Source organism: Chenopodium quinoa, unplaced genomic scaffold (genome assembly GCF_001683475.1).
Source record: "Chenopodium quinoa cultivar QQ74 unplaced genomic scaffold, ASM168347v1, whole genome shotgun sequence".
Taxonomy (NCBI): Eukaryota; Viridiplantae; Streptophyta; class Magnoliopsida; order Caryophyllales; family Amaranthaceae; genus Chenopodium; species Chenopodium quinoa.
In genome coordinates, this window is record NW_018745454.1 from 1,750,410 (window position 1) to 1,802,972 (window position 52,563).

Below are 52,563 nucleotides of genomic sequence, written 5' to 3' on the forward strand. Positions count from 1 at the left end.
CTTTTCTAAATAATAATTTAATTATGCTCCGTAGTTAGGAAAGCTATTGTTGTCTTTTGCGTATGACATAAATAATAATGGGGTCATACAAATCCTATAAATAATGAATTGGGAAATATTGTTTCAAAGATAGGAAGATGAGAACGACATTAATTTATGTTATAAATTAGTGAAGCTTCTAGCCACGAATGGTGAAGGGCTAATTGTAATTTCATGGACCACAATTTTCACCATATCTTTTTCTTTCATTTTCATTATGCTACATTATTAATGTCTTTTTTTGTGTACATGTATTTTTTGTCCATTTTTTCAAATTTGAACGTAATTTATTATTGTACGATTTAGGACATAGGGTCGTGGAATCAGGAATGCAATGAATTCCAGGGCTTCCAATATGTTCCTACCATTATTAAAAATAAATTTCAAAATTGAAACCTTTTTTTTTTTAGGACATAGGATTAATGATGTATCTTGACAAAACATGTTTGACAATGTACAAATTTGACCATTAATGTCTAAGGAGAGATTGTTATATATACTCGGGTATCTTTCATTATATGGACAAAAAAAAAATATTCTTAAATGACCATACACTGGAGTGTTTATAATTATTTTCAATATTAAATATAAATTTGTAATCAATATGTTGATTAGAAGTAAAAAAATATTTTTGGGGTGGTAATTCCAAAATGTAAAATCATATCACTATCAAATAATTGAGTCACTTTTCCTCAAATCTTTAATTAACCTTTACCCTTTTCTTTGCAAATTATTTCCTACCTTTTACGGAGTAAGTTTTATTACATGTAAAGGAATAATTTTTTTTTAAAAAAATAAAAATAAATAATAAAATAAAATAAAAATTATTATGGCATAAAAAAAAAGAGAGAGAGAGATCACGCACAATTGCACAAAGCATTTCCAGTCCAACTTTAAGACTTTACCACACGTGGTTGAGAAAGAGAGCATGAGTGGCACTCATTAGCCGTCCCCACTTAACACCTGTACTCTAACCTCCATGTCATCTTTGGATTTACCTCAAAATTTGTGAAATTTAATTAGGATTAAATTCAAATATTTTGATCAACTATTCCCAACGGTCAAATACAGAAATACTTGCTTTTTCCTGAAACAATCTTGTCCATCTGATAAGCAATATGCCAAGATCAATTCAGTCAATCACAATATACCCTAAATATAATTTAAATTACTTATAATTTTTTTTTTTTTGCAGTTTGTATCTAATTGAAGTGATGATGCTAGGCGGTGAGGATCTGATTACCTCTCCCCTTACTTTCAATTTTTAAGTATTTTATGGTCGTTTTAGTTTTCAAGGGTTTTTTTTTTATCTATCTAAAAAAGTACTAGTACAACATTTCATATTAAATCTAAAATTGTTAATAGTTTGACAATACAAGTTAACAGATAAATCTAAACTTTAAAAAGACTAGTAATAAAAATTAAAAATTGTTACTCTTTCTGTTTTATACTTTGTATTGTTTTTCTCAATTTGACTGATTTTCTCACAATTTTTTTTTACCATAAGTGAGAAGAAAAACAAAGGGAGTAAACTTATATAAAGTGCTCTATAAATTAACTTATTACGGTAATTTTTATGTTTCTTTCAATAAAAAAATGAACTTATTTAATGGTCAAATGCAATGTCAAGTGCCATATAAAACATAATTGGAAAAAAAAAACTTATTCCATTAGTTATATTTTTTGTCACGTTTGACTTTTCAAATAAAATATGAGCAACACAAATTTTCAAAAAAAAAAAAAAAAAAAAAAAAAAACTAACAGCAAAGTTTAAATATTTTATTTAATTTTAACATAAAGTTTTGATTTTTGAAATGCAGGTTCATAAGAATTAATAATGTTACTATTATTGTCTCCTCACATAAACACATAACTCTATCTCTCCTTTTTATGTAGCTTGTCCACTTGCTACTAACTAAAACTAGTAATTCAAATACATGGGTTCCTGTCTCTACTACTATTAACTTCACTCTCTCTTCTTCTACTTCAAAAGATTCTTCCTTTTTAAATTTTGCTGACCGTTTTATGTCATCATTTCTTCTCTTTCAAACTCAAAATTAAAATTCTGGGTGTATCTGAATTTCTCAGGAATTAATCTGGGTTGCTCTCAAAAAGATCAAATCTTTAATATTTATGGTTAATTTTATTAGAGAGAGAAAGAGAAGGTGAAGTTTGAAGATCAAGCTATAGTGGTGGTTACTTTTGTATTGAGATAAAGTTACAAGCTTCTTGTATTTTTTGATTCTTAAAGGTTAGTTCTTCATGCTAGATTCTTTTGCTTCACTAAAAATTAATACTTTAAAGATTTTCTCTTTTGCTTTAATCCCCAATTTTCTGTATTTTGTGTTGTCTAATTGTACTTGTATATGCTTGTCACCTTTGATCATTTACTGGGCAGGGTAATGATGTAGATGGGGTTTGATCTCGTGTCGAGACTTTACCGACTAAAGTAGCAAAATTCGATATGTTATCTTTGATCATACAAGACGCTTTCTATAAATTAGGCAAGGAAAATTGACGATGTATATGTAATTTTGGCTTCGTTGCTTTGATTTTTCCTAAGAATTTTAGTGGGTTAGGTTGAAAAAAATTCAAATCCACTCCATATATTAGTAGAAAGAGACTAATTTCGTCTCTTTAAAGCTAAGACAAAACCCCACAAAATACGTTATACCAAGGATTAATCTTGACAAAAAGATAGCTGGAATCTCCTTTGTACTTGTCTTTATGAAAATTATTAGCCTTAGAATTAGATTTAATACCACTTGGCTTAGTTCAATTGAAGTTAATAGCTTGATAATCTCATCAAAATACTTTCTTTTTACCTCATACTCCCTTATAATCATTCATAGATTACACACTTTCAAATCGAAAAGGGTATTTTAGTAAATTAGTCGCGCCGACGATTTATTTCACTCTAACGGCCTTTGATTAGTCTAAAAGGTATCAGTATCAAAATCATAATCAATATCCATCAAAGTGACTATGATGTCTAAACCTCTACAATTTTTTGTAGAAAAATAAAAAGATTTAATCTTTCATAGGAAATGGATGATAAATTCACAATTTTTACTACTTATATAATAGTTGTAGTACACATGGTGGGGCTTTGTTAGAAGTACTTTGATTTTCCTGTTGGTGGGCGGTTGTTGTTTTATGTAAAACGGGCTTTCTGTGACACTTCTTTGTTGTAACTACTCCATTTTATATTTGTAGTATGTCATAAAGTTACAAGCTTTAATTACTTTTGTTATTTGGGTGTTTCTCTTTGAGATTGATACCTTGCTAAGTTCAATCTGTATGTACTGTAAGTCTGTTTCAGTGTCGGTTGATCTTTTCGTGTTACTGAGTCGAAAATTTTGCTGTAATTGGACTGCAGTTTCTGCTGATCAATTGATTAATCAAAGTTGGAGTTAGTAAAAAGCGGTGCTATGGTGGAAGAGAAAGGTCAGGGTAGTTTGGTGGATGATCAGACAGCTGAGCAATGGCTATTACATGCCCAGGAGTTGGTTCCTGTGGCACTTAATAAAGCAAGACAGGTTAAGGGATTTCCGGGGAGATGGAAGATGATCGTATCGAAATTGGAACAAATCCCTTCTCGTTTATCGGATTTGTCTAGTCATCCTTGCTTCTTGAAGAACACACTGTGTAAGGAGCAGTTGCAGGCTGTTTCGAAGACGATGAATGAGGCAATTGAGTTAGCTGATATGTGTATTGAAGAGAAGTATGAAGGGAAGCTACGTATGCAGAGTGATCTTGATTCATTGTCAGGGAAATTGGACTTGAATCTTCGAGATTGTGGTCTGTTGATCAAGACCGGGGTACTTGGTGAAGCTACGATGCCTTCAGTTTCGTCGAGTTCCTCATCATCTGAATCTGATCAGAAAGCTCATGTCAATATAAGGGAGTTGCTTGCTCGCCTTCAAATCGGGCACTTGGAGGCAAAACATAAGGCTCTTGACACTCTTGTTGAGATAATGAAGGAGGATGAAAAGAATGTATTATCTGTTCTTGGAAGAAGCAATATTGCTGCCTTGGTGCAGCTTCTCACAGCAACTTCTCCTAGAATTCGGGAGAAAACTGTAACTGTTATATGCTCATTAGCAGAATCAGGATCCTGTGAGAATTGGTTGGTTTCGGAAGGAGTTCTTCCGCCTCTTATAAGGTTAGTAGAGTCAGGCAGTTTAGTAGGAAAAGAGAAGGCCACAATTTCTCTCCAAAGGCTATCAATGTCATCTGAAACAGCTCGAGCCATTGTTGGGCATGGAGGGGTTAGACCCTTGATTGAAATGTGCAGAGCAGGAGATTCTGTGTCACAAGCCGCGTCTGCCTGCACGTTGAAGAACATATCAGCTGTTCCTGAAGTAAGGCAAACCCTTGCCGAGGAAGGGATTGTTAAAGTCATGATCAATCTTCTTGATTCTGGGCTTTTATTAGGATCCAAAGAATATGCAGCTGAATGCTTGCAGAATCTCACTGCAAGCAATGAAGCTCTCCGAAGGTCGGTTATTTCTGAAGGGGGGATTAGAAGCTTATTGACTTACCTAGATGGGCCTTTACCTCAGGAATCTGCTATGGGGGCATTGAGAAATTTAGTAGCATCTGTTTCGATTGAGTTACTTGAATCACTCGGATTTCTCCCAAGAGTAGTCCATGTTTTAAAATCTGGATCAGTGGGGGCTCAGCAGGCTGCTGCATCAGCTATTTGTAAGGTTTGCAACTCGACTGAGGTTAAAAAGATGGTGGCTGAAGCTGGGTGTATCCCATTACTTATTAAGATGCTCGAGGCCAAGACGAATGGTGCTAGGGAGGTTGCTTCACAGGCACTTTCGAGTTTGATGACACTTTCCCATAATTGTAGGGAAGTGAAGAAAGATGACAAGAGTGTTCCAAATTTGGTTCAATTACTAGATTCAAACCCCCAGAATTCGGCCAAGAAATATGCAGTGTTGTGTCTGCTTTGCCTCTCATCGAGTAAGAAATGCAAGAAACTCATGGTGTCATATGGTGCAATCGGGTATCTAAAAAAGCTGACAGAGATGGATGTTCCTGGTGCCAAGAAACTGCTCGAACGTTTGGAAAGAGGGAGACTGAAGAGCATGTTCAGCAGGAAATGAGGCCAGAGCTACGTAAGTTTGCATCGTATTACTCCGCTTTTTAGCATATGATGGCCTGGTTTCATAACCTATATGAAACAGCAGTTGTTAAATTAGCTAATTAAGCAAAAGTATTATATGTCTGACCATGTTTAACCATGTACTATATTGTATGCATTAGTATGTGTGCCTTCTTAGAATTATTTATAGTATGGTATTCAATCCTGGAAGAAAGTTTCCAGTCATAGCAATTTATCTTGAGCTATTCACTTGCATTGTTTGCCTACTTGAACTGTATCGACTGTTTCATTGTATATCTCGTCTTTAAGCAGGTAATTAGACGAAAGCTCAATCAGTTTATGTTGGTAAATTATAATCTGCTAATTTATTACCATTTGGTAATAAAATGTTTGACAGTGTAATTAGTATGTCTTTGTTGAAAGTTGGTCAAAGAAAACAATTCTAAACCCTGTGTAAGATTCTGAGGTTTAATCATTATTCTGGTGCTTTATACTCACTTGCTGTTGGGGTTCACTAAACCAGTCAGAATATTATTATTAGTCTGAATTTGAAGGATTTTCCAAGTTTATAATCATTAAAATGCATTACATCAGCCTCCACTGCAGGTTAGAACTTCTTGATCTTTCATTAATATTTTTTTTGTCAAGTGTAATTGAAGTTAATCTCCCTTAATTTCTGTTTTCTCCATGGGTTGACGTCGAGCAATGCTCGTATGAGATTCTGGTTCCTGCTTCCGAACATGAAACTCTGAGAGTGGACTCTTGGTTATAGGTTTGGTTCGTTAGGACATAAGGCGTATGTTGATTAGTTTCCAAACCTCGGGGGAAGATGGGAACATTATGTTTCTCATGAGATGTACTCGTACGAGTCATGATAAACCTTCTTCTCAAGCATGCAACCTGTGTGAACCGGTTGTGAACAGAAGACTGAAGACCATTCCAAATCAGTGTGTACTGCAGGATTTTGATCAGTTTTGTTTGCGCAACTATGCAAGTACCAAGAACATATACCGCTATTTCCTAGCAGCTACCAATTTTGTCAGCTAGGGCCAAGGAGTAGTAGTTTAGTACTAATAATTTTGTACTCGTACCGTTGTATGAAGTATGGAGTATTAACAAGGGACAAAAGGAAAGACGAAGTATGGAGTACTAATAATGGATGGAAAAAGAAGGGTTTATTGGACCGTCGGCCCCCAAATTCTGTGACATATAGTATGTGTTACATCCCAGAAGTATGGCCAAGGCTACTATTACTCTTTGAGAAGTAATCCCTTTAAATTAATTCATGCAGCTAATCAGGGTTAGAGGTGTCAAAAGTTGACCCGACTCGAAATACCGATTCAAACCCGATTATTAACCGAACCATCTGAACCCAAAAAAATGGTGACCCAAACCCGACCTGAAACCAATCATAGATCCGAGTTGACCCGAGTATGTGAGACCCGAACATGAACTGACCCGGAAATGACCCGACCCAAATGTAACCTGTAAGTTATTGACCTGAACCGAACCCGACTGCAACCGAATTGACCCAAACCCATTTTAACCCGTCAAAACCCGAATTTAACCCGACTTGTTACTAACCTGACCTAAATTCAACTCGACTTGTTCCTAACCCGACCCGAATTTAACCCAACCTGTTACAAACCCGACCCGAAATCAACCCGACTTGTTATTAACCTGACGCAAATTCAATCCGACTTGTTATTGACTCAACCCGACCCGAAATCAACTCGATCTGTTACTTACCCGACTCGAAATCAACACGACTTATTATAGACCTGACCTAAATTCAACCCAAATTGTTCCTGCCCCGATTTCAAATCACCTTAAATGCAATTTAGACCACCTAATTATTGTTGATCAAAGCATTTTGTCTAGGGAGACTAAGTCGGTCCAGACCAGCAAAAGAAAGGAGCAACATCCTCAAATTTAAGAGTTAAATATAGTATATATTTGTTGTATGGTCAAAGGAGATAATTATCTTCCTAAATTATAGACGCTCCCTAGTATATTGTCATATATATTATAGTCAAAGGAAATAATTAGCTTGATAAAAATGATAATTATCTATTTATACTAAATTGAACCCAAATTTGACCTGACTTGGAAATGACCCGACCTGATTGTAACCTGCAAATTATTGACTTGAACATAACCCGAATTGAATCCGAGAATGACCCGACTTGGAAATGACCCAACCTGATTATAACCCGCAAATTATTGACTTGAACCGAACCCGACTTGAACCCCGAGAACGACATGACTTGAAAATGACCTGACGTGATTATAACCTGCAATTATTTAATTGAACCGAACCCGACTCAAACCCGAGAATGACCCAACCTGATTCTAACCCGCAAATTATTGACTTGAACCGAACCCGAATCGAACCAGAGAATTACCCTAACCCGTTTTAGCCCGTGAAATCCCGAATTAAACCCGACCTATTATTCAAACAACCCGAATGTAACCCGACCAAAACCCAATAAGAAGTATGACCCGATGTATCCGACTCAAGCATGACCCAACCCAAACCCGACCCGCATAGGTTATGGAATTAATCCGAATTGATCCAACCCATTCGTACTGACCTAAACCCGACCCGGTTACCCGAATTGACAACTCTACCCGAAACCTCCAAAATTTCTCAAAAAGCGTGGATATTAGCCTTCAATTTTGGAAATTTTAGATTTTTTTCGCCCAGATATAAAAATTGCTTAAATGTTTACCATATTCCCTAATACCCTCTGGGAGTCCAATTGGCTGGGTGGAACCATCCAATTTGTCTTTTAACTACCAATTTACAACTTGCACCGATTTCATTAACTCAAGGGATTTGTTAAACATCGCCCACAAATTACTACATAAAGCCCACAAAATTCACTTGGTTTGACAAAATTGCCCTTGACCTTAAAAAAAACACTCACACTCTCATTGCTCATCTTCTTTCAACCTCTCTAAAAAAAAAAAAATTTCAAACAACGGCAATGTCGAGGCGGCAAGGCAAGGAATTGGCGGCGGCGGCGGAGGGAAGGATGTCCCAAGGAGGAAAGGTACAATTTGTAAAAAAAAAAAAAAAAAAAAAGGGGAAAAACCGCCGTGACGGCTGTGGGGCGCCCTGGCTGGACGCCCAGCCAACGGTGGTGGCGCCAGCTGCAGACGCCGCCACCAGTAGGCAGGCGCCTGGGTTGGACGCCACAGCCACGGTTGTGGCGTTTATTCAAGGCGTCGCAGCCGTGGCTGTGGCGTCCAGCCCAGGCGCCAGCCCACTGGTGGCGGCGTCTGCAGCTGGCGCCACCACTGCTGGCTAGGCGTCCAGCCAGGGCGCCCCACCGCCGTCACGGCGGTTTTTCCCTTTTTTTTTTTTTATATTTGTTTTAAAATATTGTTTTTAATTTTTTTTTTTTTGTGTAATATATTTTTGAATTGTTTTTATATTTTGTTGTTTATTTTTATAAATTTTTTCAATTTCGTTGTATTTTTTCTATGTTTATATTTTGTTTACAATTATTTGTATGTTTTTAGTTTATTTGATTTGGGAGTGGTAGCTATTTTTCGTATAAATTTTTGTATGTTTATATATTTTAAAATTTTGTGTAGAATTCACTGGGTCGTCATGGTGCGGGGAAGAATATAGAGCTTCTTAGTAGAAGCTATTCAGTGGAGAGGTCGGGGCATAGACATGTCAGATCCCGTGGTATTTCGGCCTCAGCTCGTAGAGAACGGATCCACCGTCGGGATGAGGATGACGATGACGATGATGATGCTGAGGAGGGTGACCAGGAGGAGGAGCAGGAGGAGGGCGCAGATGAGGATGAGGATGTGGACGATGGCAGTGGACCGTATGATGATTACGGTCCATTCAGTAAGAGGGTTGATGACATGTACGAGACACATATGGTGGAGGTGCGTAAGGGTAGGGGTGGTAGGTTTGTTAGTAGATCTGGCACATCATCTGCGTCCACTGTATCTGCGTCCACATATCGTGCAATGGCCGGATATCATGACCGGGACGTGGGACCAGTTTCCGATGGTGGCCCGCTTATGGACTGCGGAGTTGCAGCGGCCGCCCTCTGGGGTTACTCCCATGTGTGACCATTACTACATGGAATGGTTCAACCGGTATTCGCACCCGAGGTTGATCGCAGATCTCGACCACAGCGATGATGATTATGTGCCACCGCCTACTGCCACGGAAGCGGTATGTCTTTTATTATATTTATCGTTGTCTTTTAATTAAGTTTTATATGTTGTTATTGTATTTCATCTTCTGTTTTTTGTTGTATGCAGTGGATGGGAAAGATAATGCAGGACGTACAGAAACTCTCTCTTGAGAAGGACAACATGAGTGCAACAGGGAGAGCTGTTGTTGATAGTCTGGAACAAACCCTTGCGCAGTGGGAGTCGTCGTCGAGGAGGGATTACTGATGGTTTTGTCATTTTATTTATAGAGCATTATGTTGGACATTATGTTGTAAGATTGTAACATTTTAGATTGTTCTTTTAGCTTCCAACTTAAACATATTATCAGTGCTGTTTTTAAATTTTGATATAACCGTTCGTGGATTCGCGCAACTTACCCATGCAACATATAGAATGCAGTAAGCAATACAATATAAAATATTAATGTTCTCATTAAAAGAGCAACGTACAAATAAGATTACAAATAAAGAATGTAAACATGAAAAACTAAAATGCAGCTAGGGTGTTCCATTCGTCCTTGGTAGCTCTATGAGCGCTCTCAACTCTACATGTTGTAGTGTTCCCAAAATGAAGTACCTGGTTTGTCCAATATTTGACAAACTTTTCCCTGTGAGGGACCCATTGATGCATCACATAGTCCACCAGTGCCGGACACCACTGGTACGAATCCCTGAAGTTAGCCAATGCTCGCTCATACGCTTCCTCTGTGGTAGCCTGTAGGATCTTCCGCCACTTACCATTCACCAATCTCTCTGCCATTTCCAAATTCTTCTTGAAAAGGTTGTAGGCTTTCACTTTCACGCAGTTGTTGATGTGCCATGTGCACAATAAGTGGTTCGATTCGGGAAACAGCTCTGCTATGGGGGCAAAGAGACCTCCCTCACAGTCGCTGACGATGGCTGCTGGATGAACATTAGGCCCGATGTAGTTTCTCAGCTTCTCCAACACCCAATAATAACTTGGAGCCGTCTCATCCTTGATGATTGCATGACCAATCAGAAAGTTCTGGTTCGTTGGAGCCATCCCAACCATCTCAACCAGTGGGAACTTGTACTTGTTTGTCTTGTACGTTGAGTCGATCAAAATCACAAATGGCCAACACTTGATCATATCAGCACAATCAGGATGCACGAGGAAAAGATGAGTCACCTCCGCTGTATCTTCATCAGAATCAAACCAGAACAGGTAACCACGTGATTGTGCCTGGTGTAGCAGCTGCTGTATAGGGTTCCTTCCCTCTGACCGTTCAAACCTGAGTTGTTGTCTGACGTTGTAGATGTGTCTTCGGTTTGGATGGTCTTCTGGAAATTTCTCTAATACAGATGCTAATAATTTTAGCAGGCTTCACTTGAGCATCACTCATTTCTTTCACAACTAGTTTCGCAGCAGGACTTAAGCCGCTCAGTTGTCGATGACCCTCTTCATATACTATCATCTCATGGTTGTGATACCCCCATTTAGAGTAACCAATCACTTCCCAACCGTCACGACTCCGTAGTTGTCGAACCTTTACTCTGAACTCACACCCACAACCTTTCCGCTTTGTATCAAACCGAGTGGCTGTACGAAAATCTCTTTCTTCTCTTTTGCGATAACGGTCACATCTCAAAATGCGATCCATTCTACCATCCCGTTGAGATTTATGAGTTACTACTACCAAGCAAAATCCAGCTGCAATTGCAACCTGTTTTGCCCAATCAATCGCCTGTTGAGCTTCTTCGAATGGACCATCATGTCCAAATATCCCACTGTAATCATTTCCGTCTCCACCATATTCCTGCATCAATTATATATTACAATAAATACATTTAACGGATAATACATTTAATTTCTATATTTACAGAGAATTAACACAAAAAAAAGCATAATTATATATAATCAAACTTAATTTTTATAAAAACCCAATTCGAATTTTCAAACTAAATTTAAAAATATACCATTTCGAATTTTCAAATTTAATTTTAAAAAAACCTATTTCGAATTTTCAAATTTAATTTAAAAAAAACCTATTTCGAATTTTTATAAAAAATCATTTTCGATTTTTTTTTTAAAAAAAATAAATAAAAAACAACAAAATCAAAAAAGAAAAAAAAAATTAATTTATAAGGGTGGCGTCTGCCAGGGCTGCCACAGCCACTGGACTGGCGCCTGGCAGGGCCGCCTCACCCAGTGGAGTGGCGCCTGGCCAGGACGCCAGTCCGGTGGTCTGGGCGTCTGGGCTGGACGCCACTCTGGTGGTTCTGGCGTCTGGCTTGGACGTCCAGGCTACGGTTTGGGCGTCCATGCTAGGCGCCGGAGCCACTCCGACGGTAAACCGTGAATTTTAACGGTGACTTACCTCGTTTTCCGTCGACGACGACGTACCTCCGGCGTCCCCCGCATCTCCGGCCTGCCCTCCAGTCTCCCCCGGCGAGCCAGTACGGCTCCACATTTTTTACACCGAGATTAATTCAATTTTAGAAAATGGGCATAATGGTCAACCCATATCATATTTGTGGGCTTTATATGGTAAATTGCGGGCGATGTTTAGCGTTTCACTAACTCAAGCCTACCACGAACATTTATGACAACATATATTGATCACATATGGTTCCAAACGACATTATATGACCCCGAGATGTATCCCCTAAAATCTCAATGCTTTTCGACACCGGGCCCCGAAACATTCGAAAGTTCTCCAAAAGCGTGGATATAAGCCTTCAATTTTGGAATTTTTTGACTTTTTTTCGCCCGGATATTAAAATTGCCGAAATATTTACCATGGTCCCTAATACTCTCTGGGAGTCCAATTTGGAGGGTAGAACCATCTAATTTGTCATTAAACGACCAATTTACCGGTTTACAACTTGCACCGATTTCATTAACTCAAGCCTATCACAAACATTTATGACAACATATATTGATCACATATGGTTCCAAACGACATTATATGACCCCGAGATGTATCCCCTAAAATCTCAATGCTTTTCGACACCGGGCCCCGAAACATTCAAAAGTTCTCCAAAAGCGTGGATAATAAGCCTTCAATTTTGGAATTTTTTGACTTTTTTTCGCCCGGATATTAAAATTACCGAAATGTTACCATGGTCCCTAATACTCTCTGGGAGTCCAATTTGGAGGGTAGAACCATCTAATTTGTCATTAAACGACCAATTTACCGGTTTACAACTTGCACCGATTTCATTAACTCAAGCCTATCACAAACATTTATGACAACATATATTGATCACATATGGTTCCAAACGACATTATATGACCCCGAGATGTATCCCCTAAAATCTCAATGCTTTTCGACACCGGGCCCCGAAACATTCGAAAGTTCTCCAAAAGCGTGGATATAAGCCTTCAATTTTGGAATTTTTTGATTTTTTTCGCCTGGATATAAAATTTGCCGAAATGTTTACCATGGTCTCTAATAACCTCCGGAAGTCCAATTTGGTGGGTAAAACCATCCAATTTGCCATTAAACAACCAATTTATCGGTTTACAACTTGCACCGATTTAATTTATTCAAGACTACCACGAACATTTATGACCACATATATTGATCTTATATGGTTCCAAATTTAAAAAGCATGTATATAGCCTTCAATTTTTGTATTTTTTTTAATTTTTTCACCCAAAAATAAAATTGCCGAAATGTTTACCATGGTCCATAATAAGGAGCCCAATAGCCAAGATGGAACCATCCAATTTGCCTTTTAACTACCAATTTACCAGTTTACAACATGCACCGATTTCATCAACTCAAGCCTACCAGGAACATTTATAACAACATATATTGATCATATATGGTTCCAAACGACATTATATGACCCCGAAATGTATCCCCTAAAATCTCAATGCTTTTCAACACCGGGCCCCGAACATTCCAAATTTCTCTAAAAGCATGGATATCAGCCTTTAATTTTGGAATTTTTGACATTTTTGCGCCCGGATGTAAAATTTGCCGAAATGTTTACCATGGTCCCTAATAACCTCCGGGAGTCCAATTTGAAGGGTAGACCATCCAATTTGCCATTAAACGACCAATTTACCGGTTTACAACTTGCACCGATTTTATTAATTCAAGCCAACCACGAACATTTATAACAACATATATTTATCATATATAGTTCCCAACGGCATTATATGATCCTGAGAAGTATCCCATAAAATCTCAATGCTTTTCGACAATGAGCCTCGAAACATTCGAAATTTCTCAAAAAACGTGGATATTAGACTTCAATTTTGGAATTTTTCGACTTTTTTTCGCCCGGATATAAAATTTGCCGAAATGTTTACCATGGTTCCTAATAACCTCCGGGAGTCCAATTTGGTGGATAGAACCATCCAATTTGCCATTAAACGACCAATTTAACGGTTTACAACTTGCAACGATTTCATTAATTCATGCCAACCACGAACATTTATGACAACAAATAAAGATCATATATGATTCCAAACGACATTACATGACCTCTAAATGTATTCCCTAGAATTTTAATACTTTTTCGACACCACGCCCTGAAACATTTGAAATTTCTCAAAAAGCATGGATATAAGCCTTCAATTTTGGAATTTTTTGACATTTTTACGCTCGGATATAAAATTTGCCGAAACTTTTACCATGATCCCTAATAACCTCCGAGAGTCCAATTTGGTGGGTGGAACTATCCTATTTACCATTAAAAGACCATTTTACCGGTTTACAACTTGCACCGATTTCATTAATTCAAGCCTACCACGAACGTTTATAACAACATATATTAATCATATATGGTTCCAAACGACATTATATGACCCTGAAATGCATCCCCTAAAATCACAATGTTTTTCGACAACGAGCCCTGAAACATTTAAAATTTCTCAAAAAGCGTGGTCTGTAATTTTTGAATTTTTTAACTTTTTTTCCCCCGGATATAAAATTTGCCGAAATGTTTTCCATGGTCCCTAATAACCTCCGGGAGTCCCATTTAGTGGGTAGAACTATCCAATTTGCAATTAAACGACCAATTTACCGGTTTACAACTTGCATCGATTTCATTAATTGTAGCCTACCATGAATATTTATGACAACATATATTGATCATATATGGTTCCAAACGACATTCTATGACCCCGAGATGTATTCCCCACAATTTCAAGACTTTTCGACACGGGTCTGAAACATTCGAAATTTCTCAAAAAAGCGTGGATATTAGCCTTCAATTTTGGAATTTTTTGACATTTTTTCACCCGGATATAAAATTTGCCGAAATGTTTACCATGGTCCCTAATAACCTCCGGGAGTCCAATTTGGTGGGTAGAACCATCCAATTTTCCATTAAATGACCTATTTACCCGTTTACAACTTGCACCGATTTCATTAACTCAAGTCTACCACGAACATTTATGACAACATATATTTATCATATATGGTTCCAAACGAAATTATATTACCCAGAGATGTATCCATGAAAATCTCAATGTTTTTTGACACCACGCCCCGAAAAATTCAAAATGTTTAAAAAGCGTGGATATTAGCCTTCAGTTTTGGAATTTTTTGACTTTTTTCACCCGGATATAAAATTTGCCGAAATGTTTACCATGGTCCCTAATAACCTCCGGAGGTCCAATTTGGTGGGTAGAACCATCCAATTTGCCATTAAGCGACCAATTTACCGGTTTACAACTTGCAACGATTTCATTAATTCAAGTCTACCACGAACATTTATGACAACAAATAATGATCATATATGGTTTGAAACGACATTATGTGACCCCGAGATGTATTCCCTAGAATTTCAAACTTTTCGACACCAGGCCTCGAAACATTCGAAATTTCTCAAAAAACGTGGATATTAGCCTTCAATTTTGGATTTTTGACTTTTTCGCACGGATATAAAATTTGCCGAAATGTTTACCATGGTCCCTAATACCCTCCGGGAGTCTAATTGGCTTGGAGGAACCATCCAATTTGCCTTTAAACTAACTACCAATTTACTGGTTTAAAACTTGCACCGATATCATTAACTCAAGCCTACCACGAACATTTATGACAACATATATTGATCATATATGGTTCCAAATGGAAATATATGACCCTAAGATGTATCCCCTAAAATCTCAATGCTTTTCGACACCGGGCCTCGAACATTCGAAATTTCTCAAAAAACGTTGATATTAGCCTTCAATTTTAGAAATTTTTGACTTTTTTTCGCCCGGAAATAAAAATTGGCGAAATGTTTGCCATGGTCCCTAATACCCTCCGGAAGTCCAGTTAGATGGGTGGAACCATCCAATTTGCCTTTAACGATCAATTTACCGGTTTACAACTTGCATCGATTTCATTAACTCAAGCCTACAACGAACATTTATGACAACATATAATGATCATTTATGGTTCCAAACAACATTATATGACCCCGTTATGTATCCTCTAAAATCTCATATATTTTTTCGATATCGGGCCCCAAAACAATCGAAATTTCTCGAAAGGCGGGGACATTAGCCTTCAATTTTGGAATTTTTTTACTTTTTTTTCGCCTGAAAATAAAAGTTGCCGAAATGTTTACCTTTGTCCCTAATACCCTCCGAGAATCCAATTAGGTGGGTGGAACCATCCAATTTGTTTTTAAACGACCAATTTTACCGGTTTACAACTTGCACTGATTTCATTAACTCAAGCTTAGCGTGGATATTAGCCTTCAATTTTGGAATTTTCTGACTTTTTTCGCCGGAAAATAAAAATTGCTGAAATGTTTACCATGGTCCCTAATACCCTCTGGAATCCAATTGGGTGGGTGAAACTATCCAATTTGCATTTAAACGACCAATTTACCAGATTACAACTTGCATTGATTACATTAAATCAAGCATACCACGAACATTTATGACAACATACAATGATTATGTATGGTTCTAAATGGCATTATATGACCCCGAGATGTATCTCCTAATATTTCAAGGCTTTTTTACTCCGGGTCCCGAAACCTCTAAAATTTATAAAAAAGCGTGGATATTAACTTTTAATTTGTGTATTATTTGACTTTTTATCGCCCGAAAATAAAAATTGTCGAAATATTTACCATGGTCCCTAATACCCTCTGGGAGTCCAATTGGGTGGGTGGAACCATCCAATTTGCCTTTAAACGACCAATTTATCGGTTTACAACTTGCACAATTTTCATTAACTCAAGCCTACCATGAACATCTATGACAACATATAATGATCATATAAGTTTCCAATCATCATTATATGACACCCAGATGTATTCCCTAAAATCTAAAGACTTTGCGACACCGGCCTTGAAACCTCCAAAATTTCTCAAAACGTGTGGAAATTAGCTTTCATTTTTGGAAAATTTTGACTTTTTTTCGCATGGAATAAAAATTGCCGAAATGTTTATCGTGGTCCTTCATACCCTCTAAGAGTCCAATTGGGTAGGTGGAACCATCCAATTTGCCTTTAAATGACCAATTTATCGGTTTAAAACTTGCACCGATTTACCGATTTACAACGGCCAATTTAATTCACTTGCACCGAACCCGACTTGAACCGAAATTGACCCAAAACTGTTTTAACTCTTCAAAACTAGTATTTACTCGACTTGTTACTAACCTGACCTGAATTTAACCGACCTGAATTTAACCCAACCTGTTACAAACCCGAGCCGAAATCAACCCGACTTGTTATTGACCTGACCCAAATTAAACCCGGCTTTTTATTGACTCGACCTAAATTTTACCAGACCTATTACTTACCCAACCCAAAAATTCAACTCGATCTGTTACTAACTCGACTCGAAATTAAGATGACTTGTTATTGTCCTGACCTAAATTCAGCCCAAATTATTCCTGACCCGATTTCAAATCACCTTAAAGGCAATTTAGACCACCTTATTATTGTTGATCAAAGCATTTTGTCTAGGGAGACCAAGTCGGTCTAGGCTGACAAAAGAAATGAGCATCATCCTCAAATTTAAGAGTTAAATATAGTATATATTTGTTGTATGCTCAAAGGAGATAATTATCTTCCTAAATTATAGACTATAGTTCCCTATTATATTGCCATATATATTATAGTTAAAGGAAATAATTAGCTTGATAAAAATAATAATTATCTATTTATAGTTAGTTAAACCTGAATATGACCTGATTTGGAAATGACTTGACCTGATTGTGACCTGCAAATTATTGATTTGAACATAACCCGATTTGAATCCGAGAATGACCCGACTTGAAAATGACCCAACCTGATTATAACCCGCAAATTATTGACTTGAACCGAACCCGACTTGAATCCGAGAATGACCCGACTTGAAAATGACCCGACCTGATTATAATCCGCAAATTATTGACTTGAATCGAACCCGACTCAAACCAGAGAATGTCCCGACCTGGTTCTAACCCGCAAATTATTGACTTGAACCGAACCCGAGAATTACCCTAACCCGTTTTAATGCGTGAAAACCCGAATTAAACCCGACCTATCGTTCACCCGACCCGAATGTAACCCGACCTGTTATTAACCCGACCCAAACCCGATTTGAAGTATGAGCCGACGTGACCCGACTCAAGCATGACCCAACCCAAACCCGACCCGCAATAGGTTATGGAATTAATTCGAATTGATCTGACCCGAGTTGACCCGACCCAAACCCGACCCGTTTACCCGAATTGACAGCTCTAATCAAGATCAGGTATTAATACCTATCCGGAGGTGAGTTGTTTCCTTATAATTGATTTATTTATTCAACCTGAATAACATGCTATTATAATATGAGCATGTTTTTGAATAAAGGATAAGCAAAATTGAGCTATCAAGTACATCTACCTTGTAAGGATTTGGCAAGCGAGAAGGACATGTGATCCTCTCTAGTAGTCTTCGACACTAAGGGATAGACTTGCGTACTATCGTACATTAGTATATATGTATCTCTTTTTATTTTTTCTCCCGTACAACGGCAACATCAAATTGTTGGCTTATACCATGTTGTCGACGATGCCCATATTAGATGTGGATGGGCTTAACCCGACTCGATTGAGCAGAGTTTGTCCAATATGTTTGCTTCAAAACCAGAATACCCAAGGTTCACAACTTGAGCAAATTCTTAGGCCCAATATATGGGCCAACCCAATGTATTGGGCCAAAACGACCAACTTTGTAATGGTGACACCCAAGAGTAGCAATGATTTATGCCCAAATGTTTTGCCATACTTTTACGCTCATCATTCTACCATAGAAGGGAAAGGAGAATGCATCACTTTAATATTTCCAATCATTTTTTCACATCGACTTGAATATAGGAATTTGTTGATTTTAGATCTTTGTATTGATTACTAAATATCCCATAGTCCGATAGGCGATAGTCCCATACCATTATAAACTTCCATAATCACCCACCCTAACCTCCCATGCCCAAATTCTTTTACTTATGCTCCATACTTGTACTAAGAGCTGTCGAATTGACTCAGCATGACACCAGATCACCCATACCCGATTGAATAACCAAATCGATAAATATAACTACACGTACGTGGTACAGATAATCACCAAAGGAGAACCTAAGAAGAATAATAACTACTTGAACAAACAATTTGACCCATCACAACCATCCAATCAAAGTCAATGAAAGTAATGGACGGCCAATACCATATTATGCTTGATAGGAGCTTTTCTTTTCCATTCGAAACAACCAAAATATAAACCAAAAATTAAAAAAAAAAATCAAGCAAAATGGATAATCTTATTTAAGATATTTCAAAAATTATGAATAAAAAAAATTAGCAAAATCCCAAATTTGTTGTTTAGCAAGAGAAAAATAGAGGACCAAACAAGGCCTTATCAAATTTTTTAGCGTCTTTTCTTTTACTTCTGACGCTCATTATTTTTTGATAATTCCCAGAAAAAATAAAATAAAAATAAAAGATAAATCCATCTCCCGCGACCAGCAGGAGGAGAGAGAAAATCAAACATCATTTTGCAATTTCCCAAGATTTTTTCTCAGGTAATTTACATCTTTCTTCCCTTTGATTTGATTTGATTACCAGAACCCTAATTTATCGGCATAATTAATTTCCCTCTTAATTACGTCTTAATTCACCCTTTTTTTTTGAGGTAATTCAAAGGGTTTTAGCTTTTATTGTTTGTGTTTTTATTGATCATTTGTTTAATTATTATTTGTTAATTAACATTTGTGGTCTTTGATTCCGCTAGAATTTTCTGTTTCTGGGTTATGATTTTTGTGGGGGTAATTTATATTATTTGGGAGGAGGGGTGTTTGCCCTGTTTGGTTCTTGGTCAACTTTGAGGAGTGAGAAATTTTGGTGATGGGAAATTTGTTATTCTGAAAGATCTTATTGATTTGTATATGGGTTATCAATTTGATTAGAATTTTGTTGTAATTTATGGTTTTTAATTTTTTTGATTATTTAAAGGTTTTACAAATTACAATTGATATAGTAATAAAAAAATGAGAAAATGTTTGTCTTGCTGAATTCAGCTCAAGGCCTTCAACGTTTTTAATATGGAGAAATTGGTGATATTCCCATCTATGATTCTTTATTTGTGGAGGTGTGTATCGTGATTGTTCCGAAAGCTTGTTGGGTGTTTGGTTCTTGTTATTCTGAAAGCTTGATAGATGCTTGTTATAGTGGATGTTTCTTGTTCCGTTCGTGGGGAAAGAATGAGCTTTTCTCAGCTGATTTTTCTGATTCTTTTGTTATGAATTCCTACCCTAATGTAGTATGAGTAATTAAGTGATGTAGTCTGCTTAGGCTTCTCGAGTTAGCTCTTATTGGCTATGTTGTGAGATGGAATATTAAATTTTAATAGGGGGTTCTTTTGTTATATTGTTAATGTAATTGGCTAACACTATTCATTTAATAATTAGCCAAATGATCAAATTCACCTCATGTAAGTTGATCAATGGTTGAAGTTGGATTGTATGTGTAGAAGAGACAACCAAAAGTTGTTTTGAGAGATGACCATTATTAAGTAGATTAAGTGGATCCATTTGATGGGGTAAGGGAGGGTAAAGGAGAAGATTTTGTTTTCATAAAAAGAATATGTGAAATAAGGTAGAATTTAAAGGAGCGGATTTAAACGGATAGAGAGACGCACACAAAGAAATGGAGGGAGTATAAGATAGCTAACATCTTAACTGTTTTATGTTTATTCCCCTTGTATGAAGTTCATAATTTGTTATGAACATCCAATGTGAACCTTACTTTCTAGCTTTAGGCTGCTTTACTTGCTTTAATTTTGTCGTTTAAGTTCAGTTCGGTGGCATGATTTATACAACATGAGTTTACTAAAGATGGTAGATTGATTTGTAGGGATTGTAGAGAAGATAAAGTATGAGTACATTAGATGTTCCCAGGGCAGAGCTTGCTCTTGCAGTTCTGTACTTGAACAAAGCAGAAGCCAGGGATAAGATATGCAGGGCAATCCAGTATGGTTCAAAGTTCTTGAGTGATGGACAGCCAGGTACAGCACAAAATGTTGATAAATCAACCAGCTTGGCAAGGAAAGTCTTCCGTCTCTTCAAGGTTTGCTCAAATTTCATCTTTTGATTTCAAATTTATTCGATTGAATAGATTTTGGCACTATGAGGTTTTCTTCTTATTTTGGGGAGTATATCCACTATGGTTTTCTCTTTGAACCCTATTAACAACATTTTGGCTTTTTAAATTGAAGTTGACCTAAGCTGACTTTTTCATTGCAGTTTGTTAATGATTTGCATGCTCTGATTAGCCCAGTTCCGGCTGGAACTCCTCTTCCCCTGACCTTACTTGGAAAGGTATTCAAGCTCATTGATTCTACTCTTAAGACAAGTATCATATCTTAGATACTTGTATAAGATATCTATTAACCTTTTATTTTTCTTTCCAGTCCAAAAATGCACTATTGTCCACATTTTTGTTCCTTGATCAATTTGTTTGGCTTGGTAGAAGTGGCATCTATAAGGTATGGGCTCCATTTTTTCTTTTTCTGTTGATCTAGCACTCTAGCATGGTTTATATGATTCATACTTGGTGAAACTCAAATTTTGATTGATAGAACAAGGAGCGGACTGACCTGATTGCCAAGATTTCTCTTTACTGTTGGATGAGCTCCTCTGTTTGTACTTCTTTGGTTGAGGTTTGTTGTTTCCCAAAATCCTTTATCATTTTTGCTCCTGTAACTGGGGAAGTCTTTCTGCTATCGTGTTTTCTTATAAATTTAGGTGCTGTTGACTTTCTGAAAGGTGCTAAGTGACTTTCTTTAAGTAGCTATTGGTACATAAAATTTCAGATTGGGGAACTTGGAAGGCTTTCGGCCTCCATGAAGAAGTTGGAGAAGGAGCTTAAGGGTAGTGAGAAACATGAAGTAAGTGTTTTTTTGAGATACCTTGCTGGCTGTAGCTCATCTTTATATGTCTCCAATGTTAGCATCTTTGACTGTGTTGTACATGTTTGTGAATACAGAATGAACAATACAAAGTTAAGGTTCAGAATTATAACGACAGGTCATTGACCTTGATTAAAGCCGCCATGGATGTAGTTGTAGCTGCTGGACTGCTTCAACTGGCACCCAAGAAAATTAATCCTCGGGTGACTGGGGCCTTTGGTTTTGCTACATCTCTCATATCTTGCTATCAGGTGCGTCCATGTTGTGTACTCGATCCATTCCTTGGTTGAACATGCCTCCGTGTCTAGTTGTGCTTGTAGCGTGTCTAGTTGTGCTTGTAGCGTGTCTAGATTGTTTCTTGCTTTGCATTTGAAACCTCATGCTACCATCATTAGCTGGCCGTTCAGTTTCAGTTTTTGTCCTATATGGGACCAGTTTTATGGTAACCTGAAATGTATTGTTTGAATTTAAAACTTGAAGTTCTGTGCAGTAAGCAATAGAGGCTACTCGGGAGGATATGTAGGACATAATAGAATTGAGTAATGGTTTCAATTTGTATAGTTTTCTAACAATGAAGGTTTCTGCCTAGGGTAGAGACTCAAATTATTCGACTAATTCCAAGAGATTTTTTATTTTTTATTTTTAAAAAAAAGTTTGGTAAGGTTACTAAGTCCTCTCACTGGGAACATTGCCTAATTGATATACCCCCCCCTCTTCTCTCCCACTCAACGAGAATTAAAGTAGCCGTAGGACAAATTAATCTGATTTAATATACGGAGAATGTATATCAAGTCTTCTCAAAATATACCCTACCAAAGAAAAAGTTAGAAGAAACTACTAAAATCTGGTTTCAAACAGAGCTTAGTACATTTGAGAAATGTCATTCATGTGTGCATAATAGTGTGAAGACTGCCGGGTCATATTATCAAGCACTCGCATGATGTTTCCGTAACGTTGGTCTATGATTACAGCATTGTATTTTATAATCAGTTTGCCGGATTTGATTCTAACTTCTTTCTTTCCCATATCTGATGCAGTTACTTCCTTCACGACCAAAGACCAAGACATCTTGAATAAGGAAATCACCTCCTTTGCTGCGAATGATTATAAGAAGCCATGATCCATGTCTATGTATGCTTGGGTGAATCTAGATATCAAGTAGGGTGACATTCATTTAATTAAGAACTGGTACTGTATTTCTTTCTCGCCAAGTTTGTCCTCACAGTTCGCAATAGTAATATGTTTATTAATCTCGTTTAGCCAAGAAAGCACTGTTGTATTGTCTGGTTTGAAATTAATATAGGCAATAAGCTTTTCTTGAATCTAACAATTTTTCCTCTTATCCTTCCTCCCCAAACATATGTTTTTTTTGAATACAATACATGAATCGTATCTTTTATTACACTTTAGCATATCCGGAAAGTGGAGGAGAATGAAGCATAGAAGCTAGAGCTAATCGGATGACCTAAACTGAATTTTAAGATAATAATCAGCTAAATGTATACTAGCCCATGACAGCAAGAGATATGAAGTCATTATCTACTTCAAGAGCATTCATTGCATCAGGTGGTAGGCATATCTCCAAATCTATGCTTTGTCCTCCTTCACTTCCTGGATATGCAGTGACTTTTCCAGGAAACTTGTTTGCATACCCACTGCGAACAGCCACCGGTTTACCGATTCCAAAATCATTCCCGTACACATCAAATCTTGGGGAGCTTCCAATCACTGTGCTGTTTGGCTCAAAGAACGCATCAATCTGATAAACAAAAGGCGACTTCATCCAAGCCTCAAATACACTTCGCACTGTTTTATCAGTCAGCTCTAACACTGACTTCTGCAGCAGTTCTGCTGTCCATCCTAAGCTATGGTCAAGGACTTCATCAGCTGTGGCAGCAGCTTTAGCCACCCAAATTGAATTCCCAAAATAACCTTGAGGTAGTTGAGGGTTTAACCTCTGCCTCAGGTTAGCATCCAAGGAGCAGGTAGTCTTCTGATCACCTGCTAAACAGCGTGCCCTGGTAATAGACCTCCAGACTAGCGCAGACAATGCTTGCAATGACGAGATCTCCTTATTAGTCTCTCCAACCTCTATGTTTGCCTTCATCTTGAGCTTTGATATCGACTCTGACGAGAAATGGAAGATTTTTTCTCTTAGTTGAGGTGCCTCATATCTGCTTATGAATTCATCAGTATGGATAAAGGGAAGGGTGACTCGTGGACCGTATCCTTCAGGAAACCAACGTTCATGTACAGGAAGCTTTGACATCGAAATAGGACTGTGTTGCATATGTATCTCTGACCATATGTTCCAGAAATTCCAGTAAGCAGTTCCATCAGCTACTGCATGATTCAATGAACAACAGATGAAAATCCCATCTACAAGCTCTGTTACCTGTAGCCAGAATTATACAATTAGATGCAGGACATCTTTTGGGAAAAAAGCTTGAAAGAATGAAATGAAACCCCTGATAATACTTCTAGATTTCCACCGTCTTTTATTCACCTGAACAGATAACAAAGGCCTTGTATGGCCATCGTAATTGACAGCTTTATGGTGATCAAACAACGATTTCACAATCACAGGCACGTCGATAGGAGACAGAATATCCTGAAGAGTCATATCAAGAGTAGCATGGATAAATCTAGCTCCAGGACCCTTGTTGCAGTCAATAAAGATCAAGCTAGTATGCTGATCTTCATCTATCAGTGTCGAAAGTTGGCCTGTCAACAGATAGAAATGAGCAAGAGTACGAGTAAGAGAATCCCTGATCTTTTCCAGGAAATCTGCAATGCTGAAATGTTGATCAGTTGCTGAAGGTTTCATGTAAAGAAGACCCTTCTGAATGTAGTGAGCTGAGAGCATGGCTAGATCACCAGGTGACAAATAGTGAGGCTGTTTCGAATCATTGTCGTCGAGTTTTGGCTTGATGAACCATTCTGAAACAAGTTCGACAATTGGAGAATTCGACATTGGAAATTGTTTCACACCAGCTGCTATTCAGTAGCAATTCGCCGTAAAAATCAAAGAAAATACATATATTAGTTATTATCGTAAGTTTGGAACTTCACAATTTTTACAGTAACAACAAATGAGGTACAAGATGAACCGACAAAATCAATAATTACTTCACCCAATTATCTCTCAACTAATTACTAATCTCAAGAAACAAATTTTCTACAATCAAATTCAATTCGTAAATATTAACCCAACAGTTAAATCAATCATTAAACAAGTAAAATGATCATTGGCAATATTTAACAAATACTCAAGCGATAAATTTTAGAAAAACAAAAAAAAAAAATAAAAAAAAAAGAAAGAGAAAGAAAGAGAAGTAGGTACCAGAAGAAAACGACCAGATTTTGCTGTCACTGGCTTGCTGTTTCGTCTGCTATTTTTTGGTTTTTTTTTTTTGGAAAAATGAGGTAAACATATGGATTTTTTTTTTAATTTTTTTTTTGGAAGATATTTTTTTGATATTTTGTAGTTTTTTTATTATTATTATTATTTTTTTATTTTTTTTTTTTTTTTTTTTTCGCTCTTGTTATAGATCAAATTATATTGTAATACTTCGTATACAATTGATGACACTTCAAAAGACATTATTTTCGGAATAATCCAAAATATTACTTCATATTTTTTGGACAGAACCGTATATAAATCATAGAGTTTGTTCTATATAAAGGTACGACCGTACGAGTAGTATACTCGGTAACAAGTCATTTCAAGCGTTTAATATTTTACCGATACATTATGATCTACTACTTTGAAAACCCTCGTCTATAGTTGAAGTTGTGGTCAAACTTGAAGGGTGGCAATAGACGCTTATGGATCGCTTGAACTAGCCCCTTAATCGTAGTTCAAGTGGTATCTTGCTGTGTCACAGACTAATAGGAAACACAGCAAGAAGACATCAACAAGTTCACAACAAATTAGGAACAAGTAAACCAAGACAATCGCTCAATCATCAAGTAATAAAAGCGGACTCTTCTTGCTTGTTAAAAGCTATTTACAGAACGATGGACCAGTCTCAATGCACAGGAAACATTGACAATGATTATTAAACGATTTAACAAGAACAGTTACTGGCAAATAGTCTTTCTCATTCCAGAGTTTAATCATCAAATGACTTCAATGTGAGATATATGGTCATCAGATGCAAGCGATGGAATGACTGATTGACTGGTACAACAAGAAAAATGTGACGACATAAAAGTTTAAAGCTCAAGCTCCTCAGCCATCTCATCTTCCGAATAGAGGATCTCATCCTCGGAGTCATAAACTTCAACCCCTAGAGTTCCCCGTAACATATTTAGAATCTGCTCCCAACCCCTAACGTGTCTTTGCACCATCTCTGGAGTAACACTGATTTCATCAGATTCCTCATTACTGCTACGAGGGGCAGAGAACTTGGCCTGAGGGTTGTGCACAAGTGTAAATCTTCCACTTGGATCAAGAGATTTAACCCCGAAAACAGGGTCCAAAGAACGCCCCAGAACTTGAACATGTGCCACACTGTAAAAAGCATGACAAACAGCAAATTAAATTAGCTGCAAGATACAATAAAATAGTTAGAACCTGGTTGGATATCCAGTAACCAGTATCATTTATGGCAATATATGGGGAATGCTAACAACAAACCAAAATAGCACGATCAAAGTCTAAACAAACAAAAAAAAAAAAAATACTTAATCCAAGAAATGATAAACCATAGACTTCAAGTAATTGAATTGATCTACGCATTCTAATTAATCTTACAGAAAGGAACCATATAGAATTCTGAATTCTTACACAGATGACAATGAGACTAAACGTTATGTTCCACAACGAAACTCGAGGAATAAGAGCATAATGGGCTTGCAGACCATTGAGAGTAGGATATAGTCTTTAGAAAAATTCAAAGCCTGGCAATGACTTTCAAAGAGAAGGCTAGGACAACAAATAAGGTTTCCTAGTTAAGATACAGATAATTCCATCACCATAAAAAAATATTATGGACTCTATTAGAGTACCTACTTCTAGCTATTAGCAGTCTGGTTAGTTTTATGAAGTATATTTTTAAAGCATAAAGAACAGAAGGAATAAAACAGGGTGAGACGAACCAAATATTAGATGGAAAACTATTACAAAAAAGAAAAAAAGAAAAAAAAAAGAAGGTAAAACCTTGACAGGATATAAAGTATAACCTAGTTTATCAATAATACTATGTCAGACCTCAAGCGTCAAACAGAATCTCAATATATGAATATATAAGTAAAAAATTGACTCAAAGTAGCCCTGTTCAAGGCTTAACTACAGACAAAAACAAGCCATCAGTCAAAACATAGTATTATATCAATATACCACTTAACTTAGTTCCAAGACTCACCATATGTAAAAGAGTCCATCCATTTCTTGCCTCTGACCTCTACCCAGAAGCTCTATCTGCAGATATCCCCCAAAGCAAAGAACAGGCTCTGGAAGCTTGAAATTTTGTAGGCGATTCTCCTGTATTTAGAACTATCTTAATAAAAACAGTCCTTAAAACACCAAATCAAAACATAAAAATTATCTGCAATCTGCACTAATAACACTCGTCTTTCCTTTTGTTCTCTCTGTTCTAATTTCAGGATCTATTCTTATGTTCTTTTCCCGGACGGAGGGGAGGGGAGATAGGCTAAGAAAATAATTCACATGTGAAAGCATCACTCATTAGCATCATCAGATACATTATAGAAATGAGAAGGTGCACCGATGTTCCTCCTTACAAGAAAAACATCTCTGTAGTTATTTAATCACATAGGTACCAACTAAAAATTTTCCTCGGCATGTGATATTATCAGGTACAAGTGTATATTACACAGATTATGCATACTACCAACTATACAAATCAGGGCTTGACCAAGGATCGTTAATGGTGCCCTGACTTCTTGGGTTAGAAGATAGGAGTCATATTAAAAGATCCTAGGCCTACTTTATAATGCAAGCACTAATGAAACGAAAAAGAAAAAGAAAAAGAATTTGCCGGTGGAAAATACAAGTGAGTGAATTACTAGATATGGCTGGATTCAAGTGAAGTGATGACCAAGTCATTCAACCAAATAACTTAACCAAGCAGTCAAAGTCTTTACATTCTACAGGGAAGAGCAGTCAATTATTCAATAAACAGCATCAAGTGATCTGACACACCCCTCAGTCAGTTAAATGCCAAATGAAGAGGGAAGTGAGGTAAGATATAAATCTCAGCTTCCCACACATTTTTGTCGTTTGAATGTAAAGTACAACAAAAATTCCCACTTCCAAGAAGTTGGCACCCTCAGATTTCACCAACATCAATAGAAATAAGACCTTTTTGGTAGAAAAAAAGAACTAAATTTCTCATTAATGCACCACTCCCAGTACATTCAATATTACCAGATGTCATAGTGCAGAGTCAACTGTACGTCACAAATTTCACAATGTATAGCCAATATGCAGACAAAGATGCCAAACTCAAAGAGATCCCCGTCTCAAACTCTAGCAAAGGTGTTTCAAATCTAAACTTATAGTATCTTTGTCAAAAAAAAAAAACTTATAGTATCTCTTCTGCTACTTTGATCACAATCAAACTAACTTTCAAAATTGACTTAACAGCAAGATAATTTAAGCGTGCTGCTAACCTGTGTCATTGGAAAATCTTGTGAAGTGTAAGTCCAAACAAATTTTTTCTCTGCACATTCGCGGCCTTCATGAATTTCATCACAATGATCTCCATCATCATTAGGCAATATTCTGTGACCCATGTGGAAGCGAACTGCTTTTGCAGAGTATATAGGTGAATCCGATTGAAAAAAGGCTACATTAACATTGAACAAAAGCAACACAATTAGCAAGCATCTAAGTGGCCATCGTAACAAAGGTTTACAAGTACGTGGGAAGAAAAGGATATTACCTTGGAAAGGTTGAACATTTATTTCAGTAATAATACAAAAGTCAGAAATTAACTTATAAGTTAGTCTCTCGGGTACTTCAGGGTTGCTTTGTCCTGAGCTTGACCAGTATGAAGGCCTACGCCCAATTCGGTCCCTGGATTCCAAAGTGTTGTGAAGACCTTCTTCCGGATAATTATCTGTGCTGGAAGCACTTATTGCATTTGAAAGGCATTCACCCACCTCTGATGATGTAAGACCTCGGGCTAAAGCGACATACGCTTTGTGTTCCTTTTTCAAATGCTCAAATTCAACAAACCGGCTGCAGCCAGCATCTTCTTTGTTGCTCGTATCTATGATACGAGCAATGCCAGAGAGTTTAGGAAAGAGTCGTAGGCACAAATGCTTGCATATACCATTACTTATCACTGCAAATAGTCACAAAATAATGTAAGCATATTCGTTAGTCATCATATCCCCTACTTAAGAGTTAACATGTTCCATCATCTGTATCATCATATCAGGAGTAGAACCAAGCTGATTACAGTCCATATGAAGTATATAGCAGCATAACTTGAATATTGAATAATGTTAGTTAGCTAAAAATATCTGGGAAGAGAAGCAAAGAGGTCTGGAGGAACGAGCCAGTATGGCCCTATGTATGTCCACTTGCAAATAGTAAGGATATGCAGGGTATAATTAATCATCAATTAAATGAACTGTGAGTGAGACATCACTAAAATGCTTTCCAATGGTGAAACACTATATATACTCCCTCTGTCCCTATTTTTTTTGCCCATTTGACTTTTCACGGTCTCCAAGAAGCGTTTTAAAATGTATATAAGTTCATTTCAATACATGTAAAAATTATAAAAAAAAATTGATATAATAAAATATACAATTAAGACAATTCTAACAAGACCTCACATGATTGTATGACTATATTATCTCTTGTTGATTAATGCGAACTAATGGTCAAAGTTTTTGAAGTTTGACTCATTTATTTGCAATGGTGCAAAAAAATGGGGACAGAGGGAGTAATTACTAAGACATTGAGAATGCTTAATCAGGAAAAAAAAAAAGTACTCTGCACAAACAAAAGGAGGGGAGGAGGAGGGTGGCAAAAGCCCTAAGATTTCACCTCCATCTTCACCATTCAATGCTTCAAATTTCTGATTTAGGATTTTTCAACTTACCTAGAAAAGTTGATTTCTTCAATCAGAGATTTCAAAAACAAGGAATGTGTAATAGACTAACATAAGGAGGGGAAATATTGGTAGTCTAATATTATTAGGTAAATAGTTTTAGCCTTAGTATAAATCGAAAGAGGAGAGAAAGAAGAAGACAGGCAAAATTATGTGTTAAAAAACCTAGAGAATTATGGCCAAAAGCCATTATTGGAGATTTGTGAGCTAAACTCACTATTGGAGCTTAATAGCCTTAAGCTATTAAAATATCTATGGTTCCCTTCCACCATTATCAATCAGGTCTTAAAGTTGTCATCTTTATTATTTTTTGCAATTTATAAAGTTAGATTATCTAGATTATTCAAAGACCCCATCTTTCTCTGTATTCTTACGGTTAATTGTGTGAGTAAGTTAGCAGTAAACACCAGTTCATTACAAAATGTAATTATGTCACATCCAAGGCATTATGTTATAAAAGTGGTACTAGGAACGTAATCGTCTAATACCCTATATACTGAGAATACTAGGGTAGGAGAAATAGGGAACCCTAAAAGGATGGAACAAATCATCAACTTGCACGACAAAGGGCTAAGTTAAAAGGGGTCAAACCATACCCCTGCATATCTTTCTCATTATTCATGGAAACTCAACACAGTATTTGTCTAATACAGTAATTCACCTCAGCCAACTGAAATAAACGCATATTAGATGGCAAGCATTAGACATCAGCTCATAGCTAGCCTTAATCTTGAGCCTAGTAGACAGCCTTGGTGCAGAAATATGACTCAAATATGACAAACAAGTTCATAGGGGTAATCTGTTTCGATGCTGCTCATGATACCAAGAGCAATTTCCATTACAAAAAAGCCTAATACAATTGTGTGTAGTTTCCAAGTATAACTTTGTCTAATCCAACCAAAGCAAGTCACCTACTCTAACCAGGCAAGAGTTCCCAAAAAGAGGAGTGACACAACATCTATCTACCATAACCATCAAACTACCTTCTCTATCCCTCAACTCTGATGAAAACCCCCTCCAAAAATAAAAAATAAAAAGAAAATACTGCACACCTAGGATTTTAGTTTGAAAACTTTGGATGGAAAATCAACTATTAATCTTACATTAGCTGAGACTCTTCATCCAAAGTACCTGGATCGTAAAATTCAATACTCTAGTATACACCTGGACTGCTGGACAATTGACACTTAATTCCCAAAGTCCCAAACTTCTCGCTCCCACTGGCAAGCAGATGGAAATAGACTGACGTTTGACAGCCAGGGTTTTTACCAAAAGAACGCAAACTTTTCATAAAATGACCAATTCTGAAAACTGGATTAGTACTTGTGTCTGAACTGTGAAACTAGCAGTTAAAAATGAGCAAATTAGATATTTGGTGAGAAGGAAGGTGATATTTGATATTGTGATAGTTGCAAAGAAGTGAAACACTTGTAGATAAAAGGAAAAGGAGAAAGGCATTGGAGTGTAAGTCTGAAGATAAGAGATAACATAGGGTGGGAAATAGTTAAATAGTCAAAGTGCAAGGTTCTACTTTTACTCTCCTTATCAAACATCTCCTTTATTGGGCTCTTTGACATTTACATTAGGTCTTTCTTGCCATCTCCACCTCCACCCATTCCCCACCTATCATTTAAGTTCATATAGATTCGTACTACACACCTAACTCATTCTTGTCATCTTAATCAATGTGAAAGCCATGCAAACTACAATACAATACAATACAATCCAATGAACTGGTTCATAAGAAATTAATGACTTGGAGATACGATCCAGTCATACACTCGTATTACTATGAACCTAACCAAGATACATACATCTCTACGAATTAACCGATAACATAAAATTCAAATTGCCACAAGCCGAATCAAAAATTACTATACAGCTACCAAATTAATAGAAAAAACGTCACGGAACATCACAAAACAGTTGCAAGAACTATTGGAAATAAAAGCAGCTAAATGCTCACCAAAATCACGCCACGCTCTCGACACGGAACTAGCACGAACAATATCAGCAGGATCATCCAAGCTCATAAGTATCTTACTCGAAACATCAGGATCAAGGGATTCTAAAAAATCCCATTGAAATTCCATCACTGAATATCTCACGAACACAACTCCGAGCTCCTGTAAGCCTCTACAACCTAATTCCCACCATCACAATCACATAATTAGAGCACCTCCATTCAACATTACTATCAAAATTCAACCTTTTACTTGAATTACAAAACACGAACGAAAAACAAGCTAATAAATATTACCTAGCAATCAAATCTATGGATATTAAGTCAATTCCACCAGAAAATTTCCAAGACTAAGAAAAAAATGTCAATTGAAATATTCAATAATTGAATTGCTTAGCAAAATTTGATGATAGAAAAAGAGAAGAGAGAAAGAATACGCGAAATTGAAGAAATGGGATGCGGAGAATGAAGGGATTACCTAATCTTCACCGACAGGAAAGAAATCTAGAGGAAGAACTAAAAAAACCCTAGGAGAGAGAAAATCCAAAATGATGATCGCCCCTTTTCCTTTCCTTTCTTTCTCCTGGCATTCGCAGCTCGTTGGTCCAAAAGATAGATAGATAGATAGATAATACTTGAATGTAACGTCTGCGTTGCAAGTCAAATATAATCTTCAATTTTTAATTGTAATGTTTTAACTTTTACACGGTTTAGATTTAGATGTACTTTGTATTTTATGTTAAGTAAAATATAGGCATGTGAAATTGTATTATATACAGAGTAATGTATACAAGCTTAAAACACTCCATGTTGCAACTAAAAACGAGGATGAAATATACTAATAGTACTTAGCATAAAGGAGGGTCATGCAAATCGAATTCAAATCAAGTAAAACAGCTACTTTAATTTTCAATTGTAGAAATTTCACTTCACTTATTGGGGTTACAATATTAGAATACTACTAGTGGTAAAGAATGTCTTTAATAAAAAACGACTTATAATAGCTCTTATAATCTTTATTGTAAATTGTAAGGAACAAATATTGTTGCACAAAAAAGATTTTGTGTTACTATGGGTCTTGAACTCTTGATAACATGAGTTATTTTTGTTAGTATGTTAAATAATTTAAAGGCAGAGATCGAAAATAGTCTAATAGGTAAAGGGGATGGGCGAAAACCTAATATAGGCATTGGCTTAGCTTAAGCATCTCTTTGGAAAGAGAAGGGGCTTATTGAATTATGGGCATTTAGTAAGCTTGTTTAGAGGTAAAAATCTACTGCATCTTTTCTCTTTACTTAAGATTTTGCTTCACTCAAAAGCTTACACTACAACCTTGTGGCGTAACTAAATCAAAAGTAGAGCTTTTGATAAGTGTCTTTCTCAACGGCCCAACGCCTCTCAAGTACTCTTAGGCTCTCAGCCCCGAAGTACAAAATTTTTTACTTCTCTCATTGTCACACTATCTGTTTACATGTTGTATCATCTCGATATGGCTCGAGCGTCTCTAAACAATGTTGGAATGCCATCAACCCGGAGCTTATAAGGCATAACCGTAGAACCAACTTAGCATCAGCAAATCAGCAATGAGTTACCACATGATGGAAACATGATAACTGATTTATTAACCCTCGCCACTGCACTATCTACGCAAATACCGAAAATCTGAAATACATATATGTACCATATTCTTAGACGGCTATTGTCTTACTGGAAATGATACTTATTCTGTATAAACACAAACAAAAAAAAAAAGAAACTATAGTCTTGAATCCTTAACTCACTGCCTTCTCGAAAGCAAACATAATCTGAACATAAATACAGTACAAGGTTTAAATAACTTTAATACAAGAGCTTTAGAAACCGAAAAAAAACAATCTTCTGGAGGACTCTAAAAAACCTACTAGCTACTACCTTCTGAATTCCTAGATCACTTGTACAAGTAGAAAAGCTAAGGATCACTTAATCTGCATAACAGAACAACTATGAGCTAATGAAGCCAAGCTCGCCCTAGAAAAACAGACATCTTGACTATGTACATGAATAAGCCCTTATACAAGTATACAACCAACCTACTATGATGAACCACTACGCTGTTTGCTTCTATCATTTTTCTCACTATATGACATATCTAAGAGAATTTACCTAACTTTATGGGCTATACTCTTGGGTAGAATCATGACAGAATCGAAAGAGAGACCACCTTTGATGTGGGTACAATCGATTTGTCTAGCTGAAAACTTAATCTTTGTCAATTTATCAGGCTCCTTGATGACAAAATCTCCTGCGTGGTAGAGAATCCATGATCCTGGAGTATCTAAGTAGCACTCTGACGAAGCATGCTGACCGTCTGATGTTGTTAGCTGGAATCGAACAGGTTTTAGGTTCCATCCATGTATATGTTCAACATTACATGAGCGACGACCAAACCTCTTAGAGGACTTGCCTAGCTGGATTCGAAAGAATAGACTATATGTCCCTGCTGGGAATTTGAACTCAAGTTCCCCACACACTTCGAACCACCAAATCTGAAGAAGATATGCAACTGTCTGGAATCTACTAGCAGAAAAGAAATTTAATCAATCAACCGCTTCATTACATATCTACTGTCAATAATAGAACTACAGAAGATCACAACAATTCACAATAATTGAAAAACACAAACATCAATAGTGTCTAAAGCAACTTCTCCAAATTAAGGAATAAATTCACCAATTCAAGTACTCAAACTTTCTAGACAGCGTATCTACCTGTTTATTTTTCCTTGTTCGCATTTGGTGCATTATCATATTATGATATGGTCGGTCATATTCAGGTTTCTCTCTTTATTATTCTAGGGGCACACTGTACATGGTCTAATAAACTTAAACAGGTTTTGATCAAGTATCAGATACCATTCTTTCGATGACTTTAATTCCTAAATGCTTATTCTGAATGTGACAGCAAGAAACTACGAAAACCTTTGTTTTCAAGCAATGCTTCCACCAAAACGTCAAAGTAATAACCATTTCAACATTCATACAAACAACTTTTCTAGGAAAAAAAGACACCGATGATTGACTGGTTCAATTCCAAAACGCTATGCATAGTATTAGCATTCTAATAGCAGACAGGGGAGCTAAAAGGAGCCTAATTTACTGTTACCTTGAGAATTTTCATCATTGACTAGCAACACAAAAAATTGGAAATCATGAAACTATTGGCAACTTCTATATACTAACAAGCTGATTTTGGGATACAAGGGGCTAATATCAGCAACTATTCGGACTCTTCATTTCACCTAAGGTCCCTATGTCAAATTCTCTGCACTCAAACATGGATTTAGAAACTTGACTCTCATTTTAAACAAAAACAAAAAATTATAGAATTTCGATAAATAATAGGCATGTCTAACACTTGGGAGTACTTCATTGTGACCAAAATCGATTGAAAAACAAATGTAATAAATCTGAATCTATATATTCAGAGTGAAACCAAAGATGTGAAAGAATGCAGCTCACCTAGATTCCTCGGTGGGAATGTGATTCCAGTACCGCCTGTCATCTATGCCAGTAATTGACAAAGCCTTAGATGAAGTCGACACACATACACCTCCAGTATTCTTGTCCAGCCATACTTCCTACCAAACAGAATCCAATAAAACTAATCAGTATAAAGGTTCATACAGAGTCAATTGAGTAGATGTCTATATTAGGTGATTATACAAATTTAGACTGATGGATATAAGAGCGTTCATAACCAATCAATTCATCCACAACGTTATGTAAAACAAGCAGTTAGTATCATTTTTCACAATAATTTCAGAAAAACCAAACATCTGTATATCAGGACAGCCTAAAAGACGGCTAATCGATTCTATACAAACACCATGTTAATAATGATTAATTGATTATTAGCTGCTCTACTCTACAAAAGTTTCACACGTTTGTCAACATCGAAAGTGACATTATATTGATATTACAGTACTCCTAATAATCACACATTTTAGCTTCTCTAGTGAAGCACCTTAATCTTATCCTTATTGGCAAAAAAGCCTTTCAATAATATTGCAATTCTTTGACAAAAATCAACATCCATACAAGAAAAAAATCAAAGGCGAGTGAAACATCTAACCTACATAAAACACTTGTACGTACATTCCCTCTTTTCCTCCAATAATACAAGAGACTGCTTATGATCGACGTAATCTAAATTTTTTTGATCTTGTCCGCTTATATATATATGAACAGATCCTAACATAAAATTAATGGACTACGGTAAGATTTTGTTGTATTTTACATATCATTTTCGAATGATTAATCCAGCATTCACATCTCACCAAGCTCGACTTCAGCATATACAACTAACACAAACTACAAGTATAATGAAACAAACTAGACCTTGAAGAGAAAAAAAAAAAAACGCATATTTGTAAAATGAGTCAAAATTAAATTGACAATATATCACCAACATATTCATGAATCTAAAAAAAAAAAAAAAAACTTTTAGCCTATCATTAAAGAACCAATTCAAGTTGTTCAACCAAAAATCTAGTGGAGGGTACATTTACTTAGAATCTCTCAATTGGTTTTATATTCTATCACGCACTCTCACAACATTGCTCAATAAACTTGAAGTTTGGATGCAAATGAGTCGTTTTTTAATACTCAACACTAAATATAACCAATTAATATACTCCTATTATAATTTATAAGGGTTTTTTTATATAAATTTGCCACCTTTCATTTAAACATCCTCCATCTATAGCTATAACTCTTTTTTTTTGACGAAATCCCTAGCTATAACTTAACACAAGTAATTGACATTTTTACCTTTATCTTACAAGTATATTTAGTTTTTTTTTTTTTTTTTGTAAAGAATATGTGAATGTATATTTGTTTATTCTATTAACCAAAATTATATATTTATCTCTATAAACACCGCTAATAGAGAGTGATGGATAGCTCAAGTGGTTAGAGCTTCCCTCCCGATTCATGGGATCGATTCTCACACCCGCCCTTGTGGCTCTCTAAACACCACAGAATTCCCAGAACATAAAATACAATAACCATCCAGAACTAGATTAGCAGTAAACTAATATAAAACATTTAGAAATATTTCCTCCCACCGGATTAAAATATCACGTCCGGTTGTTAACACGTTTTGCAACATCGTAAGGGAAAAAAAAAAAAAAAAGCTAGAGAATTTGAATCACCTTAGTGCCGGAATCAAAAAGGTTTGGACGAGAAAGACGGGCAAAAATATCCTTCTTAGTTAAACCCATCAATTTATTATTATTCATACTACCATAATTCTTCTTCTTCATATCATCATTATCATTTTCATGATTCAAATCAGAAATTTTATCAACTATGAATGAATAATTTGTAGGAAGTTTTTTCTCCCAGATAAAATCAGCCGAAGAAGCGCCGCGAAAGGCCCGATTTAATCGGGCCAACCGGCAAATCTCCGGCGGGTCAAAATGGCCCAAAATCATAGCTATACAACTTTCCGGTATGTCTTCAAGTTTCCGATAAATTCCCGGCGAATCTCCGCCGTCGGTGGAGGATTCCGATGAAATTCCGGCACCCATTTTTAAATATTTTTGGAGAAATGTTGTTTGTTGGAGGAGAGGAGAAAAATGGTTGTGTGTTATAAATAAGTAGGCTTTATCCATAATTTTGTGATTTATATATGACTGCTATTTTGGTGGAATAGTTTGTACTGTTCACGCTCTTTGGAAATTGCGTGGCTGTAACGCTCCTTACCAAAGTCGCCACTAGGTCGTTCGGTATCATGTATCAATGTATCATTAAACGCGGCGGTACTAGGTTATGTTCAGATAAGAAAAATAAGTTTAGATCAAATTATCATTTATGTGCAATTTTTTATCGTTAAATATCTTTAATTTTGTAATAAAAAATTATGAAAATTACATAATATAATACACATTATTACGATTCTAACAAGATCCCACTTGATATATTTTTATCTCACAGATTTCCGTACATTTAAGGTCAAAGATTGGTCAAATTAGACAATAAGATAATATCTGATCAGATCATATGATATTAGATAAGCAAAAAGTAGTGAATGATTAATCACTATTATTTTTCTTATTATTACTTGTAGATTTTAAGTAATGAATGAATTCATAAATTTAAAGTCATATAATGGTTACAATCAAATTCAAAATCAAACAATCCATATGGAAATGGACATATTATATTTTCTCAAGGAAAATTAGTCATCATGAATGAGATATGACATATTTATTCTTTTTCTAAGCAAATTGTTGTTTAATAGTGTGGTCTATCTATCAATCTTTCATAGTTTCATAAAGTGGTGCCTCATGTTGAATCTACATGCCTATTTAGGTGTTAACTAGCTAATAGATTATTTTACCTATGAACCATATATACCTTAGCTTCGACAGCTTTATTTCTCTAATTTTTATCTTATTCTAAACCAAATAGCTCAATTTCTATATGTTTGTATCTTATTTCATTACATCCACATCACATGTTATATGTATAAAAACGATGGCCAATAATTTACAAAATTTAGGTTGAAAAGTCAATTTTGACAATTTGGTTGAAATATTTGAAACGAATGGAATAAATGGTGAATAAACTATGAAAAGTAAAAGTATGTACTTGTATATTGGCCAGAAGAAGGGAACAACTACAACTACATCATCCATGAAGTGTAATGTATAGTTACTAGAAATTTGTATTACATGAGAATATTCTTAATGACGAATTTGCGTGCACTCCAACGAATTTGCTAGTTGTACTCATTGGCGGACTTGGCCTTATGCCTGGTGGTCAAATGACTCACCAGGGCCCAAAATATTTTTTAAGTTTTTTAAAAAAAAAATAATAATAAATTATTTTCTAAGTTTTTTTTTTTAAAAAAAAAATACTAACTTTGAACCTTTTGTTAATGTTGTTGGGTTTTTGATAAAATGTGAACCTAATGCTTGTACAAATTTTAATCTTGTCAATTATTAGTTTGTTAATTATTAGAGAGCTAAGCTTGTCATGTTGTCAATTATTAGCTTGTTAATTATTAGTTTGTTAATTTTAGTCTTGTCAATTTTAAGCTTGTTAATTATTAGTTAGTACTGTAATCTTGTCAATTTTCTATTTGGATGATCTTTGTAAATAATTTTTCTTGGGAATTTTGGTAAATTTTTTCTTTTTACATATTTGGTTATCAATTGTGACTCACCAGTCGGAAATTCCTGGGTCCGCCGCTGGTTGTACTAAAAATAATTATACTACTATACACTAGTAATTAGCTAGTCGTAAACTCATATAATTAAGCAAGCGGCTTTTAAAGATTTATTAAATTGTTGTGGAGTAGTGATGGTGTTTATATACTTGAATACTAGAACTTATTAAAAGAATTTCCAATTTCTTATTACTCGAATCCATTGTCAAAAAAACAAAATTTGTGAAAAAAAAAAAAAAAAAGTTTTTGCATTTATATTTTCAACATACCATGCATTAATACTAAATAATTTGTATGAACTTTCTTATACTAGTATAAATCCCATTATGAAATAAACTCTCTATAAAGACCGCACCGATATACAAGTGAATGAAAGTAATCCTATACATTATTAATATCTAATACATAATACAAATACATACAATATAAATTTATACTCTGTAATATTTAATTACATAAATAAAAACAAAGGATGAAAGTTTCTTGACTTCAAATCTTGTATTACGGAGTATGTTTTACGAGTAATTTATATACACACATTAGTTGATTATTGTACCGATATACTACATACATGATACAATTAATAACGAATGTCATTATTTTTTTATATTTTTTTTTAGGGAAATAACTAATGTCATTATTGATTACTCCGTATTAGATTAGTCATAAAAGTGAATAAACGGAAGTAGTATATATTAGGATGATGTTTATATTTCGATAAAATCTTGCATTTAGATTAGTAATCGTATTTTTTTTTTTTTGGTGCTTAGAGAGCTACAAGGGCGGGGTGATAAGAATTCGATCCCAAAATTTCCTGGAATCGTGAGGAAAGCTCTAACCACTTGAGCTATCCCTCACTCTCAGATTAGTAACCGTATCATAGTAAAGGTAATTGATGAGTGTAATTATGGCCAAGACGAAATTATAGGCAATAACAATAATAATGCAATCCAGGTGCTAATTAAAACATCCAGATGTCACTAATTTATAGAAACTCTAAATCTTTTTCTAATTACGGGAAGAAATTAATTAAAGACAATAATGGTGGAGTACTTAAGAAACAAAGTCAGACACTGTCAATCATCGGACTTAAGTTAACTGTTTAGATTTCCAGTTGTCATTAACTAAAACCTTTAAAATAATAAGACAAGCTTAATTACATGGCTGTTTTCCACATGCTAATGAAAGTGATAGATAACGAAACTTATATGCATTGTTAAGTATAAGCGCCGAAAGAAAGTTTGATCACATATAAACTCTGCAATTCATTCTATAACCAATTGATAATATCATTTTCTTTTGTATAACTTTTCAATGAGAGATAATTAGTCTCAATATACATATAGATTACGAGTGTATCTGAATAAGCCGGTATGATAAATTAAACAAAGTGGGACCTTTTAATCCTCGATATTTACTTGGAAGTAGCTCTTAATTAATTAGTAGGCTTGTTTTAGTACGCAACGTATGCCCTTAGCAGTCTAGCACTAGTGCACTACCCATGCTCACACTCTCGGATAAGGAGGCCGACATTTAAATATAAATATCATGGATAGCAATTTTTTATATTTTTTTGAAATGATAGAATACCAATTAAATACAGTATTTTTTATTATGTTTTTGATAAAGGAAAAAAAGTTTTATAGGAAGTATTTGACTAATGTAAATAATATTTAATATTTGACTAATGTAAATAATATTTAGTCGAATAATATTTTACGTATCACCCACAAAATTTAACTGATGATTCATTTGATCATTACTTTTCATCTGATTTGATAATTCTCTCTAGTATTTGATTACTACAGTATTACCCAAATACTAACCAATGGTGAATTGGTGATCCCTATTATGTGATTTAATTTCGAAGTAGAAGTGTAGAACCATCAACCATGTTTATACATCGAACCAAGAATTGAAAACCCTTGTTTAGTTAGACTCGTCAACCTAAGAATATTGAAGAGAGTATAATAAGTTTTTTTTCAAAATTTTGCTCCATAGAGTATGGAACACTAGATTAAAGATTATTCACTTTGTTTACGTATTACATAATTTTGTATTCACATATTATGCAAAATTCTTATATTATACACATTACAAAAAAGTCATCAAACATTTTATGTGGCGAATATAAGCAACTATTTGATTCACACATTGCAATAATACAAAACTTAGTTGATCTTATCCAATTCTATAGTTCTATTACACCCAATAACATTATTATTAGAATAATTAATTACACTTTTAACTCTCTAATCTATTTTTAATTGTTCCTTTTGCTTTCATGTGAATAAGAGGATCTAACCACTTAAAAGTTAATTTATTCTTTAAATTTTCCACTTTATTCCAGATGTTTACTAACCAATTTTATTTTATTTTTGTATCACATTCACTTCTTAACAAGAGGTGTCTTTTCATCTTAGTTTAAGGGCAAAGGAACATTTAGGCCACCTTTTCCTACATTAGAAAAACATAAAGTGAACATGCTATGCCAACAAGGCATAAAGGTCCATTATTAGAAATTTTTTGGATTAGATTAGTAGAATTAATTATTATTAAGAGACTGCTTTACTAAGTGGCACAATATTTGACCATAAAAATACACGTAGTACAAAGTATCTAAGCTATTGTAAGTTTTGTTTTGGGGTTTTCTGATGTCCTGCGGGAGAGCTACAATTCCGAGACTGGAATCGGACGCCTGTACCTGCAAAATAACGGAGACTCCTGAGAGCTCCGCCTCCAACGGTCAAGTTAGTACCTGATTAAGGAGTAATTAATACAGAAATTAAAGTAATAAGGTCTCTCTAGGTGAGAGTGTTTAATGTAGGTAATCTGCTTTGCTAGCGAGATCAGCCGGTTATTAGTGTGTTCCGTAATGTTTCTCCTCTGTTCCGTTAATTATTCGGTCCCTTGATTAATGAGGATTAATCGAGTATTTATAGCCTTGGGAAGCGTGCAACTCTCTAGGTTTAAGGTAAACCTAGGGCCGATCGGGCTTCTAGACTGAAATGGGCCTTGATGGCCGGTTGTCCCATTTGGCATGGGTGGACACGTGGCGTGTCTTAAGTGGTCCGTGGAGGACGCGTGGCGGAACCTGGTTGGTCCACTTGTCAAACGGCGCTTGGTGGATAAAAATCCCCTAATCATTTGCCCCTCACAGGTGGCACGCGACTGGTCACGTGTCGCCTGTGACAGGTGTCGCACGGTGACAGGCGACGGCCCGTTACAGGTGTCACCTTGCAGACGGCCGGGAGATTCTCCCGCCCAAATTTGAATTCGGAAGCGACCCTTCGCCTTCTCATTTTGCCTATAAAAGGAAGTGCTGACTTCGGTCATTTTCACATTTGAGAATTTTTGCGAGAACATTCGGACCCCTGAACTTGCTCTGACATTTTCGGACTTTTTCTGCCTACCGCCTGTTCTGACAAGCCGACTGACCCGAACTTTCAGGACTTCATCAACTGTCATCCGTTCAGGTAACTCAGTTCCCTTACTCTTAATTTTCTTTTTATTTTTTGAAATGGCACCATGGAAGCACACGACACGCCCTAAGTTAGTGATCAGCCGGTCACCGGGGACGGCTGAATCTAGGACTAGGAGTGCCGCCTGCCCTTTTCTGGACCCATCTTTGCCCTTTATACAAAGTCCGACTGAATCTGTGTCTATGCAGAACGTGATGGCCAGAACAAAAAAGACTGCTAGAATATCAAACTCAGACGGCTCCTCCCAAAGGGTACTCCTTAGCGAAACATCTGACCAGGCGCCAGATGTGGAACGAGGCGACTGTCAAGCTGACAGTTCTGAGAGAGGGACCAAGGTGTTCCCTTCTCATCTAACCGTGGACATGTCTAATTTACCTTCTGCTCCTTCTAAGGGAGAGGAGGCGGGCCCCTCTAGGAGAGGGGAGGCGTCGTCCTCTTCGGACTCGTCAGGGGACGAGTCCGATTCCAGCTCTTCTGACCATAGTTCTTCTGACCATAGTTCTTCTGACTCAGAAGAAAAACATAACCGCCTACAAGAGGCGAGAAGTTCCCATGCAGTGGAGAAGGGGGATAATTGGGCAGAGCCGTCCGCCTCTTACAGAGAGGAAAACACCCCCTACTACTGCAGGGTGCCCCGGGGCCGGATCGCAACCATGCGAGACAACGTGGCGAGCTTTATTGCTAACCACAAAATGGGCCCGGAGTATTTACTGTTTGTGCCGGATCCAGAAGATACTGTCGTCTGGCCGGCTGGTACCAGCTATGGTGACGGCTGTTTTGGCTGCTATGTGGCGGCCATCAAAGCTGGTCTGCGCTTCCCATTACATCCGGCTGTTCAGCGGATTTTAGATGGGTATGATCTGGGGTTATGGCAGTTAGCCCCCAACTCTTGGGTAAACGTACTCGGCTATGTGGCCGGGTGCGAACTGAACGGGGTGGAGCCAAGTTTTGAGGCTTTCGCCCACATGAACTATCTCAGCCGGACCCCTAAGTCGGGTGGTACCGGCTGGTATCAACTAACAAGCCACAGGGGTTACCTCATGACGAGAGGTAAGGCAAACAAATGGAAGGATTGGCGGAACACCTTCCTTATTACCGAGAGTTCAGACACGGAGCTGAACAAACGTTTTAACAAGTGGAACAGGGATCCGCCTCTTCTTGCAGGCGGCCGCAGCATGCCGCCTGTTCCCCCAAAGGCTAAAAGAGAGATCCTAGACAAAGGACTCTTCAAAGTAGAGACTAGGGTGAACTCTACTTCAGGGGTACGAGAGCAAGTACCCCTACACTGCGTCCCGAGCTTCAAGTGGCTCTATGATGAGTACTTCTTGGCCGCCTGTGGCCTCGGCAGTCGGTGCTCTAGAGGTAGCCGGCCTGACGAATACTCTGTTTTTTCACGCCTTGTTTACTTGGGATTTTTACTAACTTTGCTGTTTATTTCTTTCAGCCGACGCCATGAGTAAAATAACAGCATCTAAGACTGCGGCGGCCATGCTGCGGGTTTCGCTAATGAAGCAGTCGTACGCCGACTCCCCCAGCAAGGAGGCACCCTTGGTAAGCTTTGAAAACTCTTCCCCTTTAAGTTGTATTATGCATATACTAACTCTTTTTGTTTTCAGTCTGGCACTCCAAGGGCTTCTTCCTCGCAACAGCCGGACCCCAAGGCCCGGAGAACGACTGTTGCAAGCTCTCCTGGGTCTTCCAGGAAAACAGTGGCGGCTGAGAAGCAGCCGACCACTTCTTCAAAAACCCAGGCGGGGCCGCCTAGATGTATGGACACTTGCTTGTAAAAACTCACTCTTGCTTCCTTCTTGATTAGGTCTAACTTGTTTTTCCTTCTGCTTAATGCAGCCGGCCCCCAGGGACTTGACTTGGTTGAGGTAGCCAAGTCAATGGTTAAAGTAGTTCCTCCCTCTGACAGGGAGGCGGTCAAGGGTGCCGGCACCCTTGACCTCGATGGAATTTCGGGGATCCTAGCTGAGGTATACCCTTTTGAAGTTCCAGGACGCCTGTTAACCCTTATGATTGGGAACTGACGCCTGTTTTTCTTTGTACTTAGGCCCTGCTCCGAGTCAACAGCCTTCGCAAGCCGATTGATCGGAAAAACAAAGAGGTAAAGGCCGCAAAGGCTATGGCCGCCTCCAGCTGTGATAAAGCAATGTTTCAAATTGCCCAAAATGAAGTACTGACCATTGATCTTCTTTATTATCAGGCGCAGGCGACCGCCGCTGTTCGGGCTCAGCTAGAGGCGGCCCAAAAGAAGGTTGACGAGCTGGAGGGGACCGTCACCAAATTTAAAGCCGAGCTGAAACCCCTTCGCCAGAAAATGCACTCTTACGAAGCCATGGAGAAATCTTTGGCTAACGTAAAAGAACGCTTGGTGAACCAGGAGAAGAGTCTTACCCAAGAGCTCTCGGACAAGGCCGAGCAAGAAAAACAAGAGCTCGTCCGGGAGATGGTGGAAGACTCCGCCCAAATCCAACGCATGACCTGGGAACGACTGTTCCCCAGTGCCGACTTTGCCTCATGGGAAAGAACGTACCGCCAGTGTTCGGAAATATATAATCAACAGATCCTGGCGGCTGCTGAAGAAGAGGCGATGGACGTTGCGTTGGAGGAGGAAGAGCCTGTTGTGGCGCTTGTGCCACTTGGGGGAAAGGCATCAAAAGATGATGCAGCGAAGGCCGAGTCCAGCAAGAAGAGTGCTGACCAGGCGGCTGCTGCTGATACTGAACTGCCCCCTTCTTAAGCTTTAAGTATATTTTTTCTTTTCACGGCCTGCGTGCCGTTTGCTTTGTAATTACCCGGCCAGGGGGCCGTGGTTTTGAATATTCTGCTGGTCTTTTATGGCCGGCTCATTTTAATCAAATTTTTTGTTTTTGTTCAAGTTTGTCTAAGTATTTGAAATTTGCTCACTAGACAGACTGTTGTGTATGGCCGAACGTTAAGACAGGTACAAATAGTAAGTATGCCGCCTATGCCCCTGGACGACTGGTTGTCTGTTTCCAGGATAGATGATCAGTCGGCCATTTAATCAATCGGTATTCGAACTCTTTATTCAATTTGACCAAGTAAATAGAATTACCAAGTAGCCAAGGAATTTAAGTAGGAAAACAAGCGGCGGGTACCGGTTGTTTCCCTTTATTGCCAATGTTGGCCTCTAATTTGTTATTTGTTAACCTAGCAAGAGTATTGGTTGAGAGCCTTTGTTTATTAAAAACAAGTGGACGACTCGTACCTTTTAGGCTCAGTACTAATTTTGAGTGACTATTAAGTTAACATAGGAGTTACTTAGTCTTCGTCACAATCTTGATTGAGTAGTAAAGGTATCAGGCGGCGTAGGCCGGCTAGACCCCTTGATTTACCAATGTTTGTTGGCTATTTACTCAATAGGTTATCCAGTAGGAATAGGGGTTCGAGTGCCCTTGTTTGTATAAAACAGGCGGACGACTCAAACTTTTTAGGTTCCATACCAAATTTGAAGGAGTGACTATGAGTTAACTTTGGAGTTACTCAGTCGCCGTCACTTTTGTTTGAGAAGTAGTGGTACCAGGCGGCGTAGGCCGGCTAGACCCCTTGATTCGCCAATGTTTGTTGGCTATTAACTCAATAGGTACCCCCTGCATTTATCCCAAGTAATACAGGCGGTCATCTGACTCAGATGTCAACTGCTACCACTGGTTTGGTTAGTGATAGAGTTATCCTTGTCTCAAAAACGGCTACGTGGTTGCCCTTTGGGACAGTCGTATAGGTGCCGTGTAATTAGTTTATAGAACAATGTTCCACCCAAAAGGGAGCTGCTCTCTGCGACGAATTTCATCCGAATGGATGCCGCCGGACGCCTGCTATAATGTTGGGACAGGTCGGATTAGTTTTTAAAAGTTAGATCAGTTGACTAGGCGCCTGGTCTGATCATTCGGCCAGTGGCCTTGGTATGTTCTTGGTGAACGTATGTGCTAAGTAAAAGAAGGGTAGCCGCCTGTTAGTTACAGGATCGGCCAGGCCCTAAACTTTTTAGCTAAGTATTGTGAGTAAAATACTCGAGGGAGAGTAGCCGACTGTAATGGAACAGACGGCGTGCCCCTGTAAAGATAAAGAGTGAAACTCAATGGAGAGTAGCCGACTGTAAAGGTACAGACGGCATGCCCCTCGTAATACAAAATTGAATAGTAGAGCTTCCGTCCACATATACCTTCCAGACTTGGTCTGGAACTTGAGAGTCAGGAGGACGAGTCATCTCTACAATAAAGTCAGCAAAGGCTTGCCCCTTCACTGCTTTTCTAGGCTCGAAAGTAACTTCGAGACTCTGCATTTCTATGGCCCATTTGATCATTCGTCCGGAGGACTCCATGGTGGTAAGGGGCCGTTTGATCGGTTGGTCGGTATACACGACGACTGCATGTGCCGGAAAATAGGGCTTCAATTTTTTAACAGCCATGAAGAGTGCAAGACCAAATTTCTCCACTAGGGGATACCTCAACTCGGCATTTTTCAGTACGTGACTGACAAAGTAGACCGGAAGTTGACAGCCGTCCCTTTCAGCAAGGAGCACCGCGCTTAACGCATGATCAGAGACGGCCAGGTACATGTAAAGATTTTCTTTGGGCAAAGGGCTGACCAGCCTTGGCAAGGAATGCAAGTGAACCTTTAATTTCTGGAAGGCGGCCTCAGCATCCGGCCCCCATTCAAACCTTGTCTTTTTCTTAATTGCCTGGAAAAAGTATAGGCATTTGTCGCCTGATCGGCTTAGAAATCTTCCCAAGGCCGCCAGACAACCTGTTAACTTCTGAACCTCTCGGACGGTACGAGGCGACTGCATGTCAATGACCGCCTGTACCTTCTCAGGGTTCGCCTCTATTCCTCTCTGGTTGATAAGGAATCCGAGAAATTTCCCAGACTCAACTCCAAATACACATTTCTTGGGATTGAGCATGACATGGTGCCGCCTGAGTGTGGCGAAAGTTTCTCGGAGGTCCGTCAGATGATCTTTCTGAAGTTTAGTCTTAACAATCATATCATCAATGTATGCCTCGACGTTTCTCCCAATCTGATCAAAGAACACTGTGTTTATCATTCGTTGGAATGTAGCCGGGGCATTCTTAAGACCAAACGGCATGACCGTATAACAGTATAATCCCTGATCAGTGACGAAGGCCGTCTTCTCCTGATCTTTCTTCCACAAAGGAATTTGATGAAAACCAGAATAGGCGTCCATAAAACTCATCAAGGCATGGCCGGCTGTTGAGTCGACCAGGTTATCAATTTTGGGCAGAGGGTAACTGTCTTTGGGGCACGCCTTGTTCAAGTCTGTGTAGTCTACACACATTCGCCAGGTGCCATTCGGCTTTTTAACAAGTACCACATTTGCAACCCAATCTGGGAAGTAACATTGCCGAATGAACCCTGCATCAAGTAATTTTTTGACTTCGGCGGCGGCCGCCTGACCTCTTTCTTCACCATGGTTCCGCTTCTTTTGCCGTACCGGCTTCTTTTTCGGATCCACAGCGAGTTTGTGTACTGCCAGATCAGGACTAATGCCTGGCATTTCATGGACTTCAAATGCAAAGATGTCCTTGTATTCTTTCAACAGGTTGTGAAAGTCATCACCAAGGTTTCTCAGAGCAGTCGTCCCAACTTTGACTGTTCGGTCAGGGCGGGAGTCGTCTAATATCAGGTCCGTATGCTCACCAGCCGGCTGAGGGCGGAACTCATCCGGCCGGTCCTCTGCCAATGATTGCTATTTTCTTGCCTTTCTGGCGGACTCTGTCTGGGACGCCTTTCTTTTTCTGTCGCCTGTTTCTTGAACAGGCGCACTTTCCTTGACATTGTCAAGGTCTGTTTTTTCTCCACTTGACCCAGTGGCCTTAGCAGTGGGTTTGACATCCGAGAGATAGCACTCTCGGGCCATCCTCTGATCTCCCCTTAGGGAGCCGACTGTTCCATTGTCCCTTTCAAACTTAAGCAGCATAAGTGACGGGATTATAACAGCCTTGGCACTATTCAGGGTTGGGCGACCCAGAATCATGTTGTAGGCAGAGAGTTCCTCTACAACTAGGAATCGGACTACCATGTGTCGTCCTTCCCCTTTTTCGCCCAGGCGGACGGGTAGATCAACTCGTCCCAGTGGGTGGACGACTCCTCCTCCAAACCCTATTAAAGGGTGGGAGGCCGGATGTATGCAGTCCGTCTGATATTTCAGTTTTGACAGACATTTGCTGCTGATGAGATCTGAAGAGCTCCCAGTATCTATGAGGATTCGACCAACTCTCTGGTTGGCCACTTTACATTCAATAACGAGAGGGTCGTCATGCGGCCCCCTTATTCCTCCTAGATCCTCTTCAGTGATGACAATCTCAGGAAATGTATATTTGGACGGTCGTTCTTGGTGAACGGAATTTACATCTAACCGCCTTATATTATCTTTGTTGCCCCTAATAGTGGGGGCCGCCTCCTGAGAAGCCGCCTGCAATGGTGTAGACGACTGCATCATCTGTATCGGAACTGTCGGCCTGTTGATTCTTTTTGGCCGACTGCTTTTTTGAGGAAGTATTCCCCGTAGATTTCTTGACATAAGTGTCAAGATCACCTTGATCAGCCAAGCGGTCTAGGTACCGCATGAGACTAATGCAGTCGTTGGTGTGATGACCAATGTCATCATGATAAGCACAGATTTTGTCTTGGTTCCGGTTGCTCGCAGAACCCTTCATGGGGAGCGGTTTCTCAACTGAGAGCCGTCCCTTTATTTCTTTTAGGATAAACTGGTTATCCTTGTTAAACACATACTTTGGGGAGTATGGTTTGAATTCCTTTTTCTTCTTGGCCGGCTGTTTAGAGGAATCAGCCGCCCAGACCCCTTTTCTTTTTTCATCTTTGTTGGACGACTGTTTCTGTCGTCCTTCTCTATTGTCGAACCTCTTCCCGTCCGACTGTTTCATTGTACACAGATCAGTCGCCTGTATATAGGCTTCTGCTTCAATCAAGGCCTCTTGAAGAGTCGCCACCCTTTTTCGAACTAAATCAAATTTGAAGGTAGACCCGTCTTTGAGACCTCTAAAAAAGTCAGTATAAGCTACCTCATCCGGTAACCCTTGAATCTGTATTCTCATCAGGTTGAACCGCCTGATGTAGGAACGAAGCCCCTCCTTTTCACCCTGCTGAATTGTTCCCAAATCAAGGGTCGTTTTCTTCGCAGGGATGTTCATTGCAAAGTTGGAGGCAAATAAGTAAGCAAGCGTCCTGAAACTGTTTACACAACCAGTCGGCAGGTTGCCGAACCATTGCTGTGCAATTCCCTTGAGAGTTGCTGGGAAACACTTGCACCAAGTGGGATCATCCAACCCTTGAAGGTACATCAGGTTGGTGAATGCCATCAGATGGTCTTCCGGGTTAGTAGTGCCATCATAGGCGCCTACTAAAACATTTTTTACTTTGGCCGGCTGAGCGGCTTCAGTAATTTCCTTGGAGAAGGCCGACGGCTGTTCACCAAGTCTAAGCAGCCGTAGCTGCCAGTCCATAGGTTGGACGTTTTTTGCTGCAGGTCCACCAAATGGAGGTGGCTGCATAAAATATTGTTGTTGCGGCACAAATGGCAAATTTGGTACCGCCTGCGCACTATGAAAGCCAGACTGACGGGAGGTGCCGCCTGACTGACTCTCATGGTACGACTGAGTTGGCCTCATCGAGGCATTTCGCAAACTGTCCTGAAAATTTGAAGTAGAAGCCGACTCTGATAATCGGTCACTCTTCTTCTGCTCTAGCAGGTGCCGAGCATCTGTGAACGTTTGCTTTGACCCGTCCGCCTGAATATGACGAACCGGTTTCCTATTTCCCGTAGGATAACGGAGTTTTGTGAAATCAAGAGCAGACGGCTCCCGCTTCTTAGATTTAGGATGGGGAGTCGCCTCTCGCCCTTGAACTGGCTTCCTCTTGAGTGAAGTGGAAGGTTTTTTGGCCGCCTGCTCTTTGACTGAAGCAGGCGGTTTTTTGTTGATCAACTCTTGGATCTCTCCCTTGAATCCCCTCATGAAGGTCATGAGTTCGTTCCTTGTGATGGGAGCAGACCCATCAGTCGGCTGTTGCCGAGCAAGCGGTGCGCCTGCTGGCTCGCTTCCTGTTTGAAGATACTCCCGTTCCCTTATTTCAGTATGACGGGTACGGCGGGCCCTTAGGGTCCCGTCTGGAGCTGTATGAGTTTCAACTTCAAATTCACTTTCGGTATCATGGTCCGACTGAACTTGAGGGTCGTCTAGGGGACGCCTCTCTTCTGGGGTCGGTACAGACTTGGATGCCATCTCTGAAGTACTCTCCCCACAGACGGCGCCAAATGTTTTGGGGTTTTCTGATGTCCTGCGGGAGAGCTACAATTCCGAGACTGGAATCGGACGCCTGTACCTGCAAAATAACGGAGACTCCTGAGAGCTCCGCCTCCAACGGTCAAGTTAGTACCTGATTAAGGAGTAATTAATACAGAAATTAAAGTAATAAGGTCTCTCTAGGTGAGAGTGTTTAATGTAGGTAATCTGCTTTGCTAGCGAGATCAGCCGGTTATTAGTGTGTTCCGTAATGTTTCTCCTCTGTTCCGTTAATTATTCGGTCCCTTGATTAATGAGGATTAATCGAGTATTTATAGCCTTGGGAAGCGTGCAACTCTCTAGGTTTAAGGTAAACCTAGGGCCGATCGGGCTTCTAGACTGAAATGGGCCTTGATGGCCGGTTGTCCCATTTGGCATGGGTGGACACGTGGCGTGTCTTAAGTGGTCCGTGGAGGACGCGTGGCGGAACCTGGTTGGTCCACTTGTCAAACGGCGCTTGGTGGATAAAAATCCCCTAATCAAGTTTCGTCTTTAAAGTTATAACTATTAAGTTGAAAATAATATGACTTGATCACTAGTCTTTGATGACTTTTTTAAATTTGAAATGAATGTTTCTAACTTTATCTTCCTATCAACAATATTTAAACTACGTAGTATATATATCATTCTGCCTAATTGTTATTATTGACTACGGGTAATAATATTTTTAACAATATGTACCTAAGGAAATTTAAAATAAAAAAAAAAATAGAAGAAGAAAGTCTTAATATCCAATTATTTTTAAAAAAAACTACTTGCAATTATATGTTGTTTCTACTAGTAGATATTATTTCTAGTCATTGCACCAATTATATCAGACAAGACCTTAATCTATAATACTTATTATTATAATTAGGGTATTAAAAGATCTAGAAGTGGAGAATTATTGTGCATTATCGAGCATGATCTAAGCTATTCCATTATGTGTTTGTCTAAAAATACCAAAAGTATAATTCATTGATTTTTAATTGAATTTATGACGTGGTAATGAGTCAGCTACACACTTGAGCCACATATATAAAATATCTGCCATGTTTCAGCTAATCACCAACATAGCATGCTTTGTCATCAACAAAATGAACACCACAAACTGAGGAAATCAAAATTATTTGTATTTAATTATTTGATTATTGACTACTTGACTACCAATTTAGCCGACTTGTAAATTAAAACAAGATAGAGAGTTTGTTCCTAGTTTCTTAGAACGGGAAGGTTAAGAAAGATTCATGTATTATTTTGTGTGTATATATATATATATATATATATATATATATATATATATATATATATATATATATATATATATATATATATATATATATATATATATATATATATATATATATATATACAAATAATTAATGGTAAAAAAATTTTGTACATGCAAAAAAAAAAAAAAATGTTTAACGGTTAATGTTTGGGATAAAAAGTACAAGATTTTTTTAACGAGAAAAATATAACATTGGTCATTAATATTTTTTTTTTTAATAAAATTAAAACTTTAAAAGTCTTATGAGTACATAAAACATTAACCATTGGTATCATTTTAATAAAACTTTAGAAATTATACTACATTTATTTTTATTCAATAACAATATTTTACGATAACATACTAATACATGCCATTGATTTTAGTTTATACCTATAATAAAAGTTAAATTGTTGCAATTTATATGTAAAAAATAAATAAATATTGAGCTAGTACTTTAATTTCTAAATATTTCAATACATAAAGTCGACCTACTTTCA

The 52,563-nt window shown here is 37.7% G+C and overlaps 5 protein-coding genes across 8 annotated transcripts; 2 read left to right on the plus strand and 3 right to left on the minus strand.

Annotated features, from left to right (window-relative positions):
• The first annotated feature begins 1,796 nt into the window (after positions 1-1,796).
• LOC110713962 (protein CELLULOSE SYNTHASE INTERACTIVE 3-like) lies at positions 1,797-5,652 on the plus strand. The gene is made up of 2 exons (XM_021892414.1): positions 1,797-2,290; positions 3,419-5,652. The coding sequence occupies exon 2, from the start codon at positions 3,471-3,473 to the stop codon at positions 5,154-5,156; it is 1,686 nt and encodes a 561-aa protein (XP_021748106.1). The 5' UTR covers positions 1,797-2,290; positions 3,419-3,470; the 3' UTR covers positions 5,157-5,652.
• Positions 5,653-19,065: 13,413 nt separating this feature from the next.
• On the plus strand, positions 19,066-23,038 carry LOC110714274 (peroxisomal membrane protein 11C-like). Of its 2 annotated transcripts, XM_021892776.1 has the most exons (8): positions 19,066-19,332; positions 20,663-20,875; positions 21,052-21,126; positions 21,219-21,293; positions 21,387-21,467; positions 21,621-21,695; positions 21,794-21,967; positions 22,754-23,038. In XM_021892776.1, exons 2-8 carry the CDS (start codon positions 20,684-20,686, stop codon positions 22,787-22,789), a joined length of 708 nt encoding a protein of 235 aa, XP_021748468.1. In that variant the 5' UTR covers positions 19,066-19,332; positions 20,663-20,683; the 3' UTR covers positions 22,790-23,038. The 2 variants fall into 2 exon arrangements, with proteins under 2 accessions (XP_021748468.1, XP_021748469.1); XM_021892777.1 differs by lacking the exon at positions 19,066-19,332 and having other exon boundaries at positions 20,651-20,875.
• LOC110714272 (uncharacterized acetyltransferase At3g50280-like) lies at positions 23,029-25,584 on the minus strand. 2 transcript variants are annotated; one of them, XM_021892773.1, is made up of 3 exons: positions 25,060-25,584; positions 24,223-24,710; positions 23,029-24,111 (listed from the first exon to the last, which is right to left on the minus strand). In XM_021892773.1, the coding sequence occupies exons 2-3, from the start codon at positions 24,688-24,690 to the stop codon at positions 23,221-23,223; spliced, it is 1,359 nt and encodes a 452-aa protein (XP_021748465.1). In that variant the 5' UTR covers positions 24,691-24,710; positions 25,060-25,584; the 3' UTR covers positions 23,029-23,220. The 2 variants fall into 2 exon arrangements, with proteins under 2 accessions (XP_021748465.1, XP_021748464.1); XM_021892772.1 differs by having other exon boundaries at positions 24,223-24,713.
• A 167-nt stretch (positions 25,585-25,751) lies between these two features.
• On the minus strand, positions 25,752-32,404 carry LOC110714273 (F-box protein At4g00755-like). Of its 2 annotated transcripts, XM_021892775.1 has the most exons (7): positions 32,251-32,404; positions 32,070-32,122; positions 31,776-31,952; positions 28,628-29,032; positions 28,356-28,531; positions 27,086-27,204; positions 25,752-26,232 (listed from the first exon to the last, which is right to left on the minus strand). In XM_021892775.1, the coding sequence occupies exons 3-7, from the start codon at positions 31,900-31,902 to the stop codon at positions 25,935-25,937; spliced, it is 1,125 nt and encodes a 374-aa protein (XP_021748467.1). In that variant the 5' UTR covers positions 31,903-31,952; positions 32,070-32,122; positions 32,251-32,404; the 3' UTR covers positions 25,752-25,934. The 2 variants fall into 2 exon arrangements, with proteins under 2 accessions (XP_021748467.1, XP_021748466.1); XM_021892774.1 differs by lacking the exon at positions 32,070-32,122.
• A 1,116-nt stretch (positions 32,405-33,520) lies between these two features.
• On the minus strand, positions 33,521-37,422 carry LOC110714276 (F-box protein PP2-A13-like). The gene is made up of 3 exons (XM_021892779.1): positions 36,964-37,422; positions 35,270-35,388; positions 33,521-34,325 (listed from the first exon to the last, which is right to left on the minus strand). The coding sequence occupies exons 1-3, from the start codon at positions 37,339-37,341 to the stop codon at positions 33,911-33,913; spliced, it is 912 nt and encodes a 303-aa protein (XP_021748471.1). The 5' UTR covers positions 37,342-37,422; the 3' UTR covers positions 33,521-33,910.
• Positions 37,423-52,563: the final 15,141 nt, after the last annotated feature.

Coding starts and splice junctions, on each gene's coding strand:
- LOC110713962 (XM_021892414.1), top strand. CDS start 3,471: ATGGTGGAAGAGAAAGGTCAGGGTAGTTTGGTGGATGATCAGACAGCT.
- LOC110714274 (XM_021892776.1), top strand. CDS start 20,684: ATGAGTACATTAGATGTTCCCAGGGCAGAGCTTGCTCTTGCAGTTCTG. Junction 20,876..21,051: donor AAGTCTTCCGTCTCTTCAAG/GTTTGCTCAAAT, acceptor TTTTCATTGCAG/TTTGTTAATGATTTGCATGC. Junction 21,968..22,753: donor CTCTCATATCTTGCTATCAG/GTGCGTCCATGT, acceptor TATCTGATGCAG/TTACTTCCTTCACGACCAAA.
- LOC110714272 (XM_021892773.1), bottom strand. CDS start 24,690: ATGTCGAATTCTCCAATTGTCGAACTTGTTTCAGAATGGTTCATCAAG. Junction 24,112..24,222: donor GGCCTTTGTTATCTGTTCAG/GTGAATAAAAGA, acceptor TTCTGGCTACAG/GTAACAGAGCTTGTAGATGG.
- LOC110714273 (XM_021892774.1), bottom strand. CDS start 31,902: ATGGAATTTCAATGGGATTTTTTAGAATCCCTTGATCCTGATGTTTCG. Junction 29,033..31,775: donor GAGAGCGTGGCGTGATTTTG/GTGAGCATTTAG, acceptor GACTATTTGCAG/TGATAAGTAATGGTATATGC. Junction 28,532..28,627: donor AAATGTTCAACCTTTCCAAG/GTAATATCCTTT, acceptor ATGTTAATGTAG/CCTTTTTTCAATCGGATTCA.
- LOC110714276 (XM_021892779.1), bottom strand. CDS start 37,341: ATGGGTGCCGGAATTTCATCGGAATCCTCCACCGACGGCGGAGATTCG. Junction 35,389..36,963: donor TTTTTGATTCCGGCACTAAG/GTGATTCAAATT, acceptor TCTGTTTGGTAG/GAAGTATGGCTGGACAAGAA. Junction 34,326..35,269: donor ATTCCCACCGAGGAATCTAG/GTGAGCTGCATT, acceptor TTCTGCTAGTAG/ATTCCAGACAGTTGCATATC.